Raw genomic sequence first — 72,089 nt, 5'->3', positions numbered from 1 at the left:
TTTAGTTTTCTAAAGTGTTTTACTAGCCTGAGTGAGTGTAAACTCTATCACATAATTTTTACAAGCTCACAAAACTATAAAAATTTTGAGCTTGTAGGGGGTAGGCAAACTAGGCAACTGGCCCAGGATTGCTTTTTAGCTAAAAAATACAGTAGAAACAATTTAGAAAATTTTAAAGTTTACTGTTGTGATATTTGTTTACTTGTGAGTAACTTTAGTTTAACTGTTTTTTTTTAAATTATGACTTGGTTTTATTCTTTAAAGTAAAGCTTCTCGAAAATACTTTGGTCTGTAAAAAGTATTTTTGTTTTCAATGTGACTGGCAAAGCACCTTTTAAATAAATCTAGCCCTTTTCTCATAAAAAGCTGCCACATCCTGCATAACATTAAATTTTGTTTTTAGTTCTTTTCAATTGGGTGAAAATTAAAAGTTTGAAAGTTGAACTTGTTTAGGGTGACCAGGCCATACTACATATTTGCTTTATTGAACAGCAAACTTTTAGGAAAATATCTTAGGTATAAGATTTCTAAAAAAGTTTACTTTTAAATATTTAAAATATTTATATTTGACTTTAACATAATAAGCATTTCTTACTTATTTGTGAGAAAATAAGTATTTTTTAGATTTAGTTATTAAAAATTTGTTCAACTGCAACAAAAAGTATAAAGTGTATTATTGGTGTGGTGATTTGTTTTTAAAGAAAAATCCTTGTCTGCAATGTTTATTCTGAAACTCTTTAAATTTTTTTGAAATGATTTTAAGTTTACTGTTGACCGAAATTTCAAAGCTTTACTATGTTAGAATTATAAAAAACTACATAAATATTACCACGGTTCACTTTTTTCAAAAACATTGGTAAAACGTAAGTTTTTGTCAGTTCAAATATTTGAAAATCTCTGAGTTTTTAAAACAAACTTTACATCCTTTTAAGAATAAAATCGCTAACTTTCTGAGTTTGTAATTTCAGACTTATAAATTGTATCATTCAGTGATTATTAGCAAAGAAGTGAGTATATTTTTCAGTGAGAGGGGAGCATCAAAAAATGTTGCTGTAGTTAGCTGTCTTTTAAATTTAAGATTGATTGAGCTAGCATCTAAAAGTAAAATATGATTGTACAAGTTACATAATAGTTCAAGTTCCCACAGCTCAAATACAGGGGCCATATCTAAATACATTTTTTCAAATTAAATTAATGTGTCAGAAAATCCATTATTTACTGGCTATGCCATAATAACAGAACTTATAGGCTAATTCCTTTTATCTGATTATAAGGTCAACTAGTTCCTGACCAACAAAGGTTAAGAATGTTATCAGTCTAAATCAGTGTTTGCCAAACTCATTTTCATAATGACCCGTTCACTAGTAAATAGCCCATATACTTTTTTGTCGTCTTACTACTTATTTTCCCTTTGAGCCAAAATCAAAGGGCTATACTGCCTACTTTAAGAGATCTTGGCATGACAGTCCTCTTATAAAATTTTTTAAATGTACCAAAAATTCCATTTTAAGTCTAAAATTGCAGAAATTTGCGTAGAAACCATATATTACTTAATTAAACAAGTTTTAAAGCTTAAACAATCTAACAAGATAAAATAACTAATATTCTACTTAAATTTTATAATTTAAAATACTTTAAAAAAAGCTTTGTATGTGTTTTGCATAAAATTTGTATACAATATGTGATTTAAATGACACAGTAAATAATTCTTCTAATCTAATTTGAAATGCAGTGAAGTTGAATACTTAAAACGAAAATAAAATAATTTTTTATAAGAGTTGCCAATATTTCAGTCAAAAACATTGTCCTGTGTTATTTTAAGTTTTATTTCTGTTCATGTTTGAAAAAGATAAGTTCTTCAACAAAATTGATTAAAAATAACAAAAAATTGAAATTAAACTAATCAAATCTTAATAAATGTCTAAAAAAAATTTTACCATAAAAACTTCTGTCCTGAGATCAAAAAATTAAAACTATCTTGAGTTTTTTTAAAGAAAGAAAACTATCCTGAGTTAAAAAGAATCTAAATATCATGAGTTATCCTAAACTATCTTGAGTCATCCTGAGATGTTGAGAAAATTTAATACTGTCTATTGAGCGATAAAAAAAGCTCTCAAAAAGTTTTGTCTAAAAACCTAGTGTACAAAAAAACCTTTTGGTTTTCGAGTCGTACACCACAATACATCCTGAGTTACCCTGAGTATGTGACAGCCCTGTGTAAAGTAATAGCAATAATTGCTATATAACATTACCAGGGTCGGCTATAATTATCTTTTAAATGATATCACAGAACCCACATGTTTTCTAAAAACATTATTACCCCTTTTTGAAACGAACAAGTCAGTCTGAGTAAATTTAGTCCAAGTTTCATCAAACTGACCTTAGTCAGCCAGAGTTTATGAGAAAATTGAAAAAGTGTAACTTATAGACACTAAAAAAAAAATAATCAACTTGAACACCTACAATTATTATTGCAATAACAAAAGGACCTAATATAAAAAACAAGAAACATATTCAAACAAAAATACTTCAAAGTCATAAAAACTAGACTGAGACTTTGAGAACATTTCATAACAAACTTCATTTTTGTAAAAAGATCTTTAAACAAGCCTAGGATTTCAAAAAACCTCAAAAAATGTCAAACTAGCCAGTGTGCGTGATAACCCAAAAAAGAAAACTTGGTAACTATTAATAAAACACTTAGCAAAATATAAATGTATTGACCTTTTTTAATTGCGTTAGTAATGAAAACATTAATAATTATTTGTAAAAATTATATTAAGCCATTAATAATTTTGGTATTATTTATAAATTTTAAACTCTAAAAAATACCAACAGTAGTTTTTTTTTCAATCTCAATTTCTTAAACTTATAGTTCACTATAATCTGATCATGAAGTTTTAGCTATAAACAACTTATAGACATGATTACATTGTACACTATTACAGTGTATAAGTACATATATTAAGTTTTTACTTTGAACTTTGAGTTTTACTTCTTTCACATGTATTTAAAAAATTGTTTATTTCACGTCTTAGTTAAAATAATAACGACTGAAATGTTACTAAGATAAAATTTATAAGTTTTAGCATTGATAGTTTTAAAGTATAGTTGTATGGTATAGCAACATTGGTTTGTAGTCAAAAGTCAAATTTAAGGAAATGTTGAAATGTTTCATTAGTAATGTTGTATTCTAGTAGTTGAAATTACATGGTGAGTTTTAATTAACTATAAGAATTAAAACTTGGAAAAAGTCAAATATTAAAAAGAAAACATCATGATTAAAAGAGTGAGGAAAACTGCTTTAGTTTTAATCAATTTTTAAATTGTACATTTATTAATGAAAATAAAAATTCACTGCAAGTAAATTTATTTTCTACAAGTAAATTAGTATGATTCTATAGTATTAGCGTGACTTAAAACATTTAAAACATCAATTTTTAGTTTTATTTAATCTAGTTTAGATTTGCAAAATGTTAAAATTTACTTATCAATATCTACTAGCATTTTCAACTAACTTTATCAAACTAGTGCAGGGTTTCCCTTTTCAAACAAAAAATATAATGGCACACTTTAGCCAAAGTCGTGCTTACAGCTCAGCACAGGAATACAATACCAGTAAGACTAAAAAAAGATACCACACAGTAAAATTAACAAAATATAAACAAAACGCATTAATAAAAAAAGTCGATGAAAAAGGAAACAAATACACCAAAAGTTGTTGAATAAAAAAATTAGTGACTTAATTGTAATATCTTGCTCCTTTTAAGTCTGCTTAAAATTTTTCATCTTTAATCTAGTTCATTACTCATGAGAGTGCGTCAAGTGCGTTCAGTTAGGTCATCAACTCCTACGTCTTTTTTTCCAGTTCGTGCTTGCAAACGTCTCTAAAAATTAGTCTTGGCCGACCAACATTACACTTGAAGGTATTCCAAACTTTCTTGTGCAACGTCTAACCTAATGTTAGTATTTTAATTTTAATATCCAAAAAGTAGTCTAAAAGCACAAGAAAAGAGTCTTCAGTAGCTAATAAAAACTGTATTCTAGTATTTATTTTAGCTATTTGGTAGCACAAGCTTCAGGAGACAACATTGCTACGTACTAGCTTTATATAAAATATAAGGCAAATAAATCACAGCAGTCAGCAAAGAACTTAATATTTATTAAGAATAAAGTACTTAAATTGACATGTATTTTACAAGTTTTAGGTTTACAATAAGAAATGTTCAGGTAAATTTACATTTTAAAGTACTTTAATAAATTTAAAAAATTTATATTTAAGACATTTTTTATCAGTTTTCATTAAATCCTTAACTTTTTTTATCTAATAGAAACACTGACTTATTGTTACTAAATTTTTATTGTACCGTAACTATATACTATTTCAACTTTCATCAAGCACAACAGCACTTTAAGTTTAAAAGTAACAACTGTCTATGTTTCATTCTTCAGTTTTAGGAAATCCACATAAAAAACGAGTTGAAGTGGATAGTTATTTTGTGTAAATAAAAAATTAAACAAAGCAATAAGTTTCATCTTAATTTAAGCCAGCCTTGGTGTAGAATCAGGGGTCGGCAAACTGTGGCCCGCGGGCCAAATGTGGTCCTCAAAGTCAAAATTTGCGGCCAACGAGCTCATTTTCAACCAAAAATACACATGTTAAAAACAATAAAAATTTAAGGTCTCGTAAAAAAAAATTACGGTTTGGCTCTTAATTCAATAAATACTCTTTATTAGTGCTCGAATATTGCTTAATTTATCATATGTTTGATCTTAAATAAAATGTTTCTACTAATTACTAGAAATATTTTTAAACAAATGCGGCCCTCAAAGCTTTTTTTTCTAAATAGTGCGGCCCGCGAGCAATTTTTCCCGCAGAGAATTGGCCCGCGAGTTACATAAGGCTGCCGACCCCTAGTGTAGATAAAAACTTCTAGACTCAATTTTTTTTACAAGTAGATATTTGGTTTTTAACGCAATGCCTGTGTAATAAGGACTCATAATTTGCGCAATGCATTCAAAAAACTATAAAATTGCATATTCGTTTAATTTTTATTTTTGTTGAAACACTTAAAGTAGTTAAGTTATTAAGTATTATGTAACCTATCATTCAAGTGTTTACATGTTTGCTATTAATGTTGTATATCTCCTTTTATAAGTTAACTTAAAATTACATATACATTTTTTTATTTCTTATGTTATTATAAAAGTTTTTAATACATTTTTTAACACAAAATTTACTTAAATATTGTTAAGTTTTCTTTTCTTTCATTTCGTTTAATCGATTGTTTTATCACTAAAGATTTAAATATTTAGATGATGAGAAATTGGTGTGTAATAGCTCGTAAGAAATTGTATAACCATGTGGTGTACGACTCAATAACCGAAAGTTTCCTTTGTACACCAGGTCCTTAGACCAAACTTTTTGAGTATTTTTTTTATCGTTCAATAAACAATAATAACAATATTAGTTAAGTATTAGTCAAGTTATTAAGTATTATAATCGTTTTATTTTGTAAAGTTGTACAGACTTTAATTTTTATAATAACTTAAATTACATTTATAAGAATTTGCTATTCCTTTTCTAACACTTTTTAGTAAAAATTTTTTTTTTAAATATTCTTACAAAAAATGCTTTGATACATCCTTTTAAACTTTTATATGTCGTTAGTTGATTTATTTCTTTAAAAATTCTTATCAAAATTTATAAGTATTTATCACTTAAAGAAAATAATGTACATGTACTTAACACTTTCTGTAGATTTGTTTATTTCTCGGACAAGGGTAGGCACTCGGCAGCCTGTACAAAAAAAAAGTATTAAAACTATTTTTAAACGAAATATTTTCATTAGCTTTACTCAAAAAAAAGTACATTGTACAAAAGATCGATTTTGGTTGTTTTCAACAAGCAGTTTTGAAGCTAAAAGTACGTCGCAAACTTGATCTAGTTCAGGGTTTCCCAAACTTTTTTTTTTCAAATTGCCCCCTTTGAAGAAATTAAAAAAACTTTTGCTCCCTCCAACAAGATTACCATTTGAAACACCTTAGGCCTTTTTTTTTTCTCTTCATATGCAACTCAAGAATATCTAGTGTAAGTTTCAAAATTACTAATAAATACACCTAAGACCTTTTTTTTTGCTCATCATCTGCAACTCAAGAATATCTAGTGTAAGTTTCAAAATTCTAAAATCGTCTTTTTAAAAATTGTTGCCCCCCAACTTACTGAAATCGCCCCTAGGGAGCGGTACCGCCCACTTTGGGAAACCCTGATCTAGTTTGACAACCCCTGCTTCAAAACATAATAATTTAGAACTAAATTACTTCTTTTTCTAATAAAATTTGTAATGGACATCTAAAGTATAAAGACTAAGATGCTTGAGATTTTTAGTAAACATTTACTCCTTAAAATAAAATCTTAAAATCAAAAAAAGAGTTCTATTAAGATACTGCTCAAAGTTCTTAACTTGAAAACTTTTGACATAAAATTCAATCATCAAAAGACACATCGGCGAAAGTCTACAGAGCCTAAGCCTGGACTTTCGTATGCGGTGAGAAAAGCTCATGTTTACATAAAGGTTTGATTTTACCAACTGATCATCAGACACAAGCTTTCGGTAGACTAAGACCTAAGGTTTCATTCTTATTGCACCCTGCCAGCCAGCCGCAACCGAAAAACTTGTAGTCGTCAATCTACTAACGGTTTATCGTGTGTAAACAATTTTTTTTTTAAACTAAAACTTTACAAGTGTAAATTGATGTTTTAGAATTAAAATTTACTTAACTGCGAAAAAGAAAGAATTAATACAGACATGAAAATGCTTATTAAACAATTTATAAAAATTGATAGAAAAAATAGACTAAAATATTTTTAATTTTAGTTTTTATCAACAATTCAACTACTTATCAGCTTTTAAAAACTAAACAAATTATTATTAGTAAACAAAATTTGTCAAAAGTATAATTTTAACCGAAATCACTTGAAATTATTTTCATTCATTTCAATTGATATATAAAAAATAGTATTAGAAATTATGATTTTTTTTTAAATAAAAATTTCTGTTTTTTTAATACTCAAACTTTACAACTGTTAATAATTTTATAAACAATATAAAATCAAAATAGAAAAATGTGTATGTATATATATATGTAGATAATAGTAAATTGTTTATCAAAAACAAGTAGTTTGACTTATAATAAAATTAGAAAGGTTACTTGACATTAAAGACACGTAAAATATTTACTGAACTGTATTTATAAAAATACAGTTATAGTCTTAAATGTAATTTCAGTAATTTCAGAAAATAGTCTAACTTTTTATTGAATTCTATTTGAAAAACAAAATTGAAGTTGTAAACTAAAGTAGTTTAAAAAGTTTAGACTGTACTTTAAACTTGTTTTAACTTCTAAAATATAAAATAAAGCTGTAGCATTTAAAAGCTATCATATACCAAAAAGTTGAATTTTAGTTTAATAAATATTTTCTTGATATGCTTCAAACAAGTTTTCCTAAGTTTTAACTTTACTTCGATGTGTTTATAACAGGGATCCGCAGCCTTTTATAAATAACAGGATTATTTTCTTAGAAAATATTGCTCGCGGGCCGCAAAAAGTCACCCATGGTCAGCAGTTAAGAAAAACAGTAGCAATCATTTAAAAAATGCTATTGTATACCAATAATATGATAAAGTACGCAATAATTAAGTAATAGCAATTATTAATTATATAAATAATAGCTTATATTGTAAATTTTTACTACAAAAACTTTTCTAAGTTGTTTTATAGAAATAATTTGTAGCTTTAAAGTACATCACGGGCTGCAGTTTTCCGATCTCCGGTTTTTCATTTTGCATCAAAATTATTAATTCTATTAAATACTTAAATATGACGTTTCCTCAAAAATATAGCATTTAAAAATAGTTTTGTTCAACAATATTTTTTAGCTGTTATAATCAAACTAATAAAGAATAAAACTAAAGGCGTACAATTATTAAAAAGTCAAAAAAAAGTGTTATAAGTCATATGGTCTTTTTTTAGTATCATTTTCTTATTAACAAAAAAGGGGCAATTGAAAATTCTAATAAGTTTACTATTTTGTTTCAATAAAAAGTGTAAGGTTTACTTTGGAATATTGATTTAAAAGTATACTTTCAAACAAAGCTGTAAATATTTGCATAACTTTAATTAAAAGAAAGTTTATGTCAAAGTTTTTTAGATAAATAAAAGTTTTATAGTTATTGATTAAAAAAATTGCAAAAATATTCTAAAATAAAGTTACATCCAGACTAAGATACACACTCATTGAAAATAAACTTTTAGATGAAAAATTACAGAAAATACTTTAACTTTAAACAAAAATTTAACCAAATTATATTTATTTTTTTGTATTTATACAACTTATAATTAAATAACAAAAATTTCAGTGTTGTATTTAGCATGATTGTAAACCAAGTAAAACATGTATATATTGTTTATTGAACGAAAAAAAGGCTCAAATATTTGGTCCAAGGACCTGGTGTACGAAAAAACATTTCGGTTATCGAGTCATACACCAGGATACAGTTTAAAGTCATGTCCAGGACATAACAGTATAATAAAACAAGTATAAAACAGTTTTGAAACAGTAAGCTCCTAAGATGAAATAAGGATCTAAAAATAAAAATCTTTCCTTATTTAGTGTAATAAAATTTAACATGTATCTTTAAAAAGTTTGCAAAAAGAAGCAAAAAATAACTTAAAAAACTTAGCAACCTTAACTTACAAAAAGAACTCTTAAAATTCTAATAGAATCCTGGACAAGACGTTAAAAGGTATCCGTGGTGGGCGACTCAGTAACCGAAAGGTTTTTTTGTGCACCAGGTTCTAGGACCAAATAGTTTGAGCGTTTTTTTGTCGTTCATTAACCACCTTAATAAATACTTTGATTAATAAGTCTTGTATAGCTATTAAATTATAAATTTTTACTATGACAAAAAACATGTATAACATTTTTAACACTAGATTTGTTGGAATAGTTGTAAACTATGAAAAACCTATAAAATGCATTCAACATTTAATTATAAATAATAATGAAATATTCATATTATTTAAAAGTTTTTTTTTTTGAAAACTAAGCGATAACTAAAAGACATGCTACAGAAATCTAGTGGCTAAAACATTTCATGGTTAACATAAAACGTATATAATTCTTATTCTAACGTTTTATTTTAAACAGGTTTATTGATATTATGTTTACTGACCACTAATTTTAGATCTTAGAGTACTTAAGCACTACTAAACTTTATACACTGCTTTTTGTTTAGAAATGAAATTATCAAGAACACAAAAACTAAGATTTTAAGTAGAAGCACTTATTTTTTATCTGCTAGTGAAATGTGAACTTAAAAATCATTGAATAAATTTTAAGCTAAGGACAATAATTGTCTCTTTGTAATCATGTTAAAGTAACTTTGGATTTTATATTATACTGACGGTATTACCAGTTTAATTAATAAAAAATTGTATATCAGACTGACTGATGAAAGATTTGAGAAAAGGTTAAGCAAAACATGTTTGAAAACAAAATAGATACTGATGGTTTTCAGTGAAGCTCTAAGAAATATTCTATTATTTATTATTACTGAAATTAAAAAGAACGAAATAGAATTTTAGCTAAAATGTTCGTGTTATTAATAATGTTTTAAAGTTTTATTTTAAATAATATGAAAACAAGATTTTTAGGAAACTATAAAAGCGAACTGAATTTTTTCTGGTGATTTAAATAATGTTTGTATTTGGATCTAAATTAGAGATATCCCAAATACTTTTGTAATTAAAAAAAAACGGTAATGATATATTTTAAAAAAGTATTCAGCAGAAAAATCAGTAAAAGTTAAACTTTTGTAAGCATTTTTTTTACTACATAAGGAATATTTCACAGCAAAAATATTATACAACTTGTGATTTACCCAAGTTAACAAAAATATACACAATATTCTAAACATCATTTTAAATGATTTATCACTCACATTTTTCATACACGAACACAAAAATTACAGATTTTTAGTTTTTTTTTTTAATATTTACACTTATCATCCCCGTAAATGCGCAATTTAGGTTCTAGTCAAAAGAGAGTAGATATAGGAAGCTTCAAACTTTGGCTTTGTAATGATGTTAAATTAATGTATTAATGGTTTAAATAATGTATAATTTTTTTTATCAAATACATCAGCAAGTTTTAACTAATAAAAATTAAGAAGAATTTGGAAAACATTAAAAATAATTTATAAAAACAAACTTTAAACTTTAGCCATCCAAACTATAAATTCTAAAAATATCAAGTATGATAGTGCTTACTGTTATCAGCTTTTCAAAGCTTAAACTTTTTAATAAATATTATTTTAATTTCTTTAAGGCTGACTGTTGGTATTTCTAGTGTCTATGTATGATCAGCACTGAAATGATCTGGGTTGTAGTTATTTTTTAATCTTAATTCTGTAGCTATATCTTCACGAATAGTTTGATTAAAAATTTCTTTATTTATGGTGAAAATTGAGTGCTATAATAAGTAGCACTGATTAAAGAGACAGACTTGCTGTTAAAGCAGTGGTCGGTAAGTATTTGGTAGTTGCTGGCCAAATTTCGAAAATAAAATCTTCGCGGGCCACTTTTGTACCCTTCATAGCGTGGGGGTTTGCCGATCCCTGGGTTTGAGGAACAAAATGCATTGGTTTCGGAGACAAATATGTTCTATAAAATTTCGAATTCAGACAAACGTCTCTTGATATAAGACAAGATTTATATAAAATTCTCAAATCATTCCAGGACACAGTCAATTTTTTACTTGTGATTTTTCTTCTGCATCAGTAGTTATAAAAAATCAAACGATAGTTAAAAAAATCTACAAATTTATTGCATACTAGTTTAGTTCAAAACGCTTTCAGACAACAGTCCGTCTTCAGTAAACTTATGAAAAACTAATCAAAGTAAACTAAAATGATAAAATTTTATGGTAAACTAAATGATTTCGTCTCTTGATATTTTAGTTAAATTTTCACTAGTAATAGTTAAGAATTTAGATGCAGAGTGATAGAATCAAAGCAGATCCGCGTTATTGCCCAATACAGAATTTATTGAGTGTTGAATATTTTTTGGTAAAAAAATAAAAATAGGTTGAGAAAGGACTTTAAAAGAGGCATCCAGTTGTGATTGATTTCTTTATGTAAAAAGCTAAACTTCTTTTCAATTAAAATTAGTTTTAGTAAAAGATTTTCAATCATAAAATAAAAAGTAGTTACAACTTCTATTATACAGATTCATCAATAAGTCTATTTTAAGATATATGCTTCTAATATTTTTTAAATTTTAACTTTTTCTATGTCAAAACATTACAAAAGTTGTTTAGTAACTATAGTCAAGATATACTAAAATGTTCAAAACCACAACTTTAACCTTTTCAAAAACCCAAATTCTTTGAAAATTACGGGCTAATGAGACTGTGTTAAAAAGCTAAACTAAACCAACATTTTAAGCAAAAAATGTTTGAAATTATGACATTTTTAGAAGTTATTCAACTTGTGAAAATTGTTTAGTTTTTGAAGTTTATACTATATACTTATTAAAACTTATATTAGTTCAGAAGTTAAAAATGTTTTAATTGAATTTTTACTAATAAGTTATTTAAAAAAAAAATTTACTACTAAAGATATTAGAAATGAAATAATTGTTTGGTAAAATATTTATGTTTGTACTGTACATTATGAAACCAATATTTCTTCTTCCTATTAGAATTCTTTTAATCGCAATAATTAAAATTTGATTTGCATAAAATATACAGAATTTTTTTAACGTAAAAGCTTATAATATGTATATTATTTAGAAAGCCTATAAATACAGCGACCTTTTAGTTTTCATCTAAGAAAATATTTGGCAATACCACAAAAACACCCTGTGAAAATTTTTAGATGATTTGAACAAACTTTTACCTTGGCACCATTTAATTTTCTCAAAACTACCTCAATGCAAACTGCATGAGACCTTAAGGTTTTTAGCTAGAAATATTTTACATTTGACAAACATCACAAAAACACATTCTGCAAAATTTAAGACAATTTAAAGAAATTTTATGGAGGGACTTCTTGATATTAAAAAAAAAAACTGGAGATTTTAGAAAACTTACAAAAATTACATAAAATCAAGAAGTGCCTCCATAAAACTTTCTTAAAATTCCTTAAATTGTGAACAACGTGTTTTTGTGATAATTGCCACATGTAAAATATTTCCAGATAAAAACTCCAAGGTTGCATTTTTTGTTTTTAGTAGATAATATAAAATATAGTTTTAATTTAAAATATAAAAAGTACCTATATATTTTTAGAAAAGCTGTTATTTAAAATTTTTTCGATTGATGGGTGAATGATTATTTAATCTCAGACAGTTCTTGAAAACTTTCTATAAGAACTCTTGTCAGAATTTGAATTCTCGTTATTTTGAATAGTAATGTAATTGTGATTGATATGATATACGTTTCACTTGTACTTAAAAAAAAAAAAGATATATTACATAGCAGCATAAACTTTTGAAGATAAAATTCAGAGAGTTTGGTTAATAGTTTAATTGAGATAGCATATTGTAAAACAAAAATCTGTACTAGCAAATAAGCTTAAAGTTTTTTTTATCCAAAATTAACTAATTTACTACACGATAACAAATCTAAGATAACAAGTAGACAAACTAATGCAACTAATATAAAGTAAAGTTACTTTTAAAATGAAATATATAACAATTAACTTGAGGTGAGGTATCAAAAGATTTTTAGGATCCCTTAAAGTTGTGATATTTAGTTAAACTTTTGCGTAAATAATTAGTTTTGAAGATCAGTCTAAGTTTTGTGAATTGCTAGTATTTTCCAATTTGGTATTAAAAACACTTAAAAGCACAAACATATCGTTTATTAAACATTAAATGATACTATATGTTAAAATAAAGATGTAAAATTAAATTAAATCAAAAAAAGAATTTAATTTATTAAATAAATCCTAGCTTAAATTTTAGTATGTAAAAGCAAATGTTTTAGTTATGTAAAACCTTTTAAAATAATTTTATTTTAATTAAAGACTCTAAAATAAAAAGGCAAGTTGTAATTTTAAAGGTTTATCTTAAAATTATCATAAAAAAGTTGTGGGCAGTTTTCGGCTTCTGCTTGAAAGAATTTCAAGCGAGCGAAACAGCGAGTTGTTTCCGACATCCCTGCCTGGCGTCTGGTTCACGCACGAATTACCAATGACGTAATAATCGCTTCTAACAGGATGAATTTCTCGCTTCAGTGATTCACGCCCGCTGGGAAGAGGCGAGCCGGCGATTCTGACTGACGAAATTTGGCGCGACTTTTATCTCTAGAAAGTTCGGCGCGCGGAAACGTTTTTGTCTGAAACTTTGTCGAGTCTGAGTTTGGTGTGCTTGCTGTTTTTGTTTAAGTTTACAGTATCATTTAAAGATTTTCACCTACAATTACTATTATTTCCTATTTGAAATCGGTTTAATCTTTTAATTTATTTGAATGGATATAGTTAAATATACAAAACATTTATTCCAATGTTTATTAATTATAATATATAAATTATAATATAATATATAAATTATGTTTATAAAAATAGTAATTTTTGTCTATATATTCTTTTATGGTTATATATTAGGAATAATAAAGACATTCAAAATGGTTACATAATGACTGATTTCGTAAACATAGTTTTGAAGACAAATAATTTTATTAATTTAAACTACAAAACTTTTATCTATTGTAAATTGAAGTTTTTCATCACAAAATTATGAGTATATAATTTAATTTCTATTTATACTTAAAGTTAAAATTTTAGAAATTAAAACAACAAGCTTACAACATAATTATTTTAGTACAAAGAAAAATAGATTGTAATAAACGAAAAATTTTATACCAGCTTGATGTTTTATCAACTTTAAATAAAAATTAGATAGCCATAGATAATTTATGATTGAATTTCAAAGACACGTCTAATAGCATTAGAAATAAAGCAAAAAATATATATTTACTTTTATATAGCTAAATACTTGTATATATATTGTAAAAAGAATTTGGTTTGCTACTTATACTGACGCTTCTACAATTTATTCTTGAATTTTGTTATAATATAAGTTTTTCTTAGTTACTTTGTCTTGTCAAACAACGGATTCAAAATAAAAGCTAGGAACAGAAAAAAGATTGTTCTTAAAAATATTAAATATTAAGACATTTAAATTTAATATGTGGTATTAAAAGCTATAAAAACGCGCGAATTAGAATGAACGTCAGAAAAAAATGTGAGTATTCTCTATGGAAACAAATTCTAAAAGATAAAGTTACAAAAACTAATATATGTTAGTTTAACTTATATGATGCATAGAATGTTGAGAAATAAGATAATACCATGACATGTTTAAGGTACAAAATCGAAAACGGATAAAATTTATCATGACTGTAAAATTTAAGTAAGAAAAATTTCTTTTATAAAGCTTTAACTGACAAAATTATTGTAATTTTTTATCAAAAAAAATTAATTGAATATTCAAAAAATTATTGAAATCAAACAAGTAAGTATCGGTTTAGTGACACTTGTGTATTAGGCTGACATAAAACATTTTGACGTTAAAAATCAATACAATATGATCATTATTATGTATTAAAAACGTGCTTATAAGAGTATTTGCTTGAATACTTTCCTTTTATCAATTTTATATCTTATATTTACAAATTTAATTTTTGTTAAAGTGAATTTAGTGTATGACTTAAACTTAAATCAAAAGTATATACACTAAAAGACCTTAACCTAAGCAACGATATACACCTTAATTAAATTTACAACTTCATTCATAAAACGAAACTTTAGACTCAGTTTTTGTTAAAACATTTATAATAATGTATTTAACAGAATTTTTTATTCAAACATAACTTTGAAAACTTTTGCTAAACATTATAAAAAATACTTAATTATAAGTAAGTTTAATAACTATCAAGAATCTTAAAATTTTAAGCTTTAAAAATTTAGAATATTCACATACTAATATAGTTAGTTTTATTGTTTTAGCTGCAGTTAAACCTTAACTATTTAAAGATTTGTGCACCAAACTTTATTATTGTTTGAAGTTAGTCTAATTTTACCTAGTTTGAAATTGAAAAATATATGTATTGAATAATTTAGTGCATATTTATAAAATAAGTTATCATAAATTTTTTATAAAAATAGTTGACTTGGTTTTATGTATGATTGTTAACAATTATTATTCTTAATTTAATATAACTTATCAATAATAGAAAAGTAGTTTTAATGATATAAAAAGTTTAGAGAAATAAAAATTCATAATATCTGCAGGCGGAATTAGATTATGCATATTCTTTGTACATTTAAACATAAGGATTAGATAATTTTGTTCTGTAAAACACAATAAAAAACTTTCTTTGTAAAACTAATTAAGTCTTTTGTTGACCCGGAAACAAAATAAATTTTTTTTCGAAACAAAAATATTTTGTGTCTGAACAAAAGATTAAAATTTAGACCAAGTATAAGGAAGTTAAAATAATATTAAAAAAATTAAAAACACTAGAAGCAGTAGAGTTTAATATATTTTAATAATTTGCACAAAAAAAAAACAATAGAAAATTACTTAAATGTAAAAATACACGTATAATAAAATAAAAAAAACTAACCAATCAGAGACAAGAACGTGTTTTGTGTTTTGTATTGTACAGTGCCACTCTGCGACATGGCACAAATTAAAGCCTTTAAACTATCAGAATATAATTTTAATTATTTCTTTCAAACAGTTCGTTGGCGAAATTCTTAATCTGAAAACAATTACCAGGATAAAATAAAACAAAACATTTGTTAAACATTTTAACTAACTTATTTTTTATTTAAGATTTTTTCAAAACTATACACAATAAATCAAAATGGTGTTATTCCTTAAATAAGCCCTTACAAGTCTGAATACCGTTTATATGTCTTTAACAGAGTTATTATCCCATCAAAACTTTATATATATATATATATATATATATGATAAGTCTATCTAGGGTACATGAAAAATTTATATTTCATTACAGTCCCAAAAAAATTACAAATCCATTTTATCAAAAAAATAAAGACCAAAATTCAAACAATTTTTCAAACTAATCTTCATAAAATTTCAAAACACCAAGGAAAGTAGCAGCCGTAAATGTTTTCGTGTGCGGATGTTTCAAAACGAGCTAATTTGCTTGAAACGTTCACGTTCGGATGACAAACATCGAGGCTCCTTCACATCGAATGCGCGTTGAGGCTCAAAGCTCGATCAATCAAACGAGGCCACACGCAAATGTTGAACAAACATCCTGGTGTCTGTCTGAAATCTGACCAATGGCTGGCGAGCGCGTCTTGAACGCTTCAAAACGGTGGTGAGGTCACCTACAGAAAAACAGCAGAGTTAAGCGAAATGTTCAAGAAACTGACAACTCGGCATAAAACTTCAGACGCTGCTAATTGACAAGTCAGCTAAACATTATTTTGTTGAAAAGTAAAAGATGACATTCTTATAAATCTACAATTTCTATTGTGATCAGAACTTGTTCGATGACTGATTAATAATAAGATTGAATGCACTTAGTTGAAGTTATTTTTTTGCTAAATTTACTGTTTTAATTTATATAAAAATTTATCAACATGCAAACTTAAATCCTTCGAACATCAATTTAGATAAGTTGATTGCAAAACAAGATACTTATGAGCTTTTTAGAATATAATCTGTTTTATAAATTTTATTTAGTATTAACTTTTTCACTTCTTATATGGTTTGACTATTAAGAACTTAACACCAAACGAGTTATACAGTTGCGAAACACCAAAAATTTTTATAAGTATAAATTATGACAAAATTTATAGCTTTAGAATTAATATTACATGGTACTAATAGTTTATTGAACGACAAAAAAAAGATAATCAAAATATTTTGTCCTAGGACCTGGTGCACGAAGAACCATTCAGTATTATTATTAACATAATTTTAAGGGTAAAGTTTAAGTATATACACTTTATGATACCAGTGTGATAAAATATTTAAAAAAACTAGTTTATTATGTATTCTAAATTAGTTTATTTTTTTGTGATACCTTATTTTTCTTAAATAAAGCATCCATTAAAACAACTTTTTTTTTAATAAAGATTTGCAGCAGTTCAAAAATTAAATGTTTTTACAAAAAGCCATAATAATATTAATCTATTTAATTTCAAAAATAAATGTCTATAAAAACTCCTATAATGATAATGGTGTTTGTAAAAGGTTACAGCACTTAGTAATTTACAATAACGTATTTCACATAAAGTTTATAAAAAACCAAACTCTAGCAAGTTTGCGTTTTCACCGAACCAGGACAACTTTGCCCAGAACCACCGACGGGTAAACCACATTTGAACACTAGAGGAGGCACCAAGCCGCATAAAACTCGAACGACTTGTTCACGGTCCGGTTGCGGCGAGACATGGCGGCTGTCGGGAGGCGGGGAGTTGCGCTGAACAAACACGAGTCGTGGGAAAGCAGCCACCCGCGATACTCGTTGTCTTGACGATAAGGGGCTGCTGCCAGTCAAGTGGAAACTTCTAGACTGTTCAAGTGTCGAATACGCAATTTCGCTTGTTGCGCAAGACAAGTTTTTTTCGAGCCACTTTCTTGTGATAACAATTTCGAGTAGCGCGCTCATAACTAACTGCTGTGGTATGTGGATGAAGTTTTGTTGTTATAAACAGAATAAGAGTGTAGGTTTAAAATATCTTAATTGTGAAATTACCTTTTTTTATACGGAATTATAAAAAGCATTTAAATTTGTTTCAAAGCACGACAACATTTTTATAGATTAACCTTTTAATAGAATCCAGTTTTGAGAAAAAAACTCAACAGTCGTCAATTTTTATAAGTTTCATAAAAAAAACCTTAGCGGGCCACATTGATTAGTAAAAAACTTTGCAAAAATTTTGATGAAAATTAGTAATTAAACTATCCTTAAACAAGCCATACGCTTTACGTACAATTAAATTAATAGTATGTTTTATTTAATTTCAATATTATTATTAACTTGCTTGTTTTGCAATAGCTGTTTTAAAATACGTCGCAGGTTACATAATTCAGCTCAGTTTGCTGACTCCTAAGTTCAAATGATGAATTAATAATATTTTAATAAAAACTGATAATAATAATTAATTTAATAAAATTAATAATATTTTAAAATGGCAAAATGTTGGTATATTTATTTAATAAAGGAGTTTTTTGTTAGATTATAAACATTATTTTACAATATCAAAGTATTTATTGCAAACTACTGATTCTAAGTTAAGGTTAATGAACTAAAACTTAAAAAATAAAATTTAGTAACCTTATACTTTGTTTATAGGAACAGTAAATAACTTCCTTGTAATATTTTGAACAAAAGATTATAAGTATTTGTTTCTATTGATACAAAGATAATTTAATTACAAAACAATAAATAAGTCTTTTGTGCATACGGAAAGACATTTTGTTTGAAATATCAAATAAAATGAGTCAATACAAAATCTAATTACTTTAACATAAAGTAAACTTTATTGTAGACAGCAAACTTTAAATACTGATAATATAGAAAACTGAAAAACTTAATGCAATTGAAGACATGTATAAGAAAAACTTGTAGTTTGACAAATGAAAACAAATAACTATTTTTTATACTGTTCATTATTGTCATTTAGATTAACTTAAGTAAATATATTTTATATTAAGTTACACATTTTTTACAAATTTGTGATAACATTATAAACATTTCAATTTTATTCTATAAGTAAGTGTTTGAACAAAATGTTGTTATATCCAAGAAAGCCACATTTTACGTGTAATTGTTTGAAGCAGAAATAACAATATAAACTATGATTCGCTAATTAAAAACTACATTAATAGTTTTCAAGTAGATCAAAGTTATAACTTAGTTGTTAATTAGCTTTTGTAATTTAAGCATCTATTGCTCTAACCAGAAACTTATTTTAATGCATATGAGCATAAAAGTTAAAAGAAATGTTCAAAAGTGTTAGCAAATTTTTATGTATCTAACATATACTGTAAAACAAAACCGCCACTTAAAACTACAAAATATAATGTAGTTTTAAAACCAGCAGTTGAAAAAATTTTTGTTTTCAATTGTATAGTTGTTCAAATGTGTAAAAACACTATATAATTGTTATAATCCACGCAAATAATATATAAAACTGTTAATATTTAAATATAAAACGGTAAATTTCAGATTATTCTTGGCAGAATAGCCTTGAAGGAACTTAAATAATAACTTCTCTTAACTTCAACTTTGTAAGGTATTTAAAAAACCGGTATAAAAGTTTTCATTAGAAATATTACAAAATTGTAAAAGAATACTTTTATTAATGTGCAACTGGTTAAGATTTCGTTACATGAAATGCATAAAACAAAATGCAATTCGATAACTTTTGGCCTGAGGTTATTTGAATAAACAGTTCGATAAAAGTATTTGAAATTTCATGAATTCTTGTTGCGTGAAAAAGTTGAAAGAATTTTTAAACTTTTTTACTTGATAAAAGCTTTGCTATGAACAAATCAATAACAGTTTTGTTTTGAAATATTTTCTAAGGAAAACTATGATTATTAAGGTGTTAATAAAGGTTTGTTAAGAAATACCTTAGCAATTAAAACATAAGGGAAACAACACAAAGATATTAGAAACTTCACAACAATATTTTTTTAAATACAATACTTTTTAAAGCCTACTTAATATACTTTCCTACATAACTCAAGAAAGTTTTCAATAACAAGAGCAGCAATGAAACGATTGTTATTCCGCAGGAAAAAGTAGAGCAAAGTTGAAATGCTTCAATTTCGTTCCAAATAGAAAATTCCGTCATTTTTTACAAAGCAAGGAAAAGCCACAACACTTTCACTTAAACTGCACAAGTCAACACACGCAAGATGTTTTTCACGAGTCACTATACACTTTTAACAAACCAAACTACTGTGTTCAATGGTAGAAAGTTAGATTGAAACTTAAACAGTTGAACAGGCTTAGATATTCAAAACTCTTTAAAATGTTCAGCGCGCAGATTTTCTTTCAATTAGCAACAAAAACAACTTCTCCTAACGAGCAGCAGCTAATCAAAACTTTTCGATATTTCTCACCGCCGCGCGCTTTGTTGGAGTGGAAAATAACTTGAAGTTTTCTTCTCTCTCGAGGCCAAAGTTCACGACAAGCGGCCCGAGACAACAACTTGTTGTGCTCACCAACAGCTCTCCTTCAACCGAAGCGTAAACATTTTGTTGTCGAATATACCAGCCGACCGACATCAAAGCGGAAAGGCCGCCAGATAAAAGTTGCTTTGATGTAACACGTTTGAACAGGCTATCTTTTAGTGAGGCTTCTTCTCTCAGATAAGTAATTACTTTAAATCTCGGCATCCGGTCGAACTGAGTTGTGAAAACAAAAAGCGTTTGGCCCCCAGTAGAATATTTGATTTAACTTTCGTCTTATTGTTTACGGCCATGGACGAGATAGAAAGAAATGCTTTAAACTTCAAAGCAAACAAATAATGTATTATAAAAACTACTTATGGCATCAGTTTGAAAAAAATAGGTTTTGATCTGAATTATCTTTAAATTTCAATGAGATAAGTACGTAGAATTCAATATTTTATGAAGCTTTTGTTGGAATATTTTTAAAAAATTTTTAAGTTTTTATACTGCCCTTTTACTATCTATTATCAATCAAAATGAAATTTGTCTAGAAAAAGATGTAAATTATTTTTTTAAACAACATTAAAAAAATAAAGAACTTATACTAATGATTAAAACTTAAAATGTTTGGTTTTAATAAAAAAATACCTTGAGTTAAACTAAGATTTTGGGCCGATACAAATAATTAACTTATTATAAAAGTTTATTAATATTAAAATTGTTTTTTAAGAACAACTTACAATGAATAATTGTGAATGGAGTCGTTTTCCGCCTAGCTGTGACATCATAATTGACTGTGTGTAGAGTCGAGACGTTTTGACCTATCAACTTTACAAAAGCACGGCAGATCGTAATCGAAGCGGTAAAACAATTTCCTGCTGTGAACTGTCTTGTATGCAAAATAAAATTTACAAAATGTGCTGCGTTGTATTTATTAAAACAATGTACATAAGTTAAACAAACCTGTCGAAAGTCTAGTCAGGTATTTATTTTTTTAAACTTTAAAAAAATAAGATAATTTTATTTCTGAACTGAAAATTAAAAGTAGTCAATGTTGTAAAACATGAAATTAATCCCAAGTATAATTAAATCAAGGTCGAAACATTTTGATGATTTTTTTTTTAATGATAGTTTTGAAATTTTAACTAAAGAGTATTAGTTTAGCTATCTCTTTTATTCTTGCTTGCATTTCTTAGTCTTCATATTTTAATCGTTTCTAAATGTTTCAAAAAAAAAAGTTTAGTGTTTATAGTAAAATATAGATGTAGTTACGAACTATACTTAAAGTTTAAATATTTAAACCAATAATGCGTAAAAGCAATTAAAAAGAAAGCTTATCAATAAAAACTTTAGTATAACTGATAGCAAAAGAATTTTCTATTGCTTTTGCCTATATTTTTTAAATTCAAATGTTTTATTTCAATTTGATTACTTTAGGTTCATACTTTTATCAAACAGTAAAAGTATTCACAATAAAAAAATCTAAACCTGTTTGTAAATTTTCAACAAAATATATATTTATATCTCTAGAAAATATTAGATAATAAAAATTATTATAAAAACCATTCAAAAAATGCCTCAATTCAATAAAAAACATTTTTAAACGATCTTTCGTTAAATTAAAAAATTATAAATTTTGTTTAAAAGAATGTAAATAATAGGAAAATACATTATATATATCATATCTAACATTTTAAGGAGTACGGTACAAAAAATATGTAATTTAAATAATTACAAAACACCGATATAAATTGCTCAATTTACTTATCATCTTAAACTAGTCTTAATTGCATAAAGAATATTGGAAAAATAAACTGAAATAATAACAAAATATGTAAATAAAAACAATTTATAGGCAATACCGATTTAAAATAAAAATTACTACTAAACCAATACTTAACAAATATTTAAACCTTCATATGTTTATATAAGGTTTTAAATTGAACATAAATTTCATAAATAAGATTAACTTCTATTGAATTCTATAAATTTACGTTATTATGTAATATTAATAGAAACATTTACATTGAAAACCAACTTAAATATTACAATGATATTACTCCCAGTAGTATGCCGTAGTTAATGGAATTTAACTTATATTTTAGATTTTATATTTTAAAGCTTTTATCAAAATAACTATGTGTAGTAAATTTAGCTATTAAAGTTAAAGATGAATAAATAAGACATTTTTATCCTAAAATAAAAACAAGCAATACTCTTTATCATTACAGTACAAACCTTTAAATTCAGCACTTAAATAACTTTAAAATTTAATTTAAAAAAATTCCCGACTTTATTTTCAAATAATTTTAAGTACGCCTATCGAAGATCTGTTTATTTGTTCAATTTTAAAAGTATATATTACATTTAAAATTTCAAGAAATCAACCAAATTTTTAGTACTCGTGTAAACTTTTAAGATAATTTATTTTAAATTGTCTAAAAAAATAAACTAGCTCTTTAAATTAAGACTAAACCAAGTAAAACATTTTTGGGCAAATAAAAGTAATTAAGAAACAACAAGCTAAACGAGATTACCTAATTCGAAAGTCCGCCTCTTTCACCCCAAGGGTCGAACGGCCTCCACTCTGCTTCTCTCAATAAACTTGTTGCCACGTCGCATGAATGCCACTCTTCTGATGCAACATCTCGCTAGTGACTTCGGCCAGTTTTGAGATTTTTAAGCGCAAGTTACGATCCAAAAAAAAAACTCGAGTTCGAGCTACTTTCACAATATATCGTAACACTTTAAAGTGCTTGATGTTTGTGCTAAAATTCATGTTTGTTGTTTTAAAAAGTATTTTGTGCTTAAATAGGTTTTCGTCCATGTTATGTTTCAGAAATATACACCATTTTTGCCTAGTTTTTTGTTTTGTATGAATGTATTATAAGAATTAAACCAATATTTTTTGATAACTTTTGCGTAAATATTTTTTTTTAAATGTTTTAGTTTTGATATAACTTATTATTGTAGCTGTTTAAAAAGTTAAGTAATAAAATTCAAATAAAAAATTTTAACTTTAAAATTTAAATAACTATAAAGTTAAGAATAATCACTTAAATTAAGCAAATGGTATTAAAACTTTTAGATTATTTTACTTTTTAAAGGGCATATCAGTAAAATTGTTGAAATATTTTTTAACTTTTTTCATTCCTTTTGTTTATTCCTGTGATATTTTTCAACAATTAAGCACAACCTTCAAAATGTTTGTACAGTAACTTCTTTTCTTTTTTTTTTTTGCAAAAGTTTTGCTTATTTTTTTTATGTTCTAAATTATAGAAGACTTTAAAATACTTTAACTTATTTAACTTATGTTATTTAGTAAACCAAATCAACTTAAATTATTTTTATCAAAAACATAAATAAACTAGATTATTCAAAAGACATTCTTATAACTATTACTGGACTATTTACTATTTTTTGTTAGTAGTATTACTTGAAACTTAAGTAGTTTAAAACTACTTTAATATTTTAAAAGCTACTAGCTAAATAGACCTAAATTATAGATTACAAGAAAATACATTTTAAAATGTTTTCTAAAGCTATCTAATAATCCCAACTTAACTAAAATTTGATTTAGTAAAGCAAAAATATACTTTTAGTTAAAATTAAACTTTTATTATTTACTTTTGTATTTTGCCTACTTTATACAAACTCACGTACAAATATTGACAAGAACTATTTTATTAGAAATGTGAATAAAGAAAGTCATTTAAAAACACAATTGAAACAATATTTACAAGAAAAAAAGTTCATTATTGAAAACACCGTAGAGAATAAATAACATGATGAACTTTCATTAAAAAAAATATTTAACGTCTTAGAAATTTAAATAACTCTTTTAACAATATTAAAAACTCATTTTAAAGTCTATGAAGATTTTTTTCTCTATTTAAAAATGATAGAAAAATTATAACATACACAGCAAATTTCAATCGACTCACCCAAAATATATACAACTCAAATTAAAATTTACAGACTAGAACTTCAGTCGGTTTGAAACTATTGAATAAAAAACAACTTTAAATAATTTCAAAAAATATAGATTACGTACTTAAAAGTTCCAAATTCATGATAAAAAAAGTTTAAAAATTGATTCAATAAACACTGATAGCTGCAAAACGCATACAAAAAATGTATATGTGTGAGAAAGAGGTAAACTTTATGAATATAATTTTGTATTTTACTGTACATAAATTAAATTAGCAGATTTTTAATTATTTTGTGTAACTTATCATGTATTTTTGTGACTAAAATGTGTATTTTGATGAATTTAAAAATAAGGTAAAGTTGTATAAAAAAAAGGGATTGTATGCGATAAACTTAACATTTTTTTGGGTTTTACAACTTTTATTATTTTTTTTGTGAAAAGTCATAAAGACTTTCATTTTTTTAATGACAAACTATTTTTTTAAACCGTTTGTTTGGAATAAATTAGTCAAACGTAAAACTATTTGGCCTGATATTTCTTAAACGTTGAAAACTATATGTGTAAGAGTGATAAAAATAGGAAATAAATAAAAAAGTTTAAAAGTTAAATTCTAAACACAAGTCATGTAAAAACTTTGCTTCAAATTAAACACAACACGAGCAGCTTTTAGAATACCCTAGATAAAAATACCTAGCTACTAACTTAATTAGCAATTGTCACTACTCAAACTTTGTATCTATACGTCTAGAAGCTTTGTGCATTTTAAAGCTGAAATTACTGTTTATAGCAATATTCTCATTAAAATTGTAACTTCAAGCTGTCCACGAACCCCATACTAAAGCAGTCTACGACAAGCGAAGGGATGAAAAGCGGTGTTTAAGAAATACAATCAGATGAAACAAGTAATCGAGCAACAGATACCAAACGCTTGCCTTCCGTGAAATGTAATTTTCAAACAGCGTATAAGTTGAAACGCAGCCTTGAAAATTGAGCACGCATTTACCCGGCTGAAAAACTCTTACTTATAGCTGCCTGATGTAAAAGTTTGAAAAAGAACGTAGCTAGCAACGGTAATTAAAATAAAATATTTTTTAATAATCATCGAACGCTTTTAGTTGTTTGAAAAATTATTTACGAGCAACTTCAACTGCTTGCGAATTGGGTACAAAGAACTAAAATTTATTTAATATTTCGAAAATTCTAAGATATTTCAGACACGTTATTACTTAGACACATATTTAAATTTAGAGTTGGCAACTCAATGATTTCTGTCCTAATTACTTGTAAGGACGGTGTGTATGGCTTACACATAATTTCGGCCAATTTTTAAATGCTGAAACCTTGGCCAAAGTTTTAATCTATGGCTTGCACAATTATCTGTAACTGATAAGTGTAACAAAACTTAAAACTTACTATACAGGCCAACAAGCTATATAAAACTTTTAACTGCATTCAAAACACACACTTAATCACTCTCACTAAGCTAAAGCATCCTAATTTACCTAAGAGCAGTGCAGGCTTTTGGTAGAGTGAAGCTATTATGAAAAATAAGGCCTCTGATAAGTAGAAGGCTGCTTCGAATGATACGCATGACAGCACCACTTTTACGGATATTTTTGGATATAAAGTTCTTCTATATAGTTTAACATTATGTAATTTTAAAATCTTATGATTATGTTTTTGATTATAATTATAATAGTTCTTTTAGATGTTTTGACGTACTGTGAAAATTAAAAAAAACTGCAGTAAAAGTAGTTTAAAAGTTACTTTTGTGTATACCAGCTTTAAACTTTTAATACAAGGACACTTGGTAAAGAGCACTTCAGTGAGTTTGAAAAGTTACAGCAAAATAAAAATAAACTCAAGGTGGAAGATTTAAAAACTTGTTTAAGTATCAGTGGAAAAAATTATTAAAAAGTGGTGTAGTAAGAAGAAAAAAATCAGTTCATAACTAGACGCAAAGAAAGATTCAGTTTTTAACTTTCGTAGTGGACAACAAACAATTCAGATATCCAGAACCAAAATTTTTTTTTGTTAAAAAAAGTGTAAACATGGAAATAAGGAGCATGGAAATATTTGGTCGAAATAATTATCAAAAATAGATCTAAATATTTAAAATTTAAAAACATCAACTTGAAATAAGTATCATAAATCTCCTAATATTACAATTTTTGGGATGCTTAACAATAATTGGAAAATACAACTATCATAACGAATGTCAGTAATATGGAATTAAATATAAAATAAAAATTGTGGTCGTTTTCGCAATAGATAAACACCAAAAAAAACAACTTTAGTGTAAATCTTACTGAAAAAAAACATACGTAAATACCAAACTACAGTTTCCAAAAATAAACGGACATCTTTTAGATAGGTATTCATAGAAACTCGAGATGCAGCAAAAACTTGTCAATTTTGTTTCACATTCCATCTTCATGTATCTTCTACCCATTGAAGACGAATTTCTGGAATTAAATTATATTTGTTTATTTTTATGTTTTTTTATGCTACAGAAGTGTATAAAATCAAACCTAGTAAAATACATAACCAAACTTTTTTTAAATAAAAACACAGCTTAAAAATACTCACAATTGCAAACTAATTTAAATTCTAAAAGCTTTACAGATCTACCAACTAAATTTAAAAAACCTCTAACCAGGTCCTGCTGATTCTTTTCTGGTCGTTATTAGAGCTCTTCTTCCGCAGACGCGTCATCACCTTCTTCCTCAGTCGAAGGGGCCCTTATTTCGAGGGCGTTCGGTCCCTTCCTGCACCTTCTTGGGTATCTGGGAGCAAAAGTGGTGCCGTAGTACACGTCGGACGCGCTTCCTCGGACCGGAGTCGGTTTGCCGCCGTAGATCAACGCTCCGTCCAGTGAAATATACTGCGAGTGGTGCGGGAGCTGTGGTGGCTCAACCGGGTAGTGCATCGGCTGCTGCGGTTGATGAACCTGCTGTTGGTGTGGCATCATTTGCATGGGCATCATGGGATTCATCGACTCGTGAAGATAAGTCATTGGATGAATATGCGGATAGTTCGGCAGCTCCTGTTTAATTAGTTGTGATCAATGCAACGATAAATCAATAAGTATTTTTACTTTTTTATAAAATTTTAATAAATTCAGTCTTAGAAAAAACTGGCTTAACATTGCTACTGACACTTTAACAAACCTGTACGTAGTTTTGTGCTTGTGGGTGCACAAAGTACTGAGCCTGATGTTGGTAGCCGGGCTGGACCATCGGCGGTGGTTGCTGGTAAGTCTGCTGCATGATCGGCGGTGGCTGCGCTTGCACCAACGGTTGCTGTCCCGGTCCGTAAGGCAACGCGTATTGAGCAGGTGGCGGCGGTGGTGGTGGGTAGTAGCCGGGGCTGGGTGGATGCGCGTACATTTGTCCGCTTGGAGGTCCGTAGTAGTTCGGTGGCGGGGTGTTAGTGTAGCATACTCCGGGATGTTGTGGAACTTGCGGCTGGTTGACGTAAACTTGTGGAGGAGGGACTGCTGCGTTTACTGGACAGGCGGCAGGAGGTGGCACGTGTGGCGACGGGACAATCACAACTTGACTACTGCAGTGCGATGATTTCGGAAAAGCTTCGATGGGATCATCAGGCTGCTTAACCTCAAGCTGTTGAGATATGATTGCCGGGTCTATTGTCTCAATGCTGGGGATTTCCCTTTGGCTCATCGGTGACTCGGACTGTGCTTCTGAATCAACCGCGTTGTAAAGCATCTGTTGTGGCACTTCAACAACTGCTTTGTTTGCTTGATCGAGTTCGTTTGAGCTCACCAGCGGTGGAAATTGCTCGTTGCTAAGCTCGAAGCCTTCACTTTCCACAGCTGGCTGTTGAAAGCGGCTGTTTCTGTAGCCTCGCTGGTAACCCGAACTCCTGGCAGCTCTTCCCACCTTCTGCATGCTGTTAGTAATATGTTCGTACAAAAAGTTGCTCCCGGGAACCTTACGTCTGCCATGGAAGGAATACTGCGAAGTGGTCGGCCGCGACTGCAGCGCTCTCTTCTGCCGCTTCTGTTCGTGCATGAGTTTTGAGTAAAGCGCCGAGGGATTGATCTTCGGGTCTTGTGAGTTGGAGTGGAAAGGCGAGTTGCTTTTCGAGTTGAGCAGCACCGATTTGAAGCTGTCTCTGGAGCAGGGCGAGTTCGAGGCCTGGCTGTAGCGCTTTTGAATCTCTTCTTGAGTCTGCAATAAAATATTTCAATTAAGTGAAGTTAATTTATAAAAGCAGCAAAACCACACCACACCCGCAAACAATAACATTGTCAATCTGTTTACGTTTTAAAACGTGCATACTAACCAGGACTTAAATACATACTGTGTTAGTACTGCACATTAACTGCATAGCAGAAAGCTGTAAATTTTATTATTTTTTTAAGAAATGTCATATTAACAATAAAATAAGACACGTAGTATATTAAAAATACAAAAGCATTGTTTATTTGTCTAGGAATTATAAACTGTAATAAAACTTTTAAATAAACACAACAATAAAAAATGCATTCTAGAAACTGACTGAGTTTGAACCAATTCTTTGTGTTAAAAAATATCATATTTTATTTTTTATTTTTTCAATGAAACAAAATTACGTTATTTTATAATCTCAATAGGCTATAACCTAAATGTATTTTCAAAGTTTTAAGCCAAAACTAATTCAGTTTCAAATGACGAAAGTCTCTCACATTACCAGAACAAAATGTAATTTTTTTTTAGCTCTGTAGCGCTAACTGTAGCCCTCAGAGCCAACATTGTTTCAGACCTAAGATTATACAGTCTAGATTTTTACCTCTTTTTCTATCATAAAGCAGTATTGAAACTTTCTTTCTTTTTTGTAAACAAAATCGATAACATTTTTCTTTTATTTGAAATAATTTTTTAAACTTTTAAACGCTTAACTACATTTAAATTATAATGCACAGTTTAAGTATTAAAATTTCACTAATAATTAAATTGTATAAAAGCAAAACTAAAATTTTACAACAAAATAAATTTTCTTTTATCTTACTTTTTTAATTTTCCAATAAGATTAATGAGAAATTGCAAAAAAAATTCTTAACATGAAAAAAATTAAACAAAATTTACCTAATGATACTATATTTCTTCTACAGCTATTCTACTGTACAGAACTTTCATGGAAGTTTACAAAAATAAAATTTTAATAAGAACAAAGAGATTTATATAGTCAATAAAGCGCGTTGTAAATATCAATTCTCCTAAACACTTCACCGAATGTAACTCTAATTCTACCTTTTTTTCTTTGTTTACATTAGATAGTTCAACTTTCATTCGATTAACTTTGCATAAATTTCTAGTTACACAAAAATATCAAGCATACAATAATACTTAGTTCGTATAATAATTATTTGAATACAACTTAATTTTACAGCATTTTTTATGCGAAATAACTTACTTTACTAATCAAATAAAAGATTCTATAAAAACTAAAAGTTGTTATCATAAAAGCCAAATAACTTTTGCTGGTTATTCAATTTTAATAAACCAAGGTTAAAAGGATAGCTCGAAAAAATTAGAAGGTAATAATTAAATAGTTTTGCATTATAATTTAACAAAAATTTTATTATATTCAAAACTTATTTTTCAAAGTGCAATCATTACAAAAACTATTTTCAATTTCATTGCTTACCTTTTTTGATACATTTTTTAAATTAAACAACTAACAAACTTCCTAAAAAATTACTTTTAATAGAAAACCTAAACTAATCAACAACATTATATAGCAGTTTAAAATAACACTACAACCAATAAGAGGAATTACTATATACAACTATTGATAAACTAAATTGTTAGTTTTATTTCTTACATATAATTGATTTTTAAAATCTAATATGTAGTTTGGTATGGATACTTTTTTTTTAATTTAAAAAAAATTCTACTAATACTTAATGATAACTAAAAAATAATATTTTGAAGAACGTGTACTGAATTAAATGACTGAATTGTTGTTTTTGCTTTTAACGATTATTTTTGAAATTCGAAATTGAAAATTAAGTTATTAAAGAATATAATTTTAGATTAATGTAAATATAAAATATAAGATATTTTTTAGTTAAAACTTATTTTTAATAACTAATTGTGTTTACTTAAATTAAAGGAGATATTTATTAATTCGCCTTTCTTGTCGTATTTTTAACTTTCATTCGTATTTAACATTATTAATTTTAACTTTTTAACATAAAGTAAAAGTTCAAAACAAGAAAAAATTCTATAAAAAAATAGTAATTGGAAAACTTTTTTAAAGTTTTAAAATAAAAATTATTTGCGAGTATAGCCAGCTAGAACTAAAAATTTTACTTGAAATGCCTCTTGCGGCCAACAAACAAGCTTCAAACTCACCGTTACGATATGATTCTGGGTACTTCTGTCGATCGTGTGTGTTGCAGGCAACTTCAGAAGCCCATTTCTACCTAAATTTAAAAGACTTATTAAAGTCTTATACAAACAAAATATTCTAACTAAAACATGTGATATGTTCAGGGTTGCCAAAGGTTTTTTAAAAACTTTTTCAAGGTTTCTAAAACAACAAGTTTTTGGTTACATGACAATTCAGATTCGGACAACTCAAATTCCGACAATTCAAATTCTTAAAAAATATTAAAAAGACTATATCTCGATAAAAGTTATAAATTAAAAAAAATTAAAAACACATATGTAGATCTTATTAGTATCTACAAGCCACTTTTTTTTTTTTGCTAAATCTTAAATATTTTTCAAGATTTTTTTAAATTACTAAAAATAACTATGTTTTTTACTTTATTTAAGCCATATCTAAAAAAGTATTTAATGTTTTGCAAAATGAAAAAAATTGGTTTGTAGATAATAATAACATCTACATATGTATTTTTTATATTTGACAAGTATACATTACTTTTTTAGTTGTGGCCCTTCTAATTTTTTCTTAAGAATTTGAATTGTCCGAATTTGAATAGTCGTGCACCCCAAGTTTTTCGGTCCATTTTTAGTATAAAATTAATTTTAAGGTTAAAAAATGTATTTAATAGTAAAAAAGATACGTTAATGCTACTTTTTAATAAAAAAAACTTTTAATATTATTTTTTTATATAATCGATTTTTCATATCTAAAGGAAATTTCATTAGTTTACATGTAAAAATTCTTTAAAAGTCCATTCTTTTTTTGTAATTTTTGTTCAAAATTCCACTTTTTTTTTAAATTGTCGAATTCACGGTTTTTCCAGTATTCCAGGTTTTTTGGCAACCCTGTATGTTGAAAACAGCAAATAAAACTTCAAAAAATATACATGAGCAAAAACCAACTTATGGGCTTCCTGCTGCCGCTTGTCCCAGATTCCTCCTCAGTCACAACATTCTCTACAAGATGCTTGTAATCGCAAGGTTGCCTCAAAAACTTCTGGTTCACGACGATCGTCAGCGCAGCTAGCAAGCTTCGTTCGGTCGTGTTCGGCTTGTTGTTGACGATCGGAAAGGGCAGTGAAAAATTGCTGCACATGCCGCTCACTGTTGAAGTTGTTAGTATGACTGACATGTTGCGCAGCTTGTTAAATATTTTATAAAATGTTGAGCAGCTCAAAAAAATCTGGAACAGCTAAACTTTTTTTAAACTTGTAACAAGATTTTAATCATGTAAAAAATAAAAGTTCTCGTTAAACAACAATAAAAAAAAGAACTTAAAACTAACCAAATCTTTCGAAAGCTGAAACGGAAGTCTGGTCCGCTTTGTAAACTGCATCAAAAAACTGCAAAAAAAAGAAGTTAATAGTTTAAGCACTTAAATATATATTAAACTCAAAATAATTTATGTAAAGGACACTTTGGTTCTCTTTTTTGTAGAAGCTTAGAGGCATAGGGGTTCCCTATTTTCGACAACTTATTTTTATTTTGTGTGCTACTAAAACTTTTTACAGCTATACATAATTTTAGGTAGTTTTTGATATTTAAGTAACATAATTTAGAAATTTCAAAAATTTAACAGCATACTAACCAAGCGATTTTTTTTTCTATTAAAATAATATAACAATATACTATCTTTATAATATACATAAATAAGTTGAAAATTTTTATATGCCTATTGTATTTCTTGAATTAAAATTAAAAGAAAAATTTATGAAACAATAGGTCAATAGTTAAAATAACCTAAGAGGAAAACGAGTTTGTTATATTTTTAAAGTTTCTGAACCACAAGTGTTTAAAATCTTAAATTTACTTTTTATAAACCAAAAGTAATTTTTGTGAAAAAATTTAAGTTTCATAGTAAGTTTTTGGTACAATTTTTACATGTAAATTTTAAAGTTATCTTATAAAAAAAAAATTAAATTTCTTTAAAATTCTACTCATACTAAATTTAAAGCAATGGGTTGAAGTTTTATGAAAAAAAATGAAAAATATAAAAATTATATAAAGAAGTTTTGTTCATAAAATGTTGAACAATAATAAATAAATAAAAGAATTATGATTTTTTTATAGATATAATATTTTATTCATTCTAGTAATTTAAGAGTTGATACTTTTTGAATCAAAAATACTTGAGTTATTAGAAACTAACTAAATTTGTTGATAAAGTTAAAAAAAGTTATTCCGTTCGCGCTTTATACTTTGAATTTTTACGGTTTTCAAAAACTTTTATAAAACTTGAACTGTGATTTTTAACACATTAGTTGTTTTAAGAAAGTACTTGGATTTGTTTTAATTATAAGACTTGAGTAAGCCTTTTAAAAACAAGCTTCATTCGAGCAATTAATTTCGTGTTCACCATCAACTCACTTATATAGTTGCAAACCGATAGTGTCAGAGAATTTAAAGTTTGGTTTTATTCTCCACATGAGGCATTTGAAATATAAGTTAACTTGGTTGATTTTGTCAATTTTGTATTAGACAGTTTATTTATATAACTATTTTTATTTTTTTATATATATTTCTTAACTACTTCAGTTTTAAGTCTAACTTTTGTTTAATTTTTTACATTTTTAATCAATATATACTACTTTATATTAATAAATAAATACTTTTCTTTAAGCAATATTTTAAATTATTAATAATTTTAATTGAATATTTTAATTGCTTAAATTTCATATTTGCTTTAAATTTTGAAGTTTCAAAAGATACTTTAAAGCGGCGTGTAAGTAGATTATTTTTTACTTAGCATATTGCTTTAACGCACGATTTTGAACGGTTTAATTTTGTTTAGTGTGTTTAAAACATTGGCTGTGACTTAAATCGATTCGTGTCAGTTAACTAAAACATACAGAATAATTTAAATAATAAAATATATTTAGTAATGTTAGCAGCACAGCATAAACTTTTACTCATACTTAAGCTTCAGTATTATCCAAAAAGTATACATTTACCTTCAACTTTTCGAAAAACATTAGGTACCTTCAATAAAAATAGAGTATAATTGCGTAAAAGAGGTCTAGCAAATTAGAAAATGTATATTATAAACAAGTTAGCAGCTCTTTTTGTCGTTTCATTTAGTTTGATTTTTCCTTAAGGAAACTTTTAAACATTCACAATTAGTCCTTTATATTTCAAAACAACTTTGAATTTTGTTAAGCTGTAAAAAGCACATGGTACCGAAATAAAAATCTACAAGTAAAAAGCAGTCTGTAAAGGAAAGTGGACATTTCTATGGTCTGAATATGTTTGCATTCAAAAAAGTTAAACAAAACTTACTTTTTCAGCTGGAATGTTGCCGTATCGGAAAACTTTGCTTAAACCAACTAAAAACCGAACAATCACATCTAAAATTTTTTCACAGTGCTCGCGGTCCAAATTCTAAAAGAAAATTACTAAAAACATATCAAATGAATAAAAAACTCATAAAAAGTTTAATACAAACAAAAATTTACAATATTTAATAACCATATATAAAACAGTTTTCTTAACTTACTTGTACTGGTGTTTTCAACTCTTCTTTTTTCGTTTGGTGTACTGCATTCTTCTCAACTGAAAAGAATTTAGTATTTGAAAACCTCTTAAGATTATCTATAACTACATGCTTCAATTTTATTAAAACAATAGTAATATAATGAAGTTAATTAACCTATGAAGTACTAAACTTACAAATCATAAAAAGATTGCGTATCATAAGGTCCGTTAGGTTAATTTTCAAAGCTATTGACAACATACTTAAATTGTTACAGCTGTAAACAGATAAATGATGGTTTCTGTATATTCAAATATAACATTTACATAAACTTACTCTTTTTAGCAAAACTTTTTTTGCATTCCTGATTAGTACTGACTTTAAGAGTTGGTCTGGATTCAGGTGATTTTTTTGCAGTAGTTTCAGCTGCAAAGTAAAATACTATATTCAACATGAGCACAATTTTCAACTTGTGCTAAGATGTTTATTTATACGTTTTATTCAGCATAACCATACAGTTCATCTAGAATTTGTAAAAAACTAACACGGTTGTACATACTTTATTTTGAAAAACAAAAAGTTAAATCAAAAAATCTTGTTAAATTTTTTTTTATTATATGTTTTGGTTTTAAGATAACAAATAAAGAGATCTCAACTACTGGAGGAGAAATAATGAATCTATTCTTTCAAGAATTTATTTTACAAACTAAGTTTCTTGATTAAAAAAAAAATGTAAAACTTTGGACTTAATAGAGCCGGTTACTATGTCTTGCGAAAAACTTGAACAGCTGGCTAATTTATACCAAAGAATTAAGTACTTTTTAAGCTTTTATACCTTAATTCAAAACGGTCTCTAGTTGATTTACACTTGAAAATAATAATGTTTCATCAAAATTCATAGTAAAATGCACTAACCTTTAGACACGTCTTTCTTCTCAGTTACCACTTTTACTTTTTTGGCAGGTTCTTTTTTATGTTCCACATCTTTCACTACAGCCTTTGTTACTTTAGGTTTGTTTAAAGACCCCTTATCCAGCACACCTTAATTTATGTTTTGAGTCTTTTTTAATGAACTACAATTTGTTATTTTAGTATAAACGTGTAGAAGCTTAAAATTAGTTATTTTTAACTAAAGTGTTCCTTAAAAAATAACAAAATAATAACTTATATTATTAAAAAAAAACATTTAAAAACTCTTGATTTACAAATTATCTTTTTTATGTTTGTTAAAACATTTATAAAACAGTTTTATTATACTTAAAAAGAAAAAGAAAAGTCATATGAATTTGTTGTTTTTAGTTGAATATGGTTTATTTATATGATCAACCGTGCGTGAAAATTTTCTTTACTCAGAGTCTTTGTATGATTTAAATTAATAATGTAGCTAAACAAAAATTTAGTAACTTAATAACATGATGACTTTAGCTTAAAACTTTTTACCATATAACTTACCATTTTCTTTTCCAATTAAAGCTTCTAACTCTTCCCCTTTGACTGCGTAGTTCTTACAAGAACTGGTCGCAGACGAGGCAGAACTGTTTTCAGTGGGAAACCCGCTGTCAGCATTTTCTACTACAACCGGCTTCAACTCTGTGTTCACAAGGTTCAATAAAGTTAAAAGGAAAGGAGATCAATTATTTATAAAACTTACTTTTCATTTGCTTGTCTGAATCTTCAACGTAACGTTCGATTAAACTGCTTGGGATTTTAGGCTTAGCTGTATCTGTTTATAGAGTTTAAGTATTATTTTTTTAGCTAAAAGTTAATTGACTAAGGGATAAAGTTAAAATCATAAGTACCTTTCAGTGATTCTTTTGTGGGCTCTTTAACAGTATTGTTACCAATGTTCGCAGTTGGTTTACCAGGCATACCATAATCAGCTGTTATTTAGTTAAAATTATTTTATTTCTCAATAAAAAAGTTTCATTAAAGCTGAAAACTGAAAAAAAAACTACCTTGTTTAACGTTCAAATCAACTTTTACAATTTTCCTTTTACTTTGTTTTGCAAATAAGGCAGATTGTCTTTCCTTGGTTTCTTTAACCTGCTTTTTGCCCTTCTTTTTTTTCTTTTTAGGTAAAGTTTCTGCTTTCTCAACATTTTCCTCTTCAACTGGCAGTTTCTGCGTCTAAAAAGTTTAAGTAAATATAAGTAAAATATTTGCACGTTAGAAAATCTTATATTGATTTATAACAACCTAATGAAGACAATAACTTATTTTTAAAAATCTTAACCTTAGAAAACATTTACTTTTATATTAAAAAAATCATAATGTTGAATTGAAACTTACTTTGGTCACAGTTACTTTATTTTTCATTGAAGGTTTGAAGCATTTCGGGTTTCGAATTTTATTAGTTGCAGACTTTTTCCGTTCTGAGAGAATTTGAAATGCTGTTCCTGTTTAATACTAATACTTAGTTCTTAGTAAAAACTTTAAAAGTATTTTATAGTATAAAAATACGTGTATATAATCCCAATTTCTGTTGAAGTTTATTTATAAAGTCTTAAATAAATGTTAAATTTACCATCCACAAAAGATTGCAGCGCTTTGTCAACATCAAAATCAGTAGTCAATGCGATGATGGATTTTAGATCTGAATCTTTTGGCAGGCGTTTGTTGGGATGGTGTTCTTTCAAAAGGCGCTTCAATTGCTTCAACTGTTGATTAAGTTATTTTCTTAATGATAAACTTAATAAAAAGCTTTTTATACTTTGTAACGCTATATTTTGTTTCAACCTGCAAATAAAAAACTTATTCAATTTTAATTTTTTTAAACATTGGATCAATTGATAAATATCAAGTCAGTTTTTTGAATAAGATTAATCAAAATTATTTATCAAAAAGTTAACATGTTTAGTCTCAACATACTCTTTTAAATTCAATTTACAAGGTTTTAATTGTAACGACTATAATAAAGTAATAAAAAAACTAAACATTCAAGTAATAGAAAATAATAGTTTTAGTTTGATTGTTAACTCTGTAAAAAATAAATTCAAAAATTTATCTAAAATAAACTAAAAAACTATTATACTGTTGTTTTAAAGTTTGAAAAGTGTAATAGATAAATTAATCAGCGACAGAAGTAATTAGCTGCTAACTTTTGCAGGAAAGTTTAGACTTTTTTTTAGCATGTTTATTATCAAGAACTAAAAAGATATATTCTTATGATTAAGAAGTCTTATTTTGCGACACAATTATACAAGAAATATTTAGTAGATTTTAATAAGTAGTTAAAAGTAGTTTAATTAACCTTGATAGTCTTTTTATAATTTGTTTTTTTTTAAAGCATATTTTTGCTTAGTTAATTTAAAAAAATCTTCAGGACAATTCAATTTTAAAAATGTATGACGTTTTGCTGAAAAAAAATATTTTAAGATTAATACTTTAGTTTATTATTAGGAAATATAGTTTTGAATGATTTCAGTTACAACATCACTTTAATTATAATTAATTTTTCTACTACTATTCTTCAATTCCACTTATTACAAATTTTCAATGGAAACAATTTGAAGATAAAACTTTGAATTTTTAAATAGTTTTTTTCAATAAAAAACGAAATCCTGCTAGCTGCAGTAGTACTGCTAAAATTTGATATTCCTATTTATTTTAAGTTTCTTTATTTTTAAGGTTTGTTTAATTAATGAAAAGTACTATTTGTTAAATGTTTAATTTCGAATTTTGGTTAAATTTGGCTAGGGATTAAATGTCAGTACTGTACTACTGTATGATTACTGTTACTCATTTGCATAAACATAATTGGTTGAAAAATTCTGCTGCAGTACTACTGCAGCCCACTATCACTTATAAAATATTTAGTAAAACTATTTTTCTTTTTGGAATTGAGTAAGGTTAAAACTGCAGTTAGTAAAATAAAACAATTTAAAGTTTTTAACAAAAACTATGAGAGTATAAAGGTGAATTTAATAAACTTATATTTGAATATCTTAACTTTATGTGAAAAGCTAGAAAGAAAAAACTTAACTTAAAATACCTGTCAGAATAACTTTTTAACAACAGGATAATCAAAACTATAAGATAAGTGCATTCTGCATATAATCTAAAACAATGAGCTTTAAACGAGTTAAATAGTTAACCAACTAAAGAAGAATAATACTTATACTTTAAATGTTTAAATAGTTCTATTAATTAGAAATGTACTGTACATGTTATGTTTAATTGTACAAAACTAACACAACAACAAAAATGTAAACAAAACTTTTTAATATAAATGACATTTTAATTTGCATATAAAAAACTAGAAACTATACTAAACCAAAATAAACTGTACAATATAACGACCAAAAATTTATACTGCTTGTTGAATGTGTAATTAAGAGTTTTCTTTTTTTTTGTCATAATAGATAAATGTGTCAATTTAAAAAGTATTTGGCTGACTCCTAGTTGTTTTCCAATAGTAGAAAAAGTTTTTTGTAACTTTATCATATAAACCTTTAATCCGAGGACTTTGACATATTTTAATCGAATTTGGAAAATTTTGGGTTGTTTTTTATTGGTTGTTGCTACTAAATTTTACCTACAAAAGATACTATACTTTTTGTCAAAAAAAGCTCTTTGTTTGTTCCAGTGTGAGGGTACAGAAAAGTTCTTAGACAAACCAAACTGAAACCTGGCTTACTTCCTAAGAAATTTTCTCAAAATATTACTAACGAAAAGTATTGTTCCTAGACTGGACATTTCTGAGCGCCAAACAACTTCTAAAGATGTTAGGCTTCTCGCTGTAATAAGTAGTGTGAATAGGAAGTTACAGGAAAAATAATCAACTCAAAAAATTAAAACATACAGGTTTTGAAAACCTTTAGCTTTAGGAGAAAAATAAGCTTTTATTTCAGTAAGCTTCTTGTAAAGTCATTTGATTATGCTTTTGGTTGAAGCTTACACATTTTGTACTTGACAATTTTTTAGTACTATCAAACATTTTATCAATTCATCGATAATCTAGAAAATGTTTGTAATGTTTAAACAAAGTAAAAAAATTGTATGAACTTTTACAACAAAACTTATCTCATACATATCAGCATAATTGCCATAATTCAAGTGTCTATAATTCTAGTTGTAAATAATATAGTTTCTTAACCTTAGATTGTTAATCGTTTCGTTTAGTCTTGTAAGTATGAGTTTTAAAGAGCTGGATCTAAAGGAGCTTCATTTATAACGGCTATCTAATCTAAGTAAAAAGAAAATGAAAGAATTAACTAAAAATAATTCATTATGGCAAGTAGACATTTAAGTACTGTTTAAAAAATTAAGCTGAGTCTGAGAATACTTAAAAACTCAAGTTTAAGGCAACTTAAAATGTTTATATGTTCATATTCACAGAAATATTACACATGTCTTATTAAAATCTTGAAACTTGTTGAGTAGTAATTGAGTAACTTTAATATTTTAATTTACTCATTGTCTGTTACCTAGATTGCGCTTTTTTTAATTCAGAATAATATCCAAGTTACACTAGGCACTCAGATAACACATTTGTAAGGGTTGAGAAGATATTAAAAAGTTATTTTTTAAGATGCCTTAAATGATCTACACTAAAAGTTCAAGACTAAAATATTATAAGCTGTATATAACAAAATATTTCTTTTTTTAATATCTATTATCAGTTTTGTTTTAACAAAATCGAAAGAATAATAAATAGGCCAACATTTACAAGAATTAGGAGTGTGTCTTAAATTTCAAATATGAACAATGTTCTGTTGTGACAAAAGCAGAAAACTCGTTTCAATTAGATATGTTACACGCAGTTTACATAAAAACTTTGAAGTCTAGCTTATGTAATTAGAAAAAGTATTTTAGGGGTTTATATTAAGACTTTTTTAAGTAACTAATATGTGTCTAATGCGAAATTAAAAACTATTGTGTTTAATTTAAGTTTCACTGATATCTTAACCAAATTCAAATAATTAGTTTTTAAAATTTAAACTTTTTAAAATTAGTTTTTTTAATATTTAGAAAAGTTATCAATAAATTTAATTTCAGTATAAAATTATAAATTATTTAATATAATAAAACTCAACGTTCAAATTATATTCAGCATACACCTAATTCGATCAACTATCAGGGTGTTTTTTTAATTTAACTTATAAGCAGTTGTAATTGTATTTTAGTTTTACTCAGATTGTGAGTGAAGAAACTTTGACAAATTCACTTAAAGGATGTTTCAATACTTGTTTTTGGATTATTTTAACTATTGTACTAATAAAATTACACTTTTTAGTATAGAAAAACTAAGTTTTAACTCTTAATAACCTAAAAATAAGATAATATTATCAAGCTTAGCTTTGCAGAGAATCATACCTTTTAAATTAAAAAAAATATTTTCGAAAAAAAGCAGGACTACATTTAATACGCATGAAAAATAATTGATATAACAGTATTAAAGGTTTGTTCACCATAAGTAGGGATTTAACAATTCAAAAACAATATAAAAAATAAAGTTTATACTAACACTTATTTGAAGCTTTGAAGTAGGTTTATTAGACTGTTTAGAAAGCAGTTTTTTAATAGATTCATTCACAACCTTCCATGTTAATCCAAAGGTAAGAGTTCCCCCGACGAGAAAAGCACAACTTAAAACTCCTATTACAACAGCAATGGTAGAATTTACTCCCAAGGTACCTGCCCCTGTATTTTTTGTTAAAAATTAGGTATTTTTACCTAAAAATAAGCAGGCACTACTGTCAATAAGAACTGAGTTATCGTTTTAATTTTTTGCTTCAACTAACACTATTGTTTTTTTATTTTGATGGTTGTTTTAATCAAAGTATTTTTTTTTTGATGAATAAAATATCAAAATAAATGAAAACAAAGAAGTTTGAATACTACTTGACATAACGCTGGCAAAAAAACAAAATAATCAGATTTATTAATTATAAGTTAAAATCAAATAAAATATTTTAAATAATTGATAATTCATTGAGTAAGCTAATATGAACTATGCGTTTTATTCAAGTGAATAGCATACTTTTTTTGTCTTTTTAATTTAAAAACATTAAAATATTAAAGCATTTTATTCTAAAAATAATGTAAAAAAAAATTAATAACTTTTACATATGATAAAAAAGTTAAAAAACTTAGTAAAGAAAGATTTCAACCTGAGAGAATTTTAATTAATATGTTATCCAGGGTGACTGATGATGTAATTCTCAAGATTTAAATAAAAGGTCTTATTATGCTGAAAAATTATTTTAGCTCAGTTTTTTAGTAGTTTATAATAGACAAAAATAATAAATTGTAACATTTAAACAGAAATTCAGCAAATACTGTACAAACCAGTTTATTTTGTAGGAATTACCAAAAATATTTTTGAAGTTCTTCTTACTGACTACTACAAAAAATATTCTTTTTATTTTTTTTCTTATCAAATCAGTTTTATTTGCTAAGAATTTTTTTGAATTAACTATATTTCTAATGTTTTAAAATTTTAAACATGTATGTTTTAATCCTTCCTAACATTGCTTTTAATTACTTTTCTTACTTTTGATGCCACCTAACGGGAAAAACTTTTTAGCTTAATTTAAACTCGATAATTATTTCATACATATATAATAGATTTAAGAAAACAATAATTTAAAATGTTTATAGTAAAATACAAAATTATTTTATTTGAAAATGTAATTGTTTATTTTTTTACCTTACCAGAGTTATACATTTATGACTAAAAGCATTAAACTGCAATGTTTTTTAGGTGTTTAAACTTTAAATATTTAAAAAAAGAATAACCGATAATCTAATTTTGATAATGGTTTTACAAGAAGTCTATGAATTTATTAGAATTGTCCATAACAATATTTAGATAACTTTAAAAAGTATTATAAGTTCCTATATGTTCTTAAGCTTATAAGTACTGCTTTATTGTAACTTTACAAAGAGACATAAAACTAATTATGTTTGTATTTTATAAAAACTAACTGTTTAATTAATATCAGTTAGGTAATACATAAATTTTAATTAAGTAGTAAAGTACAACACTTTTCTATGAAGTTAAGTTATATCTTTCAAAACTTACATCTTCTATTATATACATTTTATTAATTAAGTTTACGTTTTTCAGTAAGATAACTATGATGTTTTTAAAATTTGGTTCACTTTTAAAATTTAGAAACTCTTAATATTTATACATAAAGATTTATACATACATAAGGATTTATAAAATAGTTTTTTTAACTTATCTAACAGCAAAAACTTGATAAATTATATTTTAGTATTAAGAAGACTTTTTTTTTAAACAATTTGTAAAACCAAAGAAGATTATCAATAGTATTTACTCTATTTTATTTCTTACTAAATCTCAAGTAGAATCAATATTCTACACTTATAAGTATTGAAGTGCCTCAATCTTAAATTACTAAATGATGCTTATTTTTTTCTTTAACTAACTTTATAACACTCTTAGAATCTTAAAATGCTTATTTTAATAATTACAAAAAAAAAACTACATCTTACTCAAACAGACTATTTAGTATATCTATTAGCAAAAACTTGATAGTCACTTTTTTATGGTATAGGAGACTCTCTTTTAAAAACAGTTTTAGGAATTGAACAAGATTGTTTATGTGTTTGTATTACTAAAAAAAGTAGTAATAAAGTTCTTCAATTTTTAAAAGTTCAGGCATTTCAAATTTAAATCATTATAAAATTAATCATTATTACTTTAAAAAAGGTTTGTTTTGATGAATATGCTCTTTTAAAACCCTTAGATTTACACTTAGGTTAGTAAAGGTAATAAAAGAATGTCTTACATGAGCTAAATTTTACCTATTATGGAGTACTAATTTTTTGAAAGATATATTATATTGAAGAGTATTCAAAATGCACAAACAAAACCTGGTGATCAATTTTGAACAATGAGATCATAGTACTTTTTAAAGCAAGGGTTGGTATGTCAAATGAAAATAACAGTGTTCAACAAGCTTAGAAAGATACACACCATAAAGAAACATAACTTGGTGTTAGTAAGTGTAGCATAGAAACCATTACTGGATCTATACTAAATAAATACTATTGGTATACTCAAATACTATTGGTATACTCAAATACGTTTTAAAGGTATAAATAAACACATTACTGACCAAATATCAGATTCTAACTTAAAATGTATCAGTCTTTAAACATTTTACAGATAATACTGCATTTTACAAAATTATTGTTATCTGTTTATATGAAACATTTATTTACACAAAATTAACTTTATATTAAAGATATAATTCTGAAAATTATGAACTAGATTTAATCTTGTTTAATTCCATAGAAAAAATATATACAGATTAAGTGTATGTAAATAATTCAGAAGCTAGTAATGTTTTAATTAAATACAATATAAAAACTAAATATAATAAAATAATAAACTTTGAAAAGTAATATGATTAAGAATCCAGGAACAGCATAATTTTTATGCTTCATCTTAACTAATTATACCACAATTTAAAGTTTTTCAATAAAATAACAAAGCTTGAAGTACATACAACAATTATTTTAAATTCTTAAAAACTTACATAAAACTTAAAAAAAAATGATATGGATACTAAATAATTAATTTTATAAGCTAAACTTAATTTTTTAACTAAGCATTTAAAATACATAAACTAATAATCAATTGTAATGCATGATTTTCTTCATAAGCTTTAATAACTAAAAAAGGTTGAATAATGAACAAAATTTTGGTGAGTAAAATTTTAAAGAGTTACTGTATGAACCAAAGTATTATTTAAAAAAATTAAGGCTGTGCAATAAACGGTAACCTATATTATGAATAGTAATGCATATAGATTAAAGAATCAATGACCACATAAAAATTTTATTAGAGGGTTATAAAAGTTAATTACTATTTTTTAATCTAAACAGAGGTCTAGTAATTGATGAAATACCATCAGATTACACCCCAAAAAAGTATACCATGGTATTTCATAATAAATCATAAACAAGACCGAATAAGACTTAAGTTAGCTAAAAAATAGCAACCCTGACTGCAGTCTAACTACCAATCAGATTTGAAAATAATTTTCAATTCTGTATTACTATTACAGTAAATTATGTAACAATAAAAGGATTTAAAAATTGCAAACAACACCTTAATTACTTAAAGATAGCTAAATAACTATAGTTTATAAGTTTAAAACAAAAACAAATTTCACTAATTTTTGTAAATTAAAAAAAATTGTCTACTGAATAAGAGACAAAGATTTCTATTTAGTAAAATCTTAAGGTTTCTGTTTTAAGTAATGAGCTTTATAGAAATTCAAAATCTTTTTTTAGATTTATGAAGTCTGTATAAAGCTGTTCATAATATACTTCGTCAACTTTTAAAAATATCTCATTGAGTTAATATTTAAAAAACTTTTTTTTGGTCTGACTGCTTCTGCCCAACTCAGCAGTTAGTTGTTACTTGTGGCAGTGCTGGTAAGCAATGATGTGTACAAATGGTCAATTGCTGACTAGAATACTTGTGTCTTAAATTGGTGTTTTAGAAAAAAATGTAATACAATTTTTATAATGGGCGAAAAGTACATTATCGAAAAAGTGTATTGAAACAACATTAATTCTTGAAATAGTTTTATTTATTTAGTAAACATTGTATTTTTAAGTAAAACTTGAGTTAGTATAAATTTCTTTTAAATTATGCTAAAAAAAATTTTTCAGTAATACTTATTTACATTATTTAAACATTTTTTATTTACTTTCGAGCGAGATAAAATGCAATAAAAGGTTATAGGTATGAAAGGTTAAAATATAAATAAATTTATAATAAATGTACTGATGTAACATAACGGAACCTAAAAGACCACAACTTAAGCATTTAATATCAGAAATTGGTCTGAAATAAAAAAGTTCATTTAAGTTTTTTCAGAGATACTATAAAACCGATAATTCAAAAATATAATTCATATATAATACTTGCTGATCAAATAATTTTAAAGACTACTATCTTAGTATAAATAAAATCGACAAAAAGTAGTTCAGTGTAAATATGAAAAATCTTTGATATGCAATTTAAAAACACGTGTATTTTCAAAAAATAATCAAAAAGGTTCTTAAAAAAGTTTTTAAATTAACAATAAGGAAAAAATAATAATTTTATAAATTCTCATAATAAGCAAATAACTGAAAAAAAAATCAAACATACAATCACTATAAATTTTATTTGTTTTATAATTTTTAAACTTTTACTTCAAGTTTTTTTCTTTGAAATAAAGTTTCGTATTGAGTATGTAGAAAAGAGTTCTATTAATCGATTCCTTGCTCAAACTCCTGTAAAAATAACAAAAATTTTAATAAAATACCAGATTAAAGTTTTTTTTTATTTTTTAAGAAGTTAACATACATTTTATATTTAATCTGCTAAAATATAAAAATAATAGTTTTGAAAACTACAGCTAAAAAAATATATTGCTTATTTTAATTATTATTATTATCTTTTGAAAGACTATAAACTTAATTTCAACATTTATTCGCGTAAAATGCTCAAATTATTTTTGAATAAAGCGTAAGCAATAGATAAACTAAATAAACGAAAAATATTATCAGCAAAACCTTTTTATATCTAAAACAAACCAGAGTACAAAGCTCTATAAAAACGACTAAACGGCCAATTCGTATATTTAAGAATTTAAGTCTGTCAGCTTCTAAAAAGACATAACTTAACAACTTAACTATCAAAAATTTTGGTTACATTTTTATAAATTATGTGTTATGAAAACTTTCAACAGCATTAAAAAAAACTAATTGCGCTAAAGAAAAATATTTTATACAAAAATAATTTTAAAGTGGAAAAAGCTCAAATTAAAAGTCGAAATTAAATTTTATTTCCAAAAAAAATATTTTAATTGTTTCGAACTTAAAATGTTATTACTGTAGAAGCATGTTAAAATGTGTAAAATAAATAACTAGCGTAATTCTAAACTAAAAACACCCTACCAATAATATTTCAGACTCTGTATTAACTAAATTTTAGCTTTTGAACTTTTATTAATATTTAAACCTACTATCAGATATTTAAAGCACTAATTAACCTTAAAAGTTATCAAGATTATTTCTGTTTGAATCTTTAATGCTATACTGTGTTTATGAGTAAAGCAGAAGTTTATGCACATAGGTTTGGCGAAATTAGACTAATTATACTCAAATAAATCTAGAAGTAGAATATCATTTAATTTTGTACGTTAAATATTTTCAAAACACTTAAAAACTAAACTTGTTAAGACCTTGATAACTCTAAAAAAAGTATTGAATTTATGAATTTACAATCTGAAAATAAGCATATTTGTGTGTTATGTTATACAGTTTGTTTAGTGTCTTCAATAAGGGGATTAGAAATTTTAAATCGGAATATTTGGGTATCTTTTAACATAACGGGCCAGATTTTACGTTATAGACTTTTGCAAACCGTGTTAATTTTGCAAGCTATGACTAAATGATTATTTAAAAAAGTGTTTTAAAACCATTAGGTTATTTACAAAATATAACAATTGAGTTTTAGAGTTAGTACTACAGCTTACTCACAATTCAATTGATATCAAAGTTGTTTAATTTTATCAAACCAGCTATTTAGTTAATTCTTTTCTAATAATTTTATACAAAAAAATAAGTTGCGAGTTATATACTTCACAATTGAATTTGCAAGCTATCAATGAGTTTTCTAAATCCCAAACTCTAATTCAAGGATTTATAAAATATGTAAAAAAAAGTTTCTTCTGCTATTTTCAACTATGTAATCAAATTTAAAGAAATATTATTTTTTCAATAATAAATCTAAAAAATAACTTAGTCCATTTAACGCCGTTTTTGGAAATCCTTGCAGTAGTTTAAACGTTTTGACATTATAACATTAATTATGATATGCTTTTTAATTGATTAATTGTTTCAAAAATAAACAAAGTTAAATATATTTCGATTAATAAAAAAAAAATTGTGTGAGATTAATAAAAAAATATTTTGTTATTTAAATACAAGCAGGTATTTACTTGACAATTTTAAAGCAAAACTATCAAAAAATAACTAAAAATTTCAAATAAATAATACAAGGACATAAGAAAGACCCTATCTATAAAATAAATTACAAAATGTGATACGTAGTTTCTTATATTTTAAGGCAGGGGCAGTATACTGCGGCCCACGATGTATTTTTTTGCAAAAAACATATTTTTTAAACAAAAGAAAAATTGTTTTTGGTTAAAAAACATACAGTTAAGTACTTAGTTTATTTATGTCTAAAACGTTATTTTTCACTGATAACCAGGGGCGTCCCGTAAGGGGGAATGCTAAAGCTGTTGCTCCACCTACAAAAAAAGAGAATGAAAAAAAGAAAATGTATGAAAAGTTTCAGTGTTAGAATTTTAACTTTTAAAGGCGCTGTTTTAAATGGGACCCTGCTTTAGCTGTACCACCTTAAATGAGTTAAAATAACTCTTGATAAAAGCTAAACCATTTAGCTTTAAAATAATATAAATTAATAAATGATAATTTATAAAAATAAGAAAGTTATGTAGCCACGAAGTTGCACTAAAAATACAGCAAATATATACATGACTGTCTTTAACTTTCCTACTAAATTGTTTTCTTCAAATTTTTATTTCTGATATTCGAAGTTTTCGTAAAATTAAAGCTTGGTCTATGTCAGCTGCATCTTAAACCTGACATCCATATGAAAATTTGTTGAACGGTTTTATGTTGGAGCTGCATGTACTATCAGAACCATGTGATCGTTGTTGAAAATTAACTACAACGCGAGAACATTAGACAGGTAGTGACAAGTTGAGCTCGAACAGGGGAAACTGGAGCAGGAGCAACTCGAGCGGGGGAAATTCGGACAGAGGCAACTCGAGCAGGACCAAATTGGTTTTTATTTGATAAAAAGTAATTATAGTTGTTAAGAAATTTTAATTTTTTCACTGAATATTTTTAAAAGTTACTTTGATTTTTTAGCAAATAAATACTTTGTTTTATTTACAAATTTGTAATATAGGTTTTGTATTAGTTTAAATAAGAATTTTTATATTGGGGGATTTTTACTTCTCCGCACCTCCTAATAAAAATACCACACGACGCCACTGCTGATAACCACAATTAGTTAAAATAACTTATGTTATGAACTTATTTTTACACGATGCGGTCAAGAAGCAACTTTTTCTAGGAACATATAAACCTGTCGACTATTAAACTGTATAACAACACTTTCTTATATAAAGCTAAATTAAATTATCTTAGGACATGTTGAAAAAATAAACTTTAAACTTATATATTGATTTTAGAACTTTACTTCTTAATTAATTTATTTAATAGTTAAGATAGAACTTTGTATGTGGAAAAAGTTTTTTTTGTTGGAGTTGTAACTCATTAAAAAAAAGGATAACAAATAACTGACCGTTTTTATATGAAACAGTTTTTTTTAAGGCTAGTAAATTACTTTATGTTTTCACTTATATAAAAAATAACCTTTACAGTGAAAACAATAATACACTTTATTCAACAGATTTACAGAGTTAACTAAATTTTTTATGAGTATGATTATTTAAAGATTTTATTTACAAATTTGTATGAATTAAAAAAAAAAACTTGCTTCTTGTGCAAATCAAGGTTTAGAAGTTATTATCAGACTTCGTTCTTAATACTACTTCAAGAATAGTTTCAAGAATTCCTCATACTCATATAAATGAGTATAAGGAATATTCTTAAAACACGAAGCAAAATTTAAGCTAAACGCAATATAAAACAACATACCATAATAAAAAACTTACCTTTAAAGTATAATAAACTTCTGAAAAGGGGTAGGTCTTTAGTTTTCATTACAAAGAAATCAACAGAGAAGACAAAATATTGAGAATTCTCTTAAGTGTTGGCATGGGTTTCAAAGTAACTTATAAAAGCATTTTGCCGTGTTAGAGCTGATGAAATTGGAAAGCAAGTTCCAACTTATTCACAGCTTCATATCGCTGTAAAAAGTATTCAAATTTTTAATCTCTTCGTATAGCTAAGGTACACAATTATTTTTATTTAAACAGCTAATAAGAAAAAAACTAAAACTTTAAATTAAAATAAGTATATCTACAACCATAAAAAGTGTTATTATAAGATGATTACCGCTGATGTCAAGTTAAATACTTAATATAAATAGCTGTTAAAGCATTCAAATTTTCTATGTTTTTAGTGATATAAAAACCCTTAACTAAAAAAGTATGCTTATGTTGAGTTATAATACTGAAATCATACAAGGTAAATAGAAAAAAAAAATCAGTAAACTTAATTTTCATATTAATTAGGTTAGAATAATTAAAACTACACACAACAGAAGAATTGACGAAACAAGTTATAGAAAAGTAGATGCTGGAAGTTAATAACATATTTGTTAAGTTGTTGATAAGTCTTTTTAAGAGTTCGGGAATTTAATTAAGACATTTTAATCTATAAGTTGTATCATGTACACTACTCTTAACTCACTGTTATTACATTCTTTGTTTTATTTTGTTTTTCCATGCTATTTTATAACTCGTGCTTTTTATTAGTATTGTTTGTCAATTTTTTTGTTTTATAGTTCAAACGTAACTTTTATATACCAACTGCTTACTTTTTAAATCAAGTAATAAGTTTTTACATAAGACTTTAGAGGAAGCTTTCTAAACACAATTAATCTTTAGTCGAAAGTAATTAATGTTTTAGTTAGTTTATTAAGTCGTTTGAAACCTAAAGTTAAAAATATTACAGTAGAAAAGTTATTATTTTAGTTCTAATTTAGATTGAAGACAATTAAAGTTTAAAAATAAACCTTCATATTATCTTTTAATACAAGGTAGGACACGCTCTGACAAGCAAATTTATCTGCTTATAACTTATTTTTTTGTTAGAAATACTAATAATTTTAGAAAAAAAAACTAGAATAAGTAAAAAAATGAAAATAAAAAAGTAAAAAGGAAGAGTATAAAAAATCAAGGCTTCGAAAGTCTTTATCTAATTATCTGTCAAGACAAGTTAAGTGTTTAGTTTTCGTTCATCTTGCCAAATTTAAAAATATTTACAAAATGCCGTATAATTACAGTATTTGTAAATCTAGCTATTGTAACTCATTTAGTATGTATTAACAAATGTAATGTTTAGTTGAAAAACCTACAAAGTTTAAAACCCCTAGATTTAAGATGTTCTTATTTATGCCCCACTATAATAACAGATTCAGTTGTGGCGATAATCTCATAGCGACAATGACAACTCTTTCTCACAGCCAGGTTCCAAGAAAAAAGGGTCGCTAAGCCAAAGCAAAACTTAATACTTAATAGGTGTTTGTTTTATCAAAAAATTGTATGTTTTATTAATTTTTGTTGATAACTGTAAATCAAAACAGCAAGCTTTCCTAACTTGTTACTTGAAATTAGCTAAAAAACAAAACCAAAAAATTTTGTTAGCTGTATTGTATATTGAAAGCTTTAAAACTATTTATAATTACAAAGGAAGGGTTTCCGACTTTAAAATCATTAGGTGTCAAGTTTTAACGTTTTGCAACGATTTTTTAACGAAACCAAATTTTAAATTTTACCCTAACGATTTCTAAATTATTCATATAGTCGTTAGAGAATGTTTATCTATAGTGCTTTTTGGTAGAAATAGTTTAATGCAGTGCTTCTGAAATGGGGGTTCCGCGGAACCCTAGGGTTCCGCAACGCCTCTCAGGGGTTCCGCAAAGCCTTTCGAAATTTTAAAATTAATGTAAAAATTATTTACATTTTATGTAAAATTAAAATTAGGGGTTCCGCGGAAAATTTGAACTTTGGAAAAGGGTTCCGCCACTAGAAAAAGGTTCAGAAGCACTGGATTAATGTACACTCTCAAAGTCTGAAAAAAAAAAAGTTTTAACATTTAATTATGAAAAGACAGAATTAATAGTTTATATTTATGTCTTTTTTCAATAAAAAAGGATTATTGCCTAACACTGACTTACTTTAAAGTATTTATTTCTTATTTTTTTCAACAATAGGTAGAAAAACAGTTTTTTTGATTGTTAAAGTAATAAAATTATAAATTAGTTTTCAAATAAATAACTAAAATTATCTAATAAAAACAAAATTAAACAACTCCACAACTAAGTTTTTGGCTTGTTCTTTAAAATGAAGTATTTTCCACTAAAAATTTTACTTACTATTTTTTTGACAATGATAATATTCATAATTTAAGACTCAAATTAACAATACAACATTTGATATTATATAAAGTGGTAAAATTTAAAAAAAATTGTAAATGTAAATTATCAATTAATTTATAGACTATGCAAGCTACTTCAACAACATAAAACTAAAAACGACAGTAGTTAATTTTTTTCATGTTTTTTAACGAAGGATCAATATAAAATGTTTAACACTAACATCTTTAAATTGTGTTCGTGGATTTTATAAACAATTTAAACACTGTAACACTAAATATAGTAGGGTTTTTCTTAATGAAACTGCTGTTTGTATAGAATATGCATGACAAATATTGTTTGAAATATTTATTGGCTTTTCTGTGGAAAATTGTAATTTTTTAAAGAAGAACATTATTTTAAACAATATCTAGGTTCTATAATTTTAAAAGGTTATGCGACAAATTTCTAGAATTTAAGGGTAGTGTACATGAAAATAGTTAAATATTTAAAAATACATAAAAATTATAATTTTCTCTATTATTTTAAGATAGGCAGATCTTATTCTTAAAATTGTTTTAAAAAAGAATTATACTAGAGAAATTTTAAAGTACAACATTTAATAAAACTTGTTAAAAATTTAATAAGTTTTCTATGTTTAAAGTAGGGGTCGTCAAGCTATGTGCTCCATCAATCAGGAATAGCTAGCTTCTGACTAAATTTTTGAAAAGATTTATGCTAAAAAAAATCTTTAATATTTAGTATTATTGTCTCATTCATTAGTTGACTGAAGTTTTAATAAACTAAATGATCATTTCATTAATATATTGCTTTTAAAGATTTTTTTCTTAAATTTCAATTTATTAAGATTACGGCGGCCCGCATATATTTTTTCTGTCAAGTCTGGTGCGTAAAATGTTTTTCAAAGTTTTTCAGTTACTTGTATAAAGCTGCTAACTTTTAAGTTAAATGTTAGTTTAATGAAAGTACAACCAGTATTAGGCGTAAAAGCTATAAACTTCAAACAGAAAAATTGTAAGTAACTTAACCAGAATGTAACTTTAGAATCAAAAAGTTAAAGATTAAGGTAGAGATGCATTGTAAAGGTGAAGCAGAATAACTTAAATCTAAGTTTCAATTAAATTTTGTTTTACTTTTGTATTGTTTAGTTAAACATACTCATTACTCATGACATACTCAGTTATTAGTTGCATAAATATTTATATTCTGACATTAAAATTCCGAAAAGTTTAAATACTTCTGAATTATTTTTAAATATATATTTTTTAAATATCAAAAAACAAAATTACTTTACCATCACAATATAATTATTTAGTTCCATATTATCTGAAAGTAGTTAATATTTTTAGAAAATAAAAAATGATAATATAGAACTAAATAATTATATTGTGATGGTAAAGTAATTTTGTTTTTTGATATTTAAAAAATATATATTTAAAAATTATTCAGAAGTATTTAAACTTTTATAAGATATACCTAAAAAAATTTTAAAACTTACTAATTTATAGTAATTCTTAATAATTTTTATTTTTTGTTGTTATAAGTGTATAACATTTGTTATCACAGTCTTATTTTTTAGTACTCATTAGCTTTTTTTTATATAGATGCGTTTGCGATCTGTCTACTCAAACACTTTTTAAGTAACCTAAATGCCTGAATTTTAATTGTCAGCCATTAATCGTTTACAAAAAGGAATAGATAAAAAGTTAAGGGAAATTTTTCACAGTTACTTACAAGTATAAATAGAATTACAAAGAAAAGTTTTTAACAATAATTATAAAGTATTACTTTTACGATACAGTATATTATTTAAGGAACTACGTTTAACCCAAGCAATTTTATTACTTTTGTAATTCATAACAGAACTTAACTATTTTAATGTATTTTAACATTTAACTTACTTTGTCTACCAATATGAACTAATTAGTTTAGTTTTCTTTGAATGAGACTGATCAAGCTTCGTGATAGAAGTTTTCCTTTCTGTTAGTTTTTAATTCTTTTAAAACGAAAAGCAATATGGTCTTTAGTCGTAATTATAAAATTTTAATTTATTTAAATTTTGAAATATCTTTACTATTTTATAATGTTACTAAGTTTAATAAAAATAACTTAAAAAACTAGTTCTTCAAATATTTAGATACTTGATGATATTAATGTTTATTAAACGTAAAAAAAGCGCTCAAAATATTTGGTCAAAAGACCCGATGCTCGAAAAAACCTTTCGGTTATCGAGTCTCGCACCACTTGGTTACCTTTTAACGTCTTTTCCAGGACAAGATAAATAAAAACTTAAAGGTGTTTAAAATAGATTAAAACAATAGGGACGGGTCAATTATGCACAAAGGGTAATTTTTACACGAAGACACTTTTGCACTATGACGTTTTTGCACGAAAAGTCAACTTTGCACGAGAATAAAAAAAAGTAATAAAAAATAAAATAAGTAATAACAATCAATGTAAATGTTACCGGTAACAGTTATAGTAAAAAAAATATTATAATAAGAACAAGTTACTGTTCAACTAAAAAAACCAAAAAGTTTCAACCCCTGCAAAAGTGTCTTCGTGTAAAAGTGACCGTTCGTGCAAAAGTGTCCCTTCATGATTTTTTGACACTTACCCCAAAGCAATAGTCTTTTTATAAAGGAATAATATGTTGTGCAAGCTAACTTAGGTTTACTTGAAAACTATTTATTTGATTTTTTCTTATTTTCAAGATGCAATATAAAGCTAAAACGTTATAGACTTTCTATGACTTTTTAACAGATTTTAGCTTAGTATTTTATTTATTTAATATATTATTTTATTATATATATTTTTCAGATCTATTTATTTCTTAAACTTTTTCAATTTAATTAGTGATACTCACAATAATAACAACATATAAACTACCAAGTATATACAAGTTAAGTAGTTGATAATACTAGAAATTTAATTGTTTAAGCCTTCTTTATTTTAAACTAGATCACTTTATTTATTTGGGTATTTTAATTAAGTATTCCAAATGCATAAAATAGTTAGCGAAATAAGATATTTAAAACTAGTTAGGTTATGTTTAACATCTTTATTTGAATTTTTTTTTAACTTTTATTTGATATGATGTTTAAGAATATCGCTTTTTTTATATCTAAAAAAATATTAAAAACAACTAGAAATTAAACTTATTCTTAATTCTTTTAGTTTTTAATAAAACAATTGCAGTTCTCAAACTAAAATCAAAGGTATAATGTAAATTTTTGCTTTACAATTTATCCTAAAATTTATTTAATTAAAAGAAAACCGTATTAGTTACATAAAAAATTATATTCATTCTAAATTTAAATACATTAAGAATTTCTTTGTAACTGATGTTCTCTATAAGAAAAACTCAATTCTAAAATAAAAAATATATTATGTGAGAACTAATTTTAATTATTTGCTAAAAATGGGTGCCAATTAAACTTAATCATAAAGACTTTCTGTTTGAGTAAAGTTTCTTAAAATGTACAAAATCAATAATCATTACTACCAATATTCAAAAGTATACGATATAGCATTAAAACGCAGATAGAACAAACTTAAAACTTTTCTATTTGCTATAATTTGTTTAAGATCCCTACAAGGTTTTGCCTGTTTTTAAATGCGAAAATGGTAATAAACGGTATTGAAAAAATAGCAACACGTTCGACAACTTAATAATACTTTTTGTACAGATTTTACCTCACCATAGATTTTTATGCATAACTAAAATGTTATTTTTAAATACATAACTAATCTTTATAAAACACAGAAAAAAAATCATCTGCTACTAGAATAACGTGTAATATATATAAATCAATACAAATAATTTTTAAAGAAAGTATTCTTCAATATAGAAAACTTCATTTTCTTTTACTAGAACCTTACTTTGATTAGCAGAATTCATTTATATTCTATAGATAATTTGCTAAAGAAAATTGTAACAATCTTATTAGACTGGAAAATGTTTGCATGTTAAAATAACATGTTAGAATTTACGCATAAAAAATAGTTTATACTGAAATTGTTTAGTTATGGAAGCAACAAGTTAACATATTTCTATAACTAAATTAAAGTTTCTATGAATAAAAAATTGTTACTGAAAAAAAATTTTTTTGAGACTTTGTTTGAACCTTCTTTTGTTTTTAAAGTACTTAGTTTTTAGTGATAAATTTTTTTAATAAATATAAACTTAAATACAAAAAAAAAATCTAAAAAAGTTCTACAAAATTACTTTTATTCAGTCTTCTATACAGTCTTATTGAGTCTTTTATTCAGTCTTCGTTTATATAACATTAATCTAAATTATTTTAGTTTGCTTAATTTCTAACAAATTGTATTTACCTTTTTTTTTATCAAATAAAAACATTTTTTACAACTAAATCTTTTAAATGAACAGAAGTTTTAAATAATTTTGTACTTGAGTAATTGAAAGGTGTTGTTATTTATGTCTTGGAAATGGATGATAAGTGTTACAATGAAAGCATGTAAAAATTCAACTACATATTTTAAATTTATCATCGTTTACTTACAGTTAATAATATGAAAATTTGTACTAATTATTTTGAAAGCTCTTTTATCTAAAGATTTTTTCAATATCTTTTTAAATAAATAGCTGAGTGCTTGTAAAAAATGTCTTGGAAGCTTTTATTTAGACTACATAAACTTAAAAAATAAAAACAATTTGTGCAAACAAATGCTCACCGTCGTTAATACTAGTGTCAATGATTAACTTCAGTTTTCTCTCTAGCTGTAAAAAGTTTTTATTTTATTAACAAGATGATTAACTACTTTAGAAAATACTTATAGCAATTTGGTTCTGAACTAGATTTAAAAAAAAAAGTTGTATCTTTATTTTGTAACAAGTAAGTAAACTGAATAAAACATTAAAATTTAATCAATAAATTGTAAATACAATAAAACCCTTTTTTAAATAACTTTTACTTAGTATAACATGGTTAATTTGTTAACCTAAAATTAAAAATTCAATAACATGTTAATATAAAAAAGTTATCAGTTTGTATTAAAACTTTAAGTTTTTTAAGTTAAATTGAGTATCAAAATATTTTTAAAGAACACTATTTTATTTCTTTTTCAAACAATAACATAGCAATAAATCCAATTTAACTGATTACCAACTTTAATTTTGATTAACTAAACATATGAAGCTTATTCTTAAACTGATGTTTGAATTTTAAATGTTTTAAAATGTATTCTTGTAGTTATATTTGTTTACACAGTATTTAAACATTACAGGAATTAACCTCTTTCAAATAAAATAAAGTAAAATAGTTATAAGTTAAGTTATAGTTTTTTTAAACACAAATAATATAAAACGAGTATGCCCAAAAAATTGTACTGAAAACAAAAAGACCTTTCGGTCATCAAGTCATACACCATATAGCTGAGAGTTAATTTTATAAATTGGTATCAAATAGAATACAAGTTGGTAATTTTTTTTCAAACATTTTTAACGAGCCGGACTTGTTTGTGGTCCGTGTAATTAAAAATTAAATTTAGCATAATGCTGACTATACAATACTCTTTAAAAGTATAATTTCATTGAAAAGTTCATTATTAAACCACAACTGTTTAGTGTATTAAAAATAGTAAATTTTATAAAGGTTCTACATTGAAAAAAAGCAAGCAGCTATATGATTAAGAGGTCGGCTTGTACACCAGGTCCTTAGGTCAAACTTTGATGCTTTTATTTTAGTGTTTGATAAGCTAACTACATACTGTGCAAGAATTTTTTTTTTTTAAATTCTCAAAAGTACATAATCAGTTATTTTCTGTCTCAATTTTTTGATAGTTATTAACAAATTTAAAGTGTTACATACAAAAAAACTTAAGTTATTAATGTGGTGTACGACTCAAAAAGAAAGGTTTTTTCGTACACCAAGTCCTAAGACCAAACTTTTGAGCTCACTTTTATTTTTATCGTTCAATAAACAATATATAAACAAAAATCACAAAAAGTACAATAACAAACGGAAAAAAAACAAAGTTAAGTGAACTATTGTGCACAGTTTTTTTGACCAACTAAGCTTAACGTTTTTTTAGTGATTGTGAACGTTTGACGCAGAGGTAAGCAGCCTTTTCTAATTCACGGACGGCATTCTATTAAAAAGTCTTTTCGTGCAATAATTGTAGTAATCAATACCATAAAAAAATAAGCAACTAGGGTACTAGTAAACAATAGTAAGTACATTATAAACATTAAGGAAGTTACCAGAAAACCTTTTTTTCTTTCTTTTAGCTGAAACATACCTCACGGGTAGCAGATTTTAGCTTTTAGGGCCGCATTAGGCCCATGAGTTGAATTTTGCTGACTTCAGATTAAAAGTATGCATACATAGTTTCAAGAAGAAAAAGATAAAGGAAAGAAAAAAAAACTAAGTTTTCATGTCTAAAATGCAAACTTTTATAAGAATGATAGTAAAAATGTATAGTAAAAAATTGATCCTACATATAATAAACAAAGACATAGTAGGATAGGTTTAACAAAAACATAGTAGGATAGGTTTGATATAGAATTAGCTGATGGTCAGAACTAAACATCACATAGTTCTAGATAAGAAAAAATCAGAAAATGCAGAAGTTTTGCCAAACTTTACCTGAAATCGTATACATAAAATGCTATCATGTATATATTTTATTTTTTGTTTGATATTTTTGTTATTTTTGATGTAACTTAAATGTATTTCTTTAAAGAGAATAAATATTTTAGTCTTTACGGATATTTAACTTTTGAGTAACTTTTGTTATTATGAATAACAAATAGTAAAAAAATGTAACTTTAAATATGAATAAACAATGACCATGATTAAACATTTATATCAATGACTAAATGGTTGGTAGTGTTTATTATTTGTAATACATTTTTATACATAAAACACGTATATTAATTCAATTTTTATGTAAAATTATACGTTTTGTTAACTAATGTCTCCCACTAATGATGCTCTCTATAACTAACTAGTAACTAACTTAATAAAGTGTTTTTGTACTAAAAAAATAAAGTTCTCTCAAAAGTATTTGACCAACAGCCCGGTCTGTTATGTACTAAACACTGCAAAAACTGGCCAGCCAACAAGTAAATTTGTCAAACCGTTGTATAGAACATTGAAAAAAAAAAAAAAATATTGAAACTTAATTGGAAAATCTTCAAAACTGAAAACATTACATACAGATTAAACAAAATTAGATGCTGATATCACATGAAAAAATTGAAATTAAAGTACTATGGTTCAATCCATTAACATTCTTTTGTTAATCTAGTAAATATATATGACAATTAAATGCATTTTAAAAAATTACCAATAAATTTTCGATTACAAACTTGTGTAGTTTTGGTAGAAAGAAAATATTTATCAAGCATTAATTACGATGTGAAAAAGTTTTCAATACTGTATATTTGTATATACTTGATAATTTACTTGTGTAACAAACCTGGTGTGATTATTTTTAAAAATATAGACTTCTTTTTTCTAAAAAATTGACTTTTGCTACTTTAATTTAATTGGAATCGGGTCTTAGTTAAAAACACTAGATCTGTTCTGATCCATTAGATCACTAATATAAAGACTTTTTCATTAAGTATTTTAGTTGAAAGTTACTCAAACTTCGATAACAAGCTTAAAACTCTGACAGTTTTTTTTTTTTGCGATAAGTAAAAACTGCACGAGGTATTGTAATAAAAATAACAAATAAACTGGCTCTTAATTTTTTTGTACTTGAATGAGTAAATTTAGTTAGAATAAAGTGTTTTTGTTTATTAAAAAAATTCATTAAAAACAAACTAACTTATTATAGAAATATTTAATCTACTTAACAAAAGTTTATTTAAATTTTATCTAATAGTGTACTTTTTTTCTGTTTTTATAAGCAATTAATTACTTACTAGTTTTTTAACATTTTTAATCAATTTATACGCTTTAAACACAAACTTTGCAATATTATAAAATATCTAATATTTAAATATACTTAAATAAATTTTTAGCTGCATATTTAATGCTTATTACCAATAGAAATTTGTAAAATATTTAAAAATAAATAGAGAATAAGAAGAATTAGTAATTTTGTTGAAAAAACATTCACAGATTCAAAAACTACAAATTTTAACATTGTTATAAAATATTTAATAAACGGTAAAAATTTTACATTGGTAAGCAGGTTATTTTTTAAAACTAATTAAGTTTTTATAGTAGCTTTGTAAAGAAAACTGTAAATTTCAATACCGTCTTTTGGTTTGTTTTTGATTAGTTATTCTATGGCAATAAATATCTTTATAAGTATTTACTTTATTTATCACATAAAATAGAACATAAAAAACTCCGATTACCAATTTAGACGAATAGATTTAGAAATATTTTTTAAAGTTTGTCTTTTGTTAGCAACACAAAATATTTTGTTTAGTCCAGGGGTCAGCAAAAAAATTTTTGCAGGCCGCAATTACTTTTTAATAAATGTAGCAATCAATATTAGAATACTATTTTTCATGAACATATGATAATTAGATAATGTTAGAGCAGTAGTAAAAATAGATTATAAATAAACAGCTTAATTGTAATTTTTTTCTGCAATATTCTTTATTATATTGATTTAAAACTGTCTGATTTCATCTAAGAAGTACCTCGCGGGCCGCAGATTTCGGCTTTGAAGCCGGCCACAGTTTGACCCCTAGTCTAGTCTAACAAAAGTAAGAAAGATTATAAGATGTAAGTTTTAAAAATGTTAGTAAAAATAATATTTTTTTAACTTGATTTTATTTATTATAAATTAAAATTGTACACTAAAAGAGTAAAATTATTTTTTTATAAGTACTTTTTAAAAAGGTTAATGAATATCAAACCATACTTTGAACCCATTAATTACTTAAGTATTTATTTTTATTAAATAAAAAATCTTTGTATGTTTAACATTATTATACTGAGTTTTGTAACTAAGAAAAAGACTTTTATTAAAATTAAAAGATTAAAGTTAAATTTTTAGAAAACAAATACAATTTTGTGTAGAAGAGTAGGGTTATAAAAACTTAATTAATTTTATATCAATCTAATAGAAGCAAAGAAAAAATTATAAAAACTAATTACTGGTTTAATTAAATATACAGGTAGAAAAAATTTGAAAGAAAATTGATAATTTCTAAAATACTTTATGTAAATTAAAAGTTTAAAGACTAAAATAAAACTTTAAAAAAATTTCAAATAGGTTTACTAGCTACTTAAAATTTAAGAGATCATAAATTGTTAAAAAGAAATACTTTTATCTTGAGTCTATTTTTAAACTTTATACTTTATCAAGTGGTTTTACAAAGTTAATCAATTAATTTTATGTCCATATTTTATTTAAACTTTTTAATTTAGTTGAAAATTATTGAGTATATTTATTTTCCAATAATCAGTAGGATAAGTGTAAAATCAAAGTTTTCAAAATAATCAATTAACTTTTACGGATCGATTTACAAGCGTTTATTACAACATCATAAAATTTGTTTGCAATTATTTGTAGAAAGGTTGCTTAAATTTTTTCAGTATTACACAAAAAACATTTAAGAAATAAACATTTTAGGCTGTCCTGGACATAGCGTTATAAGGTATCTAAGTTGTGTACGACTCGATAACCAAAAAGTTTTTTCGTACATCAGGTCCTAGAGGACCAATTATTTTTAGCGCTTTCTTTTTCTTTCAAAAAATAATAGAACATATAAAAATGGTAAACTTTAACTATGATAAACGAAGTTAATCATTATACAGAAACTCTTTATCTATGGTTAAAGTAAACTCAGTATAAACTTAAACTAAAATTTTTGTAAAAGCGCATACAGTTTGTAAATTGTTTAACCTAGCTTTAATTATTATTATTTTACAAATTCTAGCTCACTGAAGTTTGTTTTACAATCAAAGTTAATAAACTGTTTATGAAAGTAATTAACATAATAATAAGATAAATTATGCTATATTTTTCAACAATAATAACTAAATAGGCGGCTTAAAAGAAGACGTAAAAAATTCATTTAGATTAAAAGTTTTTCTTCATAAGAATGTTCCTTTTGTTTCATACAGAAAGACAAATACATAAACTATCTTTATTTATAAATTACTATAAATTGTTGTAAAGTTAAAAGAAAGACTAATATTTCATCGATATTATTTGAATAAAGATAACTATCATAGATATGTCCTACATATAGCAAACTAAGACGGATGAAGTAGCATTACTGTATTACAAGAGTATTAAACTGAATTAGTTTTCATAGATAACTAGGAATTAATAAAAGTTGTTTAAAATACAAACTAACTCACACAAACGCATCACCGTTAAGTATATAAATACAATATTCTATTTTGGTTAATTTTAATAGAATATAAACTTACTCAATTAATTTATTTTTCTCTTTTGTCTGTTTTTTAAATTAAGTAATTTTTTTTTTCATACAGTAGCTATTTCAGTACCCTCTCGCGAATCTACGCACATTGCGTCGGCAGCAGCAGCAAAAGTGTGTAATTAAACGATAAACCGTAATTAAACAAGAGTTATCAAATATTTATAAATAGATATACTGGAATTGTCATCACTGAAAAAGGCTAAATAACAAAAGTTGCGTATAGAAAAATTAAGTATATTGTTATTCCAATACATGCATTAAGTTTAATTTGTACAATATTAAAGATTTTCCAAATATATTTTTTATATGTTTTTTGAGAACTCTAAAATGCGTAATTAAACGAAAGTACGTAACTCAATGAGTGCATAAACTCGCAAGAGGTAACTGTATAGTTAATATTATTATTACAAATACATTCAAAGTTAAAAAATGAATCACCTACGTACCTAACTAATGCAGTCACATTAATACAAATACAGCCATAAAAAACGTATAAGTAATTTATAATATACTAATGTGTTTTTGACACTTTCTCCGGTTTCATAGCTTATTTTAAACCAAAGCTAGTATCAGATCTATCAAAAATATTCTAGCTTATTTTATAAATTCAAATTGATTTTAATAAAAAGTAGGAATAAATAAAAAAATGTTCAAATTAAATTAGATTTTATATATTGGACTGTAGAAGTTTTTTTCTATAGTGCAATACATTTAAATTAATAAATTGTTAGGATAAAGATAAAAACTAATATAAAAGATTTTAAAAGAAACATAAAATAAAGTTATACTATGTTTCTTTTTTAGTACGCGGGTCAACTTAATTAGTAAAAAATATTTTGGGACTTGGAAAAAAAAATTACCTTTCCGCAAAGTTTAAATAAAAGTAAATACTTTTTAAAGTAAATATATTTATTAAAATAAACATTTTAAAAACACTTTTGTGTAACAAATTTAACTTTAGGAGCATATTTTAAAACAATTGTATTAAAATATTGCAATTTTTTTAGTGGAACAAGATGTTTTCAGTCTGAAAAGTGAGTAGCTGGCCAAAAACTTCTGTTCACGATCCTTATCCGACCCGCAAGTATACGTTTACATCTTTATATTAGATGAGTAATTAAGTACTATAATATTAATTTTATATTTACATGATTTTTTTCTGACGCAACCAAATATGTAACATTAGTAATAACAAAAAAAATTATTGCTTGTTGATGTTTTTTATGAAGTACTACAAACATAAATTGTAAAAAAGTGATGTAGTTAGTTTATGAATTAAAAAAGGTTGGCTAAAGTTATTACAAATGCATTTTTCACAGGTATTTAGAAATAACAAAGCCAATATAGGATATTTTATATTTGGTTTATAAGTTTGTTTTTGATTATTCAAATCAAAAACAATATTTACATTTTGTTTCTAATTTCAAAGTAAGTTCACATACTTTTTTTTAAAGTAAATAGTTATAAGTTCAAAGAAAAACAGAAAGAATATCTGAATTGGTTAGTTACATCTGTATAACAATTTTTCCTTATAACACCATGAAAAAAAATTGTTCTATGTTTAAATAAAGTCGTTAGAATACTTTTAAAAATAAGTAACGTTAAAAAGCTTAATAAAGTTAACAAAGGAGCATCTTTAATTTTTTTTACACATTCTTTTCTAGATAAGGAAGCCATAGATGTGAGAAAATTTTCTTTTGAATTAAAGACGCTATAGTGCCCGCAGAACAAACAAATTTACAATCAGTTTTATAAAATACATATGATAAGGTAGAGTTCTTTATTTGTTTACAAAACTGTTTTGCTAGAAACTGAGCTATTCATAAATTTTAAAACAACACAAGTTTAAAGATAAGTTGTAAGTATAAGTAGCTACTAAATTATTTTTGTACAAAGTTCTTTAACTGTTGTTATGAGTACAAATAATAAATAAAAATATATTTTTTAATTGTTTCATAAAGATTTTATGCTGAAGATATAATATCTACATAAGCTCTAACTAGCAATTGCAACAAAAAATTGAAAATATTTTTGATTTTCAGTTTAAGTCTAAGAGATGAATGGAGCTAATAGTAGAGTTTGATTATTAAGGTACTATCTACCATTGACAATGGTAGATATTAATAGAGTGTTTACTATTTTTTATTTTGAGGTTGTTAAACCATCTTTTTTCTGGCATTTGTTATCTTTTTAGTGCTAGAATAGTAAACAAAAAAAAATTACTGGTGCATCATTTGACAACTGAAAAAATCACTAATTAGGTTCTTTGATCCCAGTTAGTAACGTTCTTCATTAGTATTGATAGTTTAAATTAAATTTAAGTAATTTTATTTTATGTTTTCACTGTGTTTTATTGAAACTATTGTAAGTTTATTCAATATAGAAATAGTTTTTTAAAATACGTGTAAAGATACACAAAAATTTTTGGTAAAAAATTGTCTATTTATATCACATTCTGTAACTAAACTTTCAAGGTAATTCACATTTTGCGTAAATGAATCAGTTAATATACTTATTTATTTTTATTTAGACTTCTTATACTAACATAATCAAACTTATAATTTTGTAAATAATTTACCTGTATATAGCATCTAATATTTATTTCTACTAACTACACATTTAAATGCATAACACATAGTAGCTATTTACTTGCCATACTGAAAACTTTTAGCACAAGTTTACCACCTAAAACGGTTCTGATTCGTTAAAATATTCTTAAATACAGAAGCAGTAGAGTGCATAGATATGTTTTATTAGTTGTTTGTACAAATTTGTTTGTAAAATTTTTTGAGCTAAATTAGACTAACAAAACTGTTAGTTTTTTTTGTATTTTTTATCAAAAATTTAAGCTCTAAACTATTGTTGTATGGTATTATTTTACTTCATAAAGAAATTTCGTTATATGTTTTTTTATAAACAGCTTAAATAAAAAAGAAAGCTTATTGCTACAATTTTAACATACTAAAAAAAACAAAAACGTTTATATAAAAAAAAGTTTAAAAAAATGATTTTTTTTTTAAAATTTTAAAACTAGTCTAGGTTAACCTAATGAAATAAAACTAAAAAATGAAACGTAGGGTAATAATATAGCAAAAATTATACTTCCTTCTTTAAAATTTCAAAATCTTGTAAGAGAGTTAATGGAACTTGTTAAATTCTAAACCATTTTTTTGATAACTATTAATAATAAATTTATTTAGTTTTTCAAAAGTTTTAATAAATAAAGGTTTTAATTAAAATATTATGTTTATTAAACAAATAGTAATCAAAAACTTATTTTGATAGTATGAAACCTTCATATAAACATTGTAACTAAACCTTCAATGAACTCATACTAGTTCATTAAAGGTTTAGTTCAATATCATAATAATAAAAAACTTGACGGTATAAAATCTTCATTTAAAACAATATCATTGTAATATCTTTGGGAGCCGATTATTTCTAACCAGCTATCATTTCTAACCCGTTCTCATCTAACCCGATAATTTCTAACCCGTTCACTTCTAACCTTATCATTTCTAACCCGATCACTTCTAACCTGATCATTTCTTACCCGATCACTTCTAACCTGATAATTTATAACCCGATCACTTCTAACCCGATAATTACTAACCCGATCATTTCTAACCCGATCATTTCTAACCCGATCACTTCTAACCCGATCGTTTTGACTTATTAAACAGTATACACTATACACTTTCGTTTTAAGAACTTAGAATTTAGTAATGATAATTTTGAATGGAACCACCATACTAATTACGATTACTATTAACATTTCATTACTATTAACATTACATTACTATTCATATAACACAATTTACTTATAAAATATTTAAAATATCTGTATGGGATATTTAAATTAAACAGCCGACTCCTACTTTACCAATTAATTATTTTATTAATTATAAAACACAATATATATTTAATTTAGGTCATTATGATTTTATGTATGTCGCTGTAAATTAATTATCGGTCAGTACATTGTAAGCCCAATAACAATTTTGTTTTTTGTGTTTTGTTTTTTCTTAAAGTTTAATTTTTTCATTTTTGATTTTTACATTTGAAATAAATCTGCTTACTAATTCTATATAACTTTAAATTAATCATTACAAACATTCAATATATAATATACATGTTACATCGAGTTTCTGTGACTTTTATTGCCTTCAGCGTCGTTCAGTTTTATTAAATTTTATTGATTCACTAACTAATGGTTAATGTTTTATTTTTGTTCAAAATTGATTACATAAACACTAAATTAATGTTCTTTGCAATACAAATTAAACAGTTTAAATAACCTCATTTACATTGTGACGTAATTATTAGTTGTAACGAATGTATTTTTCATTAGTTAACAACAATAAAACTTGAATTAGTTATCTTTCCCATTAACGTAAGTTGTTTGTTTATATTATGTTTTGTTGTGTAATTTAGCTTACTTTACTTATTTTAGACTTAATAATCACAAATATTGTATAGTTTTATAACAGTCGGATTTAGTATTAAGTATTTCACTTATTAATAACTATTATCTGTAGAAAATATCTTATTTTAATGAAAACATGTATACACCTACTTTATTCTATGCTTCTATTCTCTCATTACAGTAATAATTTTTTTACAGAACTCAGTTGAAGTGTGTTGATTCGTTGACACACAGAAACATATGTTGGTAGAATAAAGGAAGATTACTGTATAATTTGTTTTAATTACGATTACTAAATTTTATTAACTGTATTATTTGAAGTTTCATATATACTGATATTAATATTCTTAAAAAGTTGTATTTCATATAAATTCGCCCTAAATTTGAATGCAAGTTGCCAATTTGGTCTCCATACTTGAAAAATATATAATAACCATATAGAATCTCCTAAAAGAAAAAGTACGGAGTAGTCTTTAACGGCTGTAATACTAATTATATTTCTTACGTTGACGAGTATCAAAAATTAATATTTAATCATTAGAATTCAAAAGACTTATACTTTTCCTAATGCCTTTTAAAACTAATTAACTACAACTAATTTATAATCTATTTTTGAACCTTATTAAAATAATTAATTACCACCAAAATAAATCGAAAAATTCATGCTGTCATAATTATCTTTCAGTTAAAATGTGGAATTTGCTTTTAAACAAAACTAATTTTTGCAAAAAAGTTGAACAACTTTGATTTAAGTTTACTTGATTAAGATAAGATACTTTATACTAAAAATTATCAGTAATTTTACAAGTTTTTAAACTTATTAACCATTGACTTAATATGAAGAATTTGGTTCATTCTATAGTTTGATTTTATTAGCAGCGCCTTTCCTCTGTAAAAAATAAACGGTTTTTCAATATTTTTGATAGATTTTTATTTGACTTGTATTATTAATGTGCTTTGGAAATTAAATTTTAAATTTAGTGGTTAGTCAATGCACTTAAATTTTTTAATTCTTTTTACATTTATATGTACCTAAATTCCAATAATGTTTAATTTAATTGTATCTATTGTGCTTCGGCAAAGCGACAAAAATAATTGATAAAAAAACAATGAAATCCCAAAAGGTGGCACAAATGTACAGAACCTAAGTCTAAAAGTCAGGATGTGTATATCCAGTTGATGTTTGAACAAGATGAAATTTTATTCATGAACTTTTGTAGTTTGTTGTAATTCTGACATTCTAGTATGTTCTAAATGAATTTTACAAAAGTAACCATGAACCTTATTTTAATGAAGAAGTGCGTGATTCAGAAAATTTTGATGATTGCTGCACTAAAATCATTGAAATAATTTACTAAATCGTCTCAATATGTGTTGCTGGATTAAAAAAAAAGGTTTTTTGTTGAAAAGATATCGGAAGTTAATTCTAAATTAAAAGATTGTGCAGCTGTGTTTGGTTTTATTGAAACTCACTGATTGATGAAAGAATTGATGTTTAACTTGCTTATTATGGAGTTAAAACCAAATTTGTTAAAAACCTTCTCCTTCAAATCATAAATAAGCCAATCAGTATTATACTACAGTGTTGAATTATTTTACTTTTAATCTATAGAATTTAGATAAAACTGTAGTTTTTGATTTTAAGGTATATAAATTTTCGTCTCTTTTTTAAGTGACATTCAGTTTAAGTGGCCAAGATTTTGATGCCTGGGTCTAGTGTAGGATAACAAACTTCAAATAGCAATATTTTAAAAATTAGATATTAACAAAATCCATCTGAACATAAATTTTATTTTAAACAAAACAAACTAAACTTCAACAACAACTTTGTTGAGATTAATTTGTTTTTAAAATAAACTCTTATTTTAAAACAATAATAAACAAACATGTAAATATAGATCGGGTTAATAATTGTCGGGTTAGATCGGGTTAGAAACAATCGGGTTAGAATTGATCGGGTTAGAAATGATTGGCTTAAATCGGGTTACAAATGATCAGATTTGAAATGATCTTGTTAGAAATGATCGGGTTAGAAGTGATCGGGTTAGAAGTGATCGGGTTAGAAGTAATCGGGTTAGAAATGATTGGGTTAGAAATGATCGGGTTAGAAATGATAGCGAATTAGAAATGATAGTAAATCAATATCTTTATACTTTAATTACTGCTAAAGTTATCAATTGAACTAATATACAAACTGTTTATCAAACGAAGAAAAAGGGCTCAAAAATTTATTCTAATCACCAGGTACTCAAAAAATATTTTGGTTGTATATATAGTTTATTGAACGACAAAAATACGCTCAAAATACTTGGTCCTAGAATCCGGTGCACAAAAAAACCTTTTGGTTATCGAGTCACACACCGCGGAAACCATTTAACGTCTTGTCAAGGACATCGAATCATACACCACAAATACAATTTGCTGTCTTGTCCAGAACTAAAGTAGTTTTAGCTCATAAAATTTAATAATTTTTTATATATTTATAATATATCATATCCAAGCATTGACAAAGTTAAATAAAAGCAAATAACTTATTTTCTAAAGTTGTTTAGTTTAAAAAATGATTGAATAGCTTAAGTTTAACAAAATCATTAATCTTCTTGTTTATTGTTGCTCAAAAATTGTTAGTAAAAAGCAAATTATCGAATAAAACAGTTAACAACAAACATAAATATTTTGAACTCGTTTACTTTAAAAAAATATATATGAATAAAAAAAAAATAATGTTTTATTTAAGATATTCAGAGGAATAAAAATAATGTTTGGTAAAATCTAAAATTTCAGCATTTATTGATAAATAAAATTTACTTAAATTAAATAAAAAAAAAACTATAAAAATTATTAATCTTTTATTAATTTCAATTTTTAGTGTTCAACGTCCAAGAGTAGATTTTTGTAAAAAAATAAATACTTTAGAACAAAATGATTTGAGTAAATATCAACAAAAATTTTAAACAGAATTTAATGTTATTAGTTTATTTTTTTCTGTCTTTATCATAAGTTTGTTAGATACTTAAGTATTACAATTATGCCTTAGTTGTTCTAATTCTCTTTTTTCTTAATTGTGCTCGATTTATGAAAAGTTTAAAAGTTTGCTATGAAACACCGTTAATAATTCAGAACTTAAAATCAAGCTTGAATTTGAATCTTAGTATTTATAAAAAAAACACATGTGAATAAGTTAACTCAGTTACTAAACTTTTTAGTTAATTGCATTTATATTTGCCATGTTTGAAATCAGACTTATTGTTTCTCTAAAATACAAAGCGTGTACTATTATTTGTTGTATTAAGTTCAAAATTATAAAACTCAGTTGTTAGTATTCAGTTAATCTAAATTAGGAGAAAATGTCAGAGGAGGTTCAAAAAAAACTCTTTCTACCAACTCTGATTGCATCAATTTTAGTTGTTTTTTGATCGTCATGCAGAGTTGTCACTTGTCAGTAATCAAATAATAATGTGTTCTGGTTTATTGAAAAAAAAGTTTCTTTATTATAACTGAAACTTTAATCCTTGAGTAATTGTGTGGCGATTTTGAAAGAAATGTCGCAGCTATGCTGTAATGATATTTTTATTGTCTATCAGTCATTTTTACTCCAAAAAATGATACTTTTCATGTAAAAATTGTTTACTGCAAATAGTGTTCGTTTATAGTTATCTAATTTTGAAAAAAATTGTAAAGGTTATCGTTTATTAATTTAAGTAAACGGGTCACTTTTGGACCAAGCATAAATTTTGAACGGCGTTACTTTTGCACAGATTTTAATTTATAATTTAATTAGTAAGTAATAAAACTTTTAAGTTAATATTAATAAATTTACGAACGGAATAAACTTACGCTATTAACCTAAAAGAATGTGTTAATAACTTAGTTGATAAAGAAAAAGTCACAGATAATTTCTTTTTATGGATTGGTATTTAACATAAACTTATTTTTTTAAGGGATTTAATTTGTAGACAACAATACTAATAAAACTGGCTTAAAATATACGGCTAAAGACAACCAGAAAAACACAAGAAGTTAAAAAAAAAGTATTTCTTTAAACACTAAAGTTTTTTTCATAACTATATAATTAGTAAAACTATAAGATAAGATAGAAAAATAGAACAGTTAGCAGACGGTTTTCCTTTCAGTTAATTTTACACCCTATCTTAGCTAAAAGTTGGAAACGAGGTAGTAATTTGATAATAAAGTAGTAGTTACTTAGGTTATTTTAAAATTCAAGCATTTTATTTGAACTAACTGTTTTGAAAATAGCACAACTTCTCTTTCATATTACAAAATTATTTACACTATGATGTTTTCTGAATCCAAAGAAACTTAAATTAAACAAATAAGTTATAGGTTTAATGAAATTTTTAACACACTTTTATAATGATAAATTTAATTTTAAAATATTTTGAGTTTTTTAATTATTGACAATATACATTTTGTTAGGGTTATAAGTAGTAAGTTGGTAGACTAGTTGGTTAGTGTTAAACGATAGTATACTTTCTTATTATAATAGCAAACTTTTTGTTTTCCATATATGGCTGATTTTTATGTTACAATGTTAAACTTTAATAGTTTTAAACTTGGTAATTAACAAAACTTACTAACCATGTGCAACTCAATTTATACCATTTAATGTATAAGTATTCAGTGAGTTCTGTTCCTTAACCTCAATATTCTTAAACTGCAGAGTTATTTGGGTTTGTTAAATTATACAAGTACCTTATGCCCTGATATGACTTGGTGGTAGAGGGGCCAGATGGTGAGTTAGAAAACTATATCAGTAAAAAATTGTAGACTTGAGTCACATACAAAAAGTTATCACTTAGTTGACACATCACTAGTTGACACACATACAAAAAGTTTTATTGTATAAAAAAGTTAAGTTTTAAACATGTAAAGTTTTTAAAGTAAACAAATTTTTATGGAGCTGTTTCTGGATTACAAGTTTTATACAATTTTAGAACTAAAATATTGTTGTCAAACTAATTTAATTTAACAAAAAATACTACATTGCATTAAAATTTATCTGTTTTTGTATGTTTATTGACCACTGGGTTACAGTTTAACTATTTAAGTTGTTTTTTTAAGGGCATAGGGGGGGGGGGGAGTAAAACACTTTTTTCACAATTCGATCTTATCTTATATAGTTTTTAATAAGCTACAAGATGCTTTTTACAGTTTTTAAAAAATCAAAAGAATAGCCGGTCAAAATTGGAGACAACAATAGATTCCTTATGGGAGGCGTAAACTAAAACGGCAAAAATAGACTATTTCACTAAAAATATATCTTTTCATACTTTTTTTTGAGATAACTATCCCAAAATTTTAGGAAGTGTTCCTTGATATATTTATAAAATCTTGTTCAAAACATTTAAAAAAAAATCAAAGTTTTATATAAAATAAAACAAAAAAAAACAGTTTTTTTTGTTTTTTTGTTATAAATTTTTTAATTTTTAATTAATTTTTTAATTTTGAATTTTGATTTTATTCTACATATTGCAAGGAACATTTTGTTCCTGAAAATTTGAGGTAGTTATCTCAAAAAACTTAGGGAGGAGATAGATTTTTAGTGATTTTTAGTGATTTCTAGTTATTTGCCGTTTTAGTTTGCGCCTCCTATAAGGAATCTATTGTTGCCTCCGACTTTGACCGGCTATATCTCATAAGTTATTTTAAATTTTTAAACTCTGTTAAAAGCATCCTGTAGCTTAGTAAAAACTAAATAAAATAAGATCAAGTTGTGACAAAAGTGTTTCACCCCCCCTCCTCTCCCCTATGCCTATAATTTGCTTTAAATTAAACAATAGATTATTCCTATCTTAAGTAGCTTTAACAGAGACAAATAAGTTTTTATTTTCATATATTAATATAAACAATAAAGTGTTTCACTCTTAAAGTAAAGTATAAGGTATCATCATTTGTTAAAATTGTTCTTATTCAAATATAGTTTCTATTTGAATATACTTTAACAACTGATGATATCTTACAGTTTACTATAAGAGTGAAACGCTGTATTGTTTGTAATAACAGTAAAAGTAAAATCTAAAAAGAATTGCAATCAATTAAAATTTAACAATAGTTCGTTTAAACACCAATTAGTTTGTTTGTTATAAGT

The 72,089-nt window shown here is 25.5% G+C and overlaps 1 protein-coding gene and 1 long non-coding RNA gene across 3 annotated transcripts; both read right to left on the bottom strand.

The window, feature by feature from the left end:
• Window positions 1-24,426: 24,426 nt before the first annotated feature.
• Window positions 24,427-41,226, bottom strand: LOC145849734 (uncharacterized). 2 transcript variants are annotated; one of them, XM_082954776.1, is made up of 18 exons: window positions 41,146-41,226; window positions 40,500-40,675; window positions 36,558-36,690; window positions 36,323-36,429; window positions 35,989-36,160; window positions 35,833-35,913; window positions 35,685-35,756; window positions 35,486-35,623; window positions 34,949-35,074; window positions 34,370-34,459; window positions 34,058-34,113; window positions 33,841-33,942; window positions 31,850-31,907; window positions 31,468-31,668; window positions 30,529-30,599; window positions 27,337-28,359; window positions 26,816-27,212; window positions 24,427-26,631 (listed from the first exon to the last, which is right to left on the bottom strand). In XM_082954776.1, exons 4-17 carry the CDS (start codon window positions 36,347-36,349, stop codon window positions 26,853-26,855), a joined length of 2,577 nt encoding a protein of 858 aa, XP_082810902.1. In that variant the 5' UTR covers window positions 36,350-36,429; window positions 36,558-36,690; window positions 40,500-40,675; window positions 41,146-41,226; the 3' UTR covers window positions 24,427-26,631; window positions 26,816-26,852. The 2 variants fall into 2 exon arrangements, with proteins under 2 accessions (XP_082810902.1, XP_082810901.1); XM_082954775.1 differs by having other exon boundaries at window positions 26,823-27,212.
• A 3,939-nt stretch (window positions 41,227-45,165) lies between these two features.
• On the bottom strand, window positions 45,166-53,151 carry LOC145830114 (uncharacterized). Its single transcript, XR_014369619.1, has 3 exons — window positions 53,072-53,151; window positions 48,784-48,978; window positions 45,166-45,298 (listed from the first exon to the last, which is right to left on the bottom strand). It is a non-coding gene; the product is annotated as an uncharacterized LOC145830114 (long non-coding RNA).
• Window positions 53,152-72,089: the final 18,938 nt, after the last annotated feature.

The sequence above is a fragment of the Thalia democratica genome, chromosome 2 (assembly GCF_965202585.1).
Source record: "Thalia democratica chromosome 2, ktThaDemo2.hap1.1, whole genome shotgun sequence".
In the NCBI taxonomy this organism is placed as follows: domain Eukaryota; kingdom Metazoa; phylum Chordata; class Thaliacea; order Salpida; family Salpidae; genus Thalia; species Thalia democratica.
The sequence above is the reverse complement of the archived record's forward strand: the minus strand, read 5'-3'. Positions and strand labels throughout refer to the sequence as shown.

What these genes read in the sequence shown, in the direction of transcription:
- LOC145849734 (XM_082954776.1), bottom strand. Translation starts at nt 36,349, where the DNA reads ATGAAAAATAAAGTAACTGTGACCAAA. An exon ending in GAAGAAAGACGTGTCTAAAG is followed by an intron (nt 34,460 to 34,948) that starts GTTAGTGCATTT and finishes TTTACTTTGCAG; the next exon opens with CTGAAACTACTGCAAAAAAA. An exon ending in AAGCACAAAACTACGTACAG is followed by an intron (nt 27,213 to 27,336) that starts GTTTGTTAAAGT and finishes CTAATTAAACAG; the next exon opens with GAGCTGCCGAACTATCCGCA.